The 72089-nt window shown below is 39.7% G+C and overlaps 1 protein-coding gene across 1 annotated transcript; it reads left to right on the forward strand.

Annotated features, from left to right (window-relative positions):
- The first annotated feature begins 28674 nt into the window (after nucleotides 1–28674).
- On the forward strand, nucleotides 28675–41260 carry LOC143399029 (neuromedin-U receptor 2-like). Its single transcript, XM_076855744.1, has 4 exons — nucleotides 28675–29400; nucleotides 35708–35792; nucleotides 37863–37988; nucleotides 40986–41260. The coding sequence occupies exons 1-4, from the start codon at nucleotides 28675–28677 to the stop codon at nucleotides 41258–41260; spliced, it is 1212 nt and encodes a 403-aa protein (XP_076711859.1).
- The last annotated feature ends 30829 nt before the right edge of the window (nucleotides 41261–72089 follow it).

The raw sequence follows: 72089 nt of genomic DNA on the forward strand, positions 1-72089 counted from the left end.
GATGGAGACCAGCAAGACACAGAGGCTGGATTTAAGTTTCCACAGTCTGAATTCGGAACTCAGGCTCTTCACCCTTAGGCTACCCTGTTTATTGAAAAGTGGCAATAGAGGAATAAAGAAACCATTTAAGAATAATGGAAGAAGATCTCCAATGAAGGGAGAAGATCAGTCACTACATTGGAATTTCCATTTAAAATGCAAGAGACTCAAGTTAAGTATCAAATGATCTTGAACTTCTGAACTATTCTTAGCTTCACAACAAAGTCAGGAATTTATCCACTTGGTTATGATTCTTCCCATCCTTGAACTCCTTCTCCAAGACGTCTCTTGCCTAGGAAACACCTCATATTACTCAGATGCTTATTCTTCTCCTAAGAAATCCTCTCTCTTCACCCAAGTCAGAGTTAAAGGTCCCTCAATCTATTCCCAACATACCAGTTTTAGAAATGTGGAAAGACTTGGATACTATTATTTAATATTCGTGCTCAAGTAGTGGCCATGCCTGTGAACAAGTCCCTGAGATACAGAAAGATGATCTGTATCTGCATCTAGATCACATGAAGGAGATGGACTCAGAGAAGCAAAGGCAGAGGAAAGGGGCCCAGTATTAGTTAGGACCTGGCCACAAATACAGTGAAGCTAAAATGTTGATCTTGAATACACGGGCTTTTTTTTTTTTAATCTGGCCACTTAGACCTAAAATTCTTAGAACACAGGGACTCCTTTGTCTGTTTAACCTCCACTACTACATGTGCCACCAGACACTGGTCTCAATAGTACCATCATGATGGAAAGAGATAGAGAGTATATAACAGTCACCAATATTTAGCTCCTGTTTACTGTAGGATGTGAATGGAGAAGGATGGAGCAGTTCCTTCTGCTCTAGGATATGTCCTCTCTCTACCTTGTTCAGAATTTCAGGAAGAAGACCACAAGCTCAGGTGCCAAATTTTGAGGCTTTTAATCATTTTCCTCCTAGCTAAAATAGAAATGGTAGGATGGCAAATAACGAGGAGTCAGAGAGAAGCTGAGCCCTCTCCTCCAGAGGTGAATGACTTCCCCCACCATACCCAATGGTAGTCCCACACCACTGGGACAGTCACGAGTCTTTGTACAAATGACAGGAATACATCAGGAAAGTAAACAGGAAAGAAAAGGAATGAATGAGAAGGTTATCAGGAGGTATCAGAGAATGGAGAACAGGGTTTTGAGCATGGGGGAGAACCACAGGAGCCCCCAGCCATGGGCTCTTTACAATACCGATGCTGCCAAAGCCACCTGGGGGCATTTGCTCTGCTGCTGCTAAGTGCTAATTCTGCCACTAAGGCTGTCATCAGTCACCTCACCTGACTCGATCTATCTCTGCATTACTCTATCAAAACTCTCAAGTTCAAGGCAGGAGCATTAACTAGCAAATCCAGGTCACATGCCTGTACCCAGGGCATGGTGAAAGGATCATCTGCTCTAATTAAAGAGCTTCAGAGAGAAGAGGGTCCTGATTCCCAACAATCCCCAGTGGGGACCTGCTCCATAACTGAGAAGGCAGAAATCATGAATGTCTGCTTAACTACATGGAAATTGACTTGTTGGTGTCTCTGGCCAGATTGTGAGCTCCAGAAGAACAGGAGCCAGAGCTGCCTTTGCCTCTGATGGACACCCAGTCCCATCCTCAGGTGGGCTTCCTAACTGGCTCCTAGTTGATGTGTGTTTAATGGACAGGTTCAGAAATGTCTTGGGCAAAAAGTGGCTTATCAGGATAACCAAAGGGCTGGCCTTTCACACAGAGAAATGACATAAACAGAGGCAGAAGGCAGACACCATCTGGCCTTGCATAAGGGGGAGTGAAGAAAACAGTCTGGAATAAGTTAGAAGGTCCAGTAATCAGCAAGATTCACACTAAGATGGGGCCGGATTACAGAGAGTTTTCCACGTTGAGAAGCACAGGGAAGGCAAAGGGAGATGGGTGCCACTGTATGTTCTTTATTTCTTAAGGATTGCATTGAACTGGGCAGAGTGACATATGCCTATAATCTCAGCAGCTCAGGAGATTGAGACAGGAGGATCACAAGTTCAAAGCCAGCCTCAGCAATTAGTGAGACCCTGTCTCTAAATTAAAAATAAAAAGAACCCGGAGATGTAGCTCAGTGGTTAAGTGCCCCTGGGTTCAACTACTGGTAAAAATAAATAAATAAATTTGATATGGACTCATGTATATACCTGTGAAGCCACCACTGGGCACAGTACAATTGTGCTAATGAACACATCCATTCCTCTAAAAACTTCCCCGTCTCCTGGTAAACCTCTTTCCAGCCTTTCTGGCTCCTGGGGTCAACGACCTGCTTTCTGTCACTCTAGTTTGCATTTTCTACAATTATGGATAGATGGAATCATACAAGCTTACTGTTTCTGCCTGGGTTCTCTCACTCAACGCAATTCTTTCCAGATGCACCTGTACTGGTATGTGTGTAAGTAATTAATTTCTTTTATTGCTGAGTAGTTTTTTATAGATGGGTAAGCCACAATCTGTTTATCTCTCCAGTGTTGTGGAAAGTTGGATTGTTTCCAGTTTGAGGCTGTTAGACAAGAAGACGTGAACATTTGTATATAAAGCACTATAGGGCAGCACACTGTTTCTCTTGGGTAAGTGCCTAGGATAGGAACAAGTGGGTCATGTGGAAATGGATTGTGCAGCTCTTAAAGAGAGTGACATTCTTTCTCTGAAGTAGTTCTACAATCTTGTATCCCCAACCACAGTGTGTGAGATGCCTCTTGTTCCACATCCTTACCAACACTTGCTATGGAGATAGACATTAGAAGCAGCACTCACTGTGGCTGGCTGGTTTTTCCCTAACCAATACTGGTGCTGAACATCTTTCCAGATGCTTACTTTCCATCTGTAGCATTTTCTTATTAAGCACCTCTTCTAATCTTTTTGCCCATTCTCATTTTTGCTGTTTAATTTAGATGCTTATTTATGAATTATACAAACAAGTCTTTTAATCCAGATTTTTAATGCACTCTTACTAATGATTAAGCCCTTACTTTGGGTTGATGCTAAACACCCGTTTTATACACAAGGTCCGCTACTCTCAATAGTCCTGTAAGGAAGGTCCTATCATAATCCCAATGCTATTGATGAGATGCCTGAAGATGACAGAGATTGAGTAAATTGGTAAGTATACCACAGTTAAAAAGAGGTGAGCCCAGAGTTATCACTCCAAAATCCTTGCTTTTCAATCACAAGTCCTGGGAAAATCAATGCAAGAAAAAAAAATATTTTTTACTGTCAGAAACCAAAACTCTTTTCAAAAATACATTTCCACATATAGCAACTCACCCAAGACGTCTTTGAAGAAGTTTGACCTGAGTCCCCACAACACATCTTGGAACAGAGTGTTCTGTTCCAAGCAGAATAGATGGGGAGGTAATCACAGCTTGTCTGTGCCTAGCATTCTTCCCTGGGCTAAGTGAACCTGCATGACTCAGCCTCCAATCAACTGCAGAGAGAGAGGTGGGACTTCATGGGAGAGCAAGTGCAAGAAATGAATGAGGTTACCTTAAAATGGAAACAGAATTAACACTTTAGTGCTTCCAGATAAAATCGACATTACCAAAAATGTATAAACAACCTTTTAAAAGCACTTTCACTTTTCACTCACCATGTCTCAGGAGTCTATCTATCCTACCCACCTTGTTAAACCAACTCTTTAATTGATATTTATTTTATACCATTTTCTGAGAGCACTTTATTTTTTTTAATTTTTTTGTAGTTGTAGATGGACAGCATGCCTTTATTTTATTTGTTTATTTTGATGTGGTGCTGAAGATCAAACCCAGTGCCTCACACATGCTAGGCAAGTGCTCTGCCACTGAGCTACAGCCTTCTCTGGTAGCACTTTATGAAGATGAAAAATTAATAGCAACACTTGTAAAATCTTATATTTATGGGTTTCATTAAGTATTTCATTCCTGATAAGACATGTTCATTGATCAATAAGAGCATGCACCAGCCTGTACACCTTGCTGGTATGTTCCAGAGAAATGCTATCCCTATAATATCCATCATCTTGTTATTACATTGTTTTTCAGTTTTCAAGACACCTTTATATCAAGTATCTCATTTGAATCTCATCATACTCGCATCTAGGCATGATTACTCCCACCTGACACATAAAAATGATCAGAAAGGAAATTATTTTTTCTACTGCTTTCCATAACTGGTTAATGGTAGAATGGGAACTGAAATTAGGTCTTATGACTCATGTTGTAAAAATGTTCCACTCTTGGCCACATCTCTGGCTCTAAGCAACAAATGATCCTGTTGGAATAATAGGTACACACCAATGGAACAAAAATGGCATACTTATTGGAAGAAATATATTCTAAATATGCATGTTTCAAGTTCAGAGATGGAAAGATGAGAGATAGAGAACTTAAATTGAGGTTCCAAAAATGTTGGTTCAAGAGAACTATATATTCCTGTATAAATGTATCTATGGCACCCCTCTCCAAGTCCCAGCCCTCATACTACTGCTACTCATGGTCCAAGTTTACAAAACTTTGCTCCTCAGAGAACACCCAGACTTCAGCATGGAAGTTGGTTTCCTTGGGCAGAATCTCAGCCTCTCCACAACCCACCCCAAAGATCTATTGAATCTGAATGGACACAAGATCCCAAAGGGGTTTGCATATTCATAAGGATTAAGAAGCATGGCTCTAGATCACCTATGACCCAGATAGACTTGCACCTACTATGATATGATGTCACGCCTATTATTAAACACTCCCCATCCCAGTGGTCCAATAGATGCTTTTGTGTTGTCCAGTAAGAGAACAAAAAGAGAGAAAAAAACGATTTCTTCCAATTCCATTTAGCTTCTCCATCGGTGGTGTGTCACTGTGAATCCTTGTTTCTTCTTTGGAAACTGCTCCCTTATAGTCCTCTTAAGTGAGAGCTGTTTCTTCTTCCATATCCCATGGAGCCTGGAGGTGAGGATAGGTGGCCTCCAAGCTCCTCACAATCAAATAGCTTCATCATTTCCTCCTTCTTTCCAACATCCCTACCTCGTGTGAAGCTTGTGCTGTCAGTCAGTCTCTGTCACCTACTCTCCACCTTGTGGCAGTCCTTAGCTTACCTCATGGGCTTCCTCAATCACTGAAGATGAAGTCTGGTAGTCAGTGCCTGACTCTCCAGCTCTCCTTCACTACTCACCTGTCCTCTATCACTGGTCTCCACCTCCTTTACCCTGTACTGTGTCAGCATTCTAGATGTTTCCATACCAATGACATGGTCGACATTTGATTCTCATTCTTTAACTCCCTGACCTCCAGTTGTCTCCTTCCCCTACCCCTCAGTTACCCTCCACCTTGGTCAACCACTACACACTGTTGTTGTTAATGACTCAAACCTTCTGAAACCTTTACAAAACACAGGCTCTTACTTTCCTAATTCTATCAACTTTACCATCTCCCCTACACACTCATCAAGACTTCCAACCACAGGTCCCACCACTTTGCATTGTTTGCTACCTGCCTCAGGTCCTCACTCCCTTTCTTCCTCTGAGATTCCATGCTCAATCTCCTTAGCCACTCCTTTTATAAGTTTCCAACTACCTGCTTCTTTCTCTTCCTTTAGTCTATTTGGCAAAACCCCAACTTCACCTAAATCTTCCATTCATTCTTCAGCCCCACTCAGCTGAAGAAGATGTTGGGGAAAGAAATCACTACAGGTCTAACTAGTCTCTTAAATTTTTGACTATGGAACACAAGTGGACCTTCAGTATTGTGGAGAAATTTTACCATATTTCCCTAAGCATTTCCTCTTTCATTCTGTGATGAATGTCCAAACTTTCTCTTGGGAGATCACCAATATTTTTTCTCTACTTATTCTCAGATGCTGTCTCACTTTTTATTTCATTAAGAAAATCAAACTGAAGAAAATAGAACCACTGTATCTTTCCACCACTAAATCTCTCAAGCTTTGCCAAAAGGCTCTTTTATTTCAATTCTACAAAGTCAAACCCTCTATATGCACTGGGCCAGGGCACCAACTCAAGATATTGCCCTGTGATCAACATTTCCTTATCATTATCATCAATTTCCCTCTGGATATTGGATCATTTCCAACAGCGTGCAAATATGCTATAAATCATCTATTTTTTTTAATCTGACTATTGGCTTCACATCTCTCTCTAGCTATTTCATTTGTCTACTTCCTTTTAGCAAAAAAACTCCAGGAAATATAAGCATCTTTTCCCTTCCCCATATGCTGATTACTTTTTAACCCACTTTGGGCTAGTTTTGCTCCTCATCACTGCATGGAAGCCACCATATTAAGGTTACCAACAAAGCCCACTGTGCCAGATCCAGTGTCATTCAGCATAGCAATCTGTACACTCCACTTCCTCATATCCTTTCTGGACCCTCTGCCCAGGGCATTTTTCTTACTCTTGTTCTGCCCTCACTAACAACTGATTGTCAACTAACCTGAATAAAGTATTAGTAACTACCAATTTAGTATACCCTCTATACTACAGAAATGCAAATTTCATGCAATTCTCTTATTAAAAGCAACAAAAGCAAACAATAAAAACAGTGAGACTCCAAGGAGTGGATCATGTAATAACAGTTCACCTATTATTCCAGAAAGCTTGTCATGTTTTAGCTGAAAGGGTGTCCACTGAGTCATACAATCTCTTCATCCACAAAATGAGGGGGTCACAGTTGGGAATCTGAGATCATTTACTATAGAGCCCACAAGAAACTCTAGGCTCCTAGAGAATGAAATGGATTATTAGTCAGTGGCTGAAGCCAGAAGCACAAGTGTGTAAAGATTAAATAACTAGCCACCTCACTGATATGAAAGAGGCATCATGATTCTCTGATCTGCCAACTGAGAGAGATCATAGCAGCTGCCAGTATGTCAGCATATCAGGGCACTAGACAGCATGACACTCTCCGAGAGAGTGGGTGAAATATGCCTCTTGCCTGCTTCTCAGAGCATGAAATTTATGTTAGGGGAAACATGAGCTTGCATTTAGTAGATAGACATAAAGCATATAATTCAGTAATTCTGATAAGCAGAGGGAGGGTATCCAAGACCACCAGAGAAAAAGCTAGGATGCTCAAGAGTCATCCCAGGAGAGGGGGACCCCTGGGGACGCCCGGAGTTCCTACGTCAGAATGCTGCCGCACACTCATTTTCTGAATTCTGTGATAATACTGAGAAAGCCCTAGCTACTTTTACATAATATGCTACGATCAAGAGATTTTAGACCACTTAGAAAAAACTAGGATGCCTACAGTTTATCCTCTTATAATGCCAAATATATTCTAATGTATTCATTTTAAAGAACCGAGTCCCAACGTCAACTTTTCAAATAATGACATGGAAGATTCAACATATTGAATAGAACTAATACAAACCAGAATCTCTCATTCTAGGTCAGAATTTAGATTTTGCTCAAGTTAGAGAAGAAACGCAAACAAAAAACAATGCTTATTGAATGATGACCACGGGCTAGGGAAGTGCTAAATGTTTTAAGTGATTATTTCATTTAAGTCCATTAGTAACTTGGATTTTTTTTTATTATTATAAAGCTTCTATCCTAAATAAAGGAACTCAGAATGGTCAAGTATTATCCCAGGTCACATCAGATTCAAATCCAGACTCCAGATTCCGCAGTGTCATCTTTGAACTGCATGCCCATTCACCCACTGTTCTGTCTTTGAGTACAAGGTAATGGATGAGGAGAAAGCTGTGCCTATCAAACACTGGACTCTACAAATCTGGCTGTACATGCAGACTTTTCTGCCAGGGTGGAGTTGTGTATAATCCGGGGTGAAATGAGAAATTTGCTGAAGCCGTGCTGGGAAAATCCTGGCAGACCCTACAAAAACAAGCAGATGGAGAGCCACAGAAGGATATAATTCTGTTCCCTTCTGTTTTTCATGGCTCCCAGGCCACTCTAGAAAGCACCAGGCACACAGCAAGGACACAGAATATTTGCTCAGTGGCAGGGCATTTGGAAGCTTGGCTTTTCCTCTGAGATTATATAAGTTCTGCAACATAAACTAATTCATCAGATCCCTATTTTTAGTGAATATACCCAAACATGAATCTAGATGGTCACTGCTATTTCAAAAGTAGAAGTCTTACGAGGCTGTCTATATTAATGGATAGAAGGTAAACAAACGACTCAAGTTAGGCAATATTCTATCATAAAAATAGAAGAAACAGATATTCTAGGCATCTAACTTTTCCTAGATCACACTATGAACTGCAGACATATATCTATGTCTTAATACTCAAGTCTTTTCCTTCCAATTTATTGTTCCCATCACTACAACTTTAAGTTTAGTAAGTGCTTCATGCCAGATTGGACTTTAACTCAGGCAGACAGAGGAAAATGTGAAAAAAAAAAGAGAGAGAGAGAGAGAAAGAAGAGCGCTGGGAAATGACACCCACAGAAGGATAGAATCACGTGTCCTCCTGCTTTGAGGTTCAGAGAAGGAGCAGGGTAGATAGTGTCAGAGCTTATTTTCATCTAAGATGAACTAAGACTTGAAAACAGAATAACTTCTCCATTCAGTCATTTGTTGTATTAGCAAATGTTACGTGCTTACCAGGTGCCAGTCATTGTAATTGGATGCTGGAGGGATAGTCATAAATAAAATAGATACAGCCCCTACTTTCATAAATTTCAAAAGCATAGGCAGACCAAATAAGATAAATCAACCAAATACAATAAAAGAAAACATTCATTCAAAAGTGCAAATTCAGACAGCTGTGAAAGCAAAACACCAAAGCTGGACAGATGATGCTGCAGCCCACCTGCTTTAGGGGGGTGTCAGGCAAAGTCTCTGAACAAGAGACATTTGAGCAGAGAACTGAAATAGGGAAAGTAGGCAGTTTTGAAGGGACCCAGGGAACAGAGCATCAGAGGCTGTATATTTAAAGACTCAGAGGCAGCAAAAGAAGGCAGGGTAGAGGCACTGAAGGAAGTGCTATGCTGCAGAAATGCATCCGGTGGAAGGGAGAAAGGAGGAGAATGAATAGGTGATCTGGGCCAGGGCCAAATGGTGTGGGAACTTGCAGACATGTGGAAGATATTGGAACTTATTCTACCAGCAAAAAGACACACATGAAGGATATTAAATTGGGGAATAACATGATTCTTTTTGCATCTTTTGAAGATCACTTTTCCAGGATCAGATAGGGATACATGGAAACCCAGAAAGACTAACCTCTAACATCCCAATTCTGGGCATGATGGTCCTGAACAAATCAGTTTTCTATGTTCACCTGTCATACTCCTTGGGGATGTCAAGTGAATTGGCAAATACAAAAATCCCTTTAAAGAAGCAATCAGAGCTCAATTGCACCCAAGAGTAAGGAGGAAGCACCCTATATCTTTCTTAGTTATCCCTCCCCACATAAAGTACTCAGTAAAGACTGGAAAAGGTGAAGCTCCTTACCCAGTTCTCTAGCATTATCCCATGACTTCCATTTAATAATCCTCAAAAGATGTGCAATTCCAAACTAGATGTGAATACCATAAAACAGAGACTGAGAGAGGTTAAAAGAACTTCTCTGTCAACAGGGAGTCTGTATTCTTTTTTTTGGACCAGGGATGGAACCCAGGGATGCTCAACCACTGAGCCACATCCCCAGCCCTTTTTAGAATTAATTGATCTATTTATTTATTGTTTGCTTGTTTGTTTGTTTGTTTGTTTCAGATAGGGTCTCACTAAACTCTACAGGGCCTTGCTAAATTGCTAATGCTGACTTTGAACTTGCAATCCTCTTGCCTCAGTCTCCTGAACTCCTGGGATTACACACATGTGGCACCACACCCGTCTCCATATTCATTTATGTACTCTTGGTGCACTTCAAATCTCAATTATAATTTTAATTTCTTTTCACACAAGAAGACTTTAGGATCTTCTGCTTATGACAGGGGGTAGAGAAAGTAGACAGTCTTGATATAGGGAAAGTAAGCAGTTTTGAAGGGACCCAGGGGAAAGAGTATCAGAGGCTGAAGGAGGTGTATATTCATCTCTACCAACAAAACAAATATACAGTTCTTCCCAGATTCACTGTTGCTCCATTTAATTATAACTAGTGCAATGTCACAATAACATTCTGATGTCATCGTATGGACTAGTGCAATGTCATCGTATGGATGTGAAGTCACCAAGACTCATTGTAAACAACACTTGAGCTCTAGAAGGAAAGGAGAGAAATATATTAAAGGGTGCCTTGTGCTGGTGGGTTTGGGAGACATGAAGTAGAAGGAAAGGAACAGGTCCTGCTGAGGAGCCAGCCCCCAACACTGATGCTGCCCACCTCCTGGGGGCTTCAGGTCCATCAGTAAGTAGCACCTTCCACCAGACTGAGGCTTCATTCAGAAGCTAGGGTCAGTGACTTCAAATGACTGAAACAAGTTAATGTTTTCAATGAAAGAGGTCCCCAGACTAATCTGCATTTCCATCAATTGCTTTCTTATCGAAGAAGATAAGTCTGGATCTCTGCAAGTCTTTGGTTAAAAGCAGAAGTTTGGAAGACCTTTTTAAACAAAAAGATAGAAGGAAGAACAGCTTCTCATTCCAGCTCACCTAACCTGCTTCTTGGTGAGCTCTTCCCACCTTTGGGCTTTGCTTTCTCATCTCTCAGGGAAGAAGTCAGTTTCCCCCAAGGGGTTCTTCTGCTCTAGCAGCTTGTGATTATGTATATACTCCACTTTCAGATGCCATGAGCCTTTCTAGGTGGATAAGAGGACTACAGGAAGCCATGGGTGGCCCTCTCAGTTCTGTGACGCAGGGTGCACATGTGTGATGCTCAGAGGGCAGCCTAGGAGGGCAACAGAACACAGCTAACAAGACTGTCAGCTCTTCAAGGAAGTGGGCCACGGATTGGTTAACCTGGGACCTTCATGAATATGATCACACACACACACACAAAGGCCACTTCCAATGAACTGAAATGGCCATGTGGGAACTTGCATCCATACCAGTTTCTGCTAAGGGCTCATCCCCATTAAACCCAGAACCATGTCATTGAAGAGCCTAAATATGAAGAAAATAGGGAAGGGTCCATGACTCCTGTCAATGTCTCCTTTCTGCTCCACTGCCCTGAACACAGGACAAGCTCATGCTGGTCCATCTTGAGGTCTGTATTCCAGCTTCATTGTGGCTACATGTTCCCATCAGTGAAGAATGAGATAGTGATGAAGATAGCTACTGTGTAATGAGCTGTGCTTGCCAGGTGCAAGACCGTGTGCAGCATGCTGGGAATAAGAGCCTCTGAGCAAGCAAGCTGGGAGCCCTCAGCCCCCAAGGCCCATGAGCATGAGGCACCATGTGATGTGTCTCTCTTTCCCTTCTAGAGCTCGAGTGCTATTTACAATGAGTCCCGGTGACTTCATATCCATAGAGTGAAGTCCTTGGGAGCTCCACGGGTAAAGGGAAAGAGTAAGTGCTTATACCCTGGCCTGAGCAGAAGTGTTTCCCAAGAGGAGATAAGCATATGTTTATCAACACAAGATCAACACATTAGCATATGTTCTCATGTCAAGACTTCAAGACAAATGTGAAAGATGTGCTTACTACTGACTGATGACATTCTCGTCAGGTTTGGACCCTGTGGTTTACACTTGATGGTATCTTGATCATCTGTATGCATTTGCCATCCATATTAAAATATGCCAATATTTGGATACTCGTTTGGTGGTTGTGGATCTCCAACTATGAAGCTTTATTTCTCTCTGGGGTACAAGATTATCCTTTTTCCACAAATGGAAAGGATTGAGAAAGTTGAACACACTCTGAGAATAGAGAGCTAGCAGTGGCCGGGAGACCCAGCGGTCTTACTTCATCTTCCTATTCCCAGGATGCTGCACAAGGTCTTGCACCTGGAAAGCACTGGTTAACATTCATCAAATAGACTGAAGAACAGACAGAAAGACAAACGGGCAGACATGCATATCGGTAGACAGTAACGATGAAGTTCTTCCGACTGCCACTCTTATTGTGCCTTTAAGCCCCAGTTCCAGTAAGTCCATGGTATCAGGTTACTCTGTGGCTGGCTCCTATGACTAGGTAAATTGCCTGGTGCTACAGGACCCCTGGGAGTGGGATGCAGCATGGCAGCGAGGCTCACATGATTAGAGTATTGCCAGTGCTACTCTCAGCTGATTGACTGCTTTATCGCTGCCTCTCTGTCTGAACCACAAGAACAACTGCTCCAGGATTTCCCTGGCTGGGTACAACTTGCTTCTTCCAGAACCCTAACACCACTGCTCGATGGAACCTCACCCTGCCACCACCTTCTTCCAGCAGCCTGTTCTACCTGCTGCACTTGAATTTTCCAGAGCACCTCCAGAGCCCATTTCTCTCCAGTAAGCAGAGTGCTATCCAGTCTCCTCCGAAGCTGCACACCTAAAAATGCTATTTAGGAGCTTCTGGTAGGAGCAAAGAGCTTCCATTTCCCCAGATCATCTCTATGCAGGGTATATTCTGTACAAACTGGCTTAAAAAGTTAACTGTGGAGATCCCTACCCTGAAGATTCAGGGCTGTTGGAGAGAGTTAAAAAATGACTACTTGCTAACTTAAAAAACATAAAGACTATAAGCTGAGTTTTCAAAAATTCCTAGAAAGCAGGCCTGTGTTCCTGTCCCAGTTCTGCCGGTTCTGTAGCCTCGGGTGACAAAGTCTGTGAGCATCACTTTCACTCCCTGAAAGGCAGGATGGCAGTAATGGAAGTATCTTGAAGAATTATATATAAAGCGCTTAGAAGCCAGGCATCCACACCACAAGCGGCTATCACAAAATTATATTAAAAATTATATCCAAGCCAGAACCTCCAGAATTAAACTCACAGCTCTCCCACGGGCTCGGTTACTTCTGGTATTCTTCATCTGGGTGAGGACTCACCAATATTCTTGCACCAGCCCAAACCCCGAGATCATGGCCGTCACTCTGCTTTCCCATGCTCTCTATATCTGATCCACCACTACAGTTATCTGTTATCTTTCCTTAAATATTCCCCCATCTGTCCACTGCTTTTCACCTATTCTGCTATCCTATTGCAAGGCCCCATCATTGGCTCATAGATCATAAAATTGTCTCCTAACGCCCCCCCCCCACCCGCCACTACTCCTAGCCTCTCAGATGTGTCCATATTTCATGTTTTGCTTCTGGATGTCAATCTGGCTATTTCACTCACATGCTTATAGCTGCACAATGCTCTTAGGTTAAACACCTGAATATGAAGATTGACAAGGTCCTGCATGATTGCACCCCACTCTCTAGACCCATTCATACTAAACTCCATCCACTGGGCCTTCCATTTGGTCTCTAAAATGAGTCTTGCATCTGCTAGATGTGAACCTCTTTAAACTCATTTCTTGTCCTAAAATGTTCTTCCCAGACTCTCTTCCCATAAGGAGCTCCCACATGATCACTAATATACCCCCTTCACTCCTTCCTAGGGATGTCTTCTCTGCCTGTCAGACTAGGCAATGTCTTCTTGTACAGGTTCTCTAAGACTTTCTGCATCTCTCTTCTATCACAGTTACTGCAATTGTGATCACATATCAATTTAGGACCTAAATGCGATTATACAAATGTTTCCACCATATTCTAACCTTATCAGGGAACTAATGTACTAAGTAAGCATAGTTTCTGAAAAATATCTCTAATGTTATTACAAGACTAGACAGAAGGTGATCTTCACCAACCTGTAATAGCAATATGCCAACATGCTGCAGACAAGCAAACCCAGGGAGAGGATGTAATTTGAACTTAAACCCAGACATCTTATGCAGTTGACCATGTTCCCATTTGTCTTTATCCTAATTACCCTCAGGGCTTAGTTTGACAGATAAGAGAGAAACATGGAGAGGAGGATAGCAATGTGAACTTCACGAGAAAGGCAGAGAATCTCTGCCATTTTTGCCTGTCCCGTCACTTCCTCTCTTCTACTAGTGGGGAACAGGTCCTCTTTTGCCAATCACAGAATTACACTAAGATAATATTCTTCTTTCTTTGGAGAATTGAACTGTTATGAAGAAATACAAAGGGAGAGAATACAGTCAGAATTCCATCTCAAAGATGCTGCCCTTTGGCCAGTAGAGCTCTCTGGAATCATTTCCCACCTAAAACCCGGCTCTTTCTTTATGTCATCCTTTAAATCTGAAACTCACACAGTATGCTATGACTATATAAGTGGTGTTTATTTATCTACTTGCTTCTACAGCAGTATTAGCTCTTTCCCCCATAGAAAATTAACTGATTCAATCTGGAAAATTAAATTACCTGAGGAGAGCTCAGATTTTATTTCACACAAAAATATATCACATTCCTTCCACATTTTCATACAACACTTAACAAAAAAAATGGTGGATCACGGATTAGAATAAAGGGAAATTTTCAATAACTTTAAACGGTAAGAATTAATTAACATTTTCAAATAAATAAAAATTCCTAAAATTTAATCATGCCAATAAAAAATGACAGACTTTGGCCTTTAACTAAAATGTGATTGAAGACCAAAGCCAATACTGCATGTATGCCTTCCTTGCACTTCAAAAGATTTGTTAAATGCCAACGATGTAGCACTGTACTAGCCACTGATCAAACCACTTCATTAGTAGATTGACGTCCTTGAATGGTCAGCATAGGGATATAGCACTTATTGAATGCTTACTGTATACCAAACACTGTGCTAAACTTATATTCATTTTACCAATTAATCCTCACAACAATATCAATGAGATAGGAATTGTTAATTTCATTTTATGGATAATAAAACTGATACTCAGAGTTGGTAAATGTCACAGTTTCAAGAAGAAAACTGAAACCCAGATTGGCTTGACTACATAGTCCAAGTTGTTCTCACTATACTGTTAACTAGTTTAATGTCATCTCTAAGAAGCAAAAGCTACAAAGGAAACATCAGATCAGCCCCAGAAATAGATGGTGAGAAATCTGATTATCAGGAGTAAGATTCAAATGTCACATGGGCAGCAAGCCTGTCTTTCTTCCTCCTCCTCCCCTCCTTCAGCTCCTCCTGTCCTCCTATCCTCCATGCATATATCCATCCACTCATCCAAACTTGATTGAGTCCTCTTTATGTTCTTCATGCAGTAGAACTGGGCGGCAGAGCACAGAGCACATCTGACAGGCTCTGCCTTTATAAATCTAATCCTGTCTGTCCTAGGAAGACTGATGATTTCAACAAGAGACTGCAACACCCTCCTGGGAGCCACAAGGCATTTTCCCAAACTATCAGTGGAACTCACAATAACCTCATGAATGGCAGTCTGAAGAATAATCCATCCTGGGTGGGAGTTGTAGCTCAGTGGTAGAGGACTTGCCCCACATGCATGAGGTCCTGGGTTCAATTCTCAGCACTGAAAAAAAAAGTGAATAAGAATAATCCATCCTTTTTATTCATAAGGACAAAGAAGGACACACACACATAACTTGGCCATGCACCTATCAAGCCAAACAGCCCCCTTCAATGGAGCAACTGCAATTTCTACATAGGTTGTCCAATGCTATTCCCCAATTTCTCCTCCAGCCTCCATCATGACCCTAGATTCTTTCCTGCATCCACCAATGAAAGCATCAGCTCAAGAGCCTGAAGCTAATGAGGACCACACACCACTCTGGAAATTGTATTTCTTTGACTTCCAACTCCTGTCACACTGCTCTCAGACTGCTTTGCTAAGCCTGGAAAGACTCACACTGCAGCCTCACACCTGCTCTCCCCTCCCTCTTGCTATCTCTCTGAGGACAGCCACCAGATCAATTGAAAAAGATTATTTAAACTGAGGAGCAGGGGAAGGGCATGAGTGAGAGGGAGCAGAAAACAGAAATTCTAATAGAGAATAAGCTAGAAAAAGGGAAAACATGGCTAGAGATGGAAGCATAAAAAAATTATCTATTTTTTACTTTAACCTGGGATAAGTCACTGTCCTTGGCTCTTCAATTAATTCCTACGGTATGAAATAAAAGCTGATCAACAGTTTTTATTTTATTCAGATAGTCCCTGAATTTCTTCCAGAATAGAAAGTCAACAGTTGAAGATTGACTCTGTAGGAAACAATACCAGCTTCTTTCGTATCCTTCCAGGTGCTATTGAGAACCTGATGCGGCAGTGACTAGAGTAGTTTGAATAATGATGAAAGGCTCCCCAGCTAATAGGATCTCCTGCCCCTCTTCAAATCAAGCCCCATGTCGCCTCCATCAGAGATCATGCCTAGGTCCCGGGATGACAGGAATTCAGAAAGAACTACAGAAGTCACATAATCCAGTGCTCCACACATTCATGAGCAAACGGATCTTCTGAGAGCTGTGTAGAAATACACACTATGATTCAGGAGGCTCGACTGGGCACGATATGCTTTTCGAATAGGCTCCCACATGGTACCCTGCACAGGTCTGCAGAGGACTCAGGATGGAGATGCCATCGGCCCTTACTGGAGTTGGAACCTTGTCCAGCTGCCCTGATTCTGATCAATCTCCCATCTCCCTTAAATATCTCCCTGCAAGGGAAGTCCCTGCCTCTCACAGAACAGCTTTTATTTGTATTCAGAGAACTCAGAACGTCATTAGAAACCTCTTTCTTATTTCCATTCAATATTCACCTTTTTCTCGTGTTTTTATTTGGGCCAAGAAGAGTCAGAGAAAACCTTTGATTTATCATCCAGATGATAGTCTTTTAGAAATGAGGAAACCATTCCCCAAATTACACCCTACCCAAACACTCTCTCCTCCCTGTTAAATCCCCCCAGGGTTTTTAATTCTCCCTTTTATAATTTTTTATCTCCTTATCATCTTGGTAGTCAATTCCCGGCTTGTTTCAAATTTTCAAGTACTTACTGAAAAGTTTTCTTACTGAAATTTTAATCTGTTTCTATGCTGTTTTCAAAAACCCGGTTTTCTACTTATTGTGAAAAATTACATGAAAAAAACACTTCAAAAAAAACTGGAAAATGACCATTAAATTTTAAATAAATAACAATATTATATCCCCCCCAGAGAAACATTAGAGGTACCCAATGTTAGCAATATTTCAGGGGCATGTGTGCCAGTCACTTTTGTGGAACTGAAATTTTGAACATCCTCTTATGAAGATTGATTGAACTTTTAAAACATCTAATAAAATATATTACAAAGAAATAGATTGAATTTAACTTTTTAGTGCTAACTTTCTCACCCAGGAATTTACATGAATCTAGTTATCATAAATATTTTCTTTCCAATTTTCTCTTTTAACTTGATAACACAACTATTACTATTATGATGACTTCTACTAAGACCAAGATCGTTAACACTTATTGAGCACTCTCTTTGTGGCAGGTAGTTATGTTGATTTATAATGACCTTGATGGAGAAAGTATTAATGTTACAATTTTTACAGAGGCAGAAATAGTGGCTCAGAGAGAGGTTAAGTACATTCTCAAGGTCACACAACCAGGAAGTGGGGCTTAGAGACACGAAGCAGTTCTTTAGGTGTTATTTTGTACTTCTTCTTCTAGACTGCCACCATCTACATCCTAGTGACTGTCCTCCTTCATTTTAACAAGTGGGATGACATTAAGTGCTTTTATCTGCCTAACTTTACCTATTTCCTTACTGTATCCAAAGGGATCTCTTTGAAGATCATGCTTTTCCTGGTTAAATATTGCTCATTGACTTCCGTAATAACAACCAAAGCAAAACCAAAGTCCTTGGCATGACCTATATGTTCCTGTGTGGCCTTCATCTCATAGACACCCAGGACATTTGCACATGCTCTTTACTTTGCCTGGAAGGTTATTCTTCTAACCTGCATCCCAATACTTAATACTTTTAGTTTTTGCTGAACTCGGAGATCTCAGCTTCAGAGTCTATCTTAGAGCACTATGTTATGGTCTTAATGTATTCACCAAAACCCATGCTGAGATTTAAGGCCCATTGTAGGATATTCAGAGTACAGACACTTAACTTGACTATAATATTTAGAGGTGGGACCTTTGGAATATCATTAAGGTTAACTGAGGCCATAAAGGGGTGGCACTCATCTAATGAGACTGTGACTTAATAAGGACAGGAGACCTGAGCTGGGACACTTTGTCTTACCATGTAATGTGTGACATCACTTCAGGACTCTGCAGAGTCTCCACCAGCCAGAACAACCTCACCAGATGCAGCCTCTCTATCTTAGACCTCCAGAACTGTCAGCCAAATGAACCTTTACTCTTTATAAATTATCCAGTCTATGGTATTTGATTATAGGAACAACAAATGGACTAAAAGTTCACACTATAATAAAGTACCTCTCTGTTGTGACCCTGTTATACTTTTACATTACTATGTGATTGGCTGACTACTCCATCTCTCTCACTGGGCTGCAAAATTCCTCTATTTTTATTCAAAATATCTTCCATAGTGCCAGGCATACTGAGTGCTATTTATAGGCAAAGTTAATATGTAAATAACGCTAACATAGCTAATGGCCCCTTCCTTTATACAATGACTCAATTTATAACAGAATAATCTAAGAATGCTTTCATATAAAGGTATTTTAACAAGTCCTATTAACTTGGGGACATAACATTTTACTTTTTAATTTAAATAAAGAAGTCAGCTACGGACTGGCTCAGGTGAGTGCGATATGTCTATTTAATGTAGGTATCCCTGAAATTCATGGCCCAGCCATTTATATGAAAACAAATTTCTGTTCCATGGAAACTGAGTCGTAACTGGGTGCAAAGGCCTTGCCCTCAGACATCAGAGGGGCAGGTCTTGTGCAAGTCCTGGTACTGACGACAGTTATCTATGTGAGCTCATGAAGTATTTCATCTTTCTGAAATCTTACCTTTTCTTTTCTGTAAAACAAGAGTAATGAAAAGGTTTCCACCTGAGTTTGTTTCAAGGATTTAAACAGATAATTAGCTCAGTGTCAGGCACAGGGAACATTCCCTTAGGGAAGGAGGAGCTGCTGGTGCAGATGCTGGTGATTAAGATGAAGGAGGAGGAGGGGGAGGAGGAGGAAGAGGAGGAGGAGGAAGAGGAGGAGGGGGAGGAAGAGGAGGAGGAGGAAGAGGAGGAGGAGGAAGAGGAGGAGGAGGAAGAGGAGGAGGAAGAGGGGAAAGAGAAGAAGAAGGAGAAGGAGGAGGAAGAGAAAAGGAGGAGGAGGGAAAGAATTAGAAGAATGGGAGGAGGAGGAGGAGGAGAAGGAGAAGGAAAGATAATTCCCTCAGAGAGATGAGATGCTTAAATGAATAGAAAGATTTTAAACACTACTGGGTCAGAAAATTTGGACAAGTAGGGGCTTTCATGTCCTTTGAAATCATACCCCAAACCCGGGTGAGGGCTTCACGGAGTCACATTCTGATCTGCAGGGAACACTGCGCATTGTGGATGCAGCTCAGGTATCCACTCTTATTAAGACACAATCACTAAAGTCTCCATCTGCTGGAGTTTAAACACCCTTCTTCATTCTGTTTCTAATCAATCCAAGTCATTCAGACTGGAGCTGAGATGCATCGTGATGCTTTGGATTCAAGGAGTCCCCCTAAAGCTCCTGTTCATGCGGGAATATTCAGAGGTGAAGCAATTTGATTTGAGGGCTGTGACCTAACCCTAGTCCAAATGGACTGGCTGGGTGGTAACTGTGGGCTGACGGGGCGTGGGTGAAAGAAGCGGGTCACTGGGAGCGTTCCCTGGGAAAGGTTCATGAGCCCTGCAGCCCCTTCCCCCAACACCTTTCTCTTTGGCTTCCTGGAAGCCATGAGCTGAGCAGCGCTCTTCTACCATGCCCTTCCGCCATGATGTTCTGCCTCAGCCTGGGCTCAGAGCAATGGAGTCAGTCAATCCTGGACTGAACTTCTGAAGCCATGAGTCAGAATGAACTCTTCCTCCTCTGTGTGGCCCTCTTCAGGTATTTCGGTCACAGTGTTGAAAAGCTGACCATCACACTGATGTTGTTTCCTTCAGAGAATTCATAAAGAAACCAATAGCCACCCCCAACCCCGATCCTGGGCGTGCAACATTTCTTGCCACATAAACTTTCACTGGCTTTTGTGAATCCAGAGATGTGTCTGTGAAAATGGATCTAGATCAAGGACCCTTGTCCTTTCTTTCCTGTAAACCTTCTGGAATGCGTACTCACCAGAATTCATAAACAGAGGAGGACAGGATCGGTCATCAAAGATGGAAGAATTACCATAATTAACCAAATGTCATGGACATTATGGAATATAATAAGGGAACTTAGCCATCATCAACAGTTCTCTCAATTTAATGATAAAGAAACTCATTTAACAAACTGGCCAAAATTGAACAGATTTGTTTTGTTTTGTTTCCAAAGAAGAGATCCAAATGAGCAATAGGTACATGAAAGGTGCTCAGTGTCACTATTCATCAGGGAAATGCAAATCAAAACCACAATGAGATATTACCTCACATCTGTTAGGATACTATTGTCAAAAAGGCATTAAGGGTTTTTGAAGATGTGGTTATAAGGGAAACTGTGTATAACTGTGGTGGAAAAGTAAATCATATAATTTTATGAAAAACAGCATGAAGATTCCTCAAAAAACAGAACTATGATTATGCAATTCCATTTGAATACATATCCAAAAGAATTGAAATCAGGATCTCAAAGAGTCATCTGCATTCCCATATTCATTACAGAACCATTCATCAGAGCCAAATGATAAAAATCAGCCAAATGTCTATGCACAGATGACTGAGTAACGAAATTGTGGCATATTCTTACAACAAGATATTATTCAGTCTTAAAAAATCCTGGTTTACCAAAACAAAAACAAAAACAGATGAACCTGCAAAGTATTATGCTAAGTTAAATAAGCCAGACATAGAAAGAGAGGGATAGAAAATTGTGTTTTTAAATATAGATATATTTTTGAGATATAATGTACAGATTTGAATATTGATCAATGTCAGTCCATTTGGGCTACTTTAACATTTAATATTCTGGGTTTATTATAATAGCAACAATAGTTTATTTCTCATAGATTTGGAGGCTGGGAAGACCAAGACCAAGGTGGGGCAGATCTAATGTATGGTGAGGGCTCACTTGCTGGTGCAGAGGTGGGTGACATTGTTCTGCTGTGTCACCAAGGGCAAGGGTCTGTTCCAGGCCTCTTTCATAGACACACTAATTTGATCCATGAGTGCTGCGCCCCGCCCCTGACTCAGGCAATGGCAAGGCCCTACTGAGGTGGATGGCGCAAGGCGTCCATCCTCTGGAGGAGCACAGTATGTTTCTGGGAATGGGCTGGTTTGTTTTTGTATTCCTTTAATAAGTATAGTTGCGACTTCTCATATGACAATTAAGTATGAAGGAAAAAACATGACTTTCCCAATTAATGCAACTACTACTTCTAAAGAATAAATCTGTTTGCTCTAAATGCAATGATTCAGCTGTGGAACGTAAATTGTTATTGTTTAATGAAAACCCCCCTGCAGGAAAAACAGTCAAGGAAGTTTTTGAGAAGTTAAATTAAAATCTAGAAAAGAAGAATTAATGTTAAGAAGACAGATTAGCGCTTAGTACTGGGCAACTTGGTCTTGTTCCTATGCACAATGGTTTGTGCTCTTACTCTTGTTTGATTAAAATTAGTAGCCTCTCTTTTCAAGTTAACCACTTGCCATAACCGTGGCACCAATTCTAGTCAGTAAGTCAAGAAAGAATAGTCAAGGTATAGGCCAATAGTCTGGGATATTTCTAACTATTATTAAAAGCTAACTAAGCAGAAACAGCTCAAAGCAAAACTTGAACTGAAAGTAAAAATGCTTGCTTATGCATAAGCCAGGATACATTCTTCTTATCTAATTGTAATATACGTAATATTCTGTTTCTTTGAATAATGATTCCTGTTTTGTAACCACAAAGTACTGTGAGCCTGCCAAAATGAAAAGTATACATGATTAACTTCATAAGTAAAGATTGAGATTCAACACCTTCACTTTTGTTTCTGTGTTGTTTTTCCACTCCCTTTCGCCGACTCCTCACCATGTCTCCTGAGGAGCTGGACTCCAACACATGAGGGCTTTGCTCCCATGAGCCAGTCACTTCCTGCAGCCCCTCCTCCTGATACCATATCACATTGGGGGTGAGGATTTCAACATATGAATTTTGAGAAGACAAAATATTCAGATTTATAGGATTCACTTGATGTGGGATAAAGGAGAAAGCAAAGTCATAAAAAGACACAGCTTTCTAGCTGGGACAACTAGCATACAGTAATGCTACTCACTGAACAGTGAACACAGGAGGTCAGCTGTAACAGACTCGATCTCAGACATGCTGAATTTGAGATACCTATGGAACACCAAGAGAAGACACTGAGTAGTCAGTAGGATATATGCAACAAGAATAGTATTGCCAGCAGGATCGTTAAAGGCCAGCCAACCTAAGTCACCATAACCTGATGCCACAAATAGGTGGCCACTCAGCCTTAGTTGAGTGACTCCAGCAACATGAGACCCATTTCTATTTTGCGTGCTCCAAATGCTTAGTCTTCACCCTGAGACCTGCCACCTGTTGTTCTTGGTTCTGTTCTAGGAAATTAATTAGGATAAATAAAGTTTTTTTCTTTAATTAAAAATGAATACTTCTAGTATACTTCTTACTGTAGTATATAGCAACTACCCTCCATATACCTATGGACTATTGACTGATACCCAAGAAAGTCAAAACTTCCTATAATTCAATATTCAATTCTTTACTACTTGTTCCAAGAAAAAAATAATAATAACCAGCAAATAATTTTACATGTTAAGAAAAAAATTATACTTAAAAAAATAGGATGAGATGAAATGTTCTGCTTGTTAAAATGTTTCCAGAGCTACTAAAAAAAAACAAACAAACAAAAAAACAGAGCATACTAATCGACTAATTGTCAATTTAAAGTCATTATTATATGGGATGGGGATGTGGCTCAAGTGGTAGCACGCTTGCCTGGCATGCGTGCAGCCCGGGTTCGATCCTCAGCACCACGTACAAACAAAGATGTTGTGTCCGCCGAAAACTAAAATAAATAAATAAATATTAAAATTCTCTCTCAAAAATAAATAAATAAATAAAGTCACTATTATGAACTTAGTATGACTTGAACATTTTAAATTACTTCTATTCCCATGTTGTCTTTAGAACTATTCCCTAAAAAAAAAAAAAAAAAAAAAAAAAATCCCCTGATCATTGCCCTGTCAGAACTGGGTATACTCTGTGACATCTTTGGTCGTGGTAGCATAGTTTTCTTAATGTGCTGTGAAAGATTAAAACTTTGAGTTTGTGATATATATGGCATGTAATTATGGAAAATCACTGAAATAACTGTTTTGAAAAGAATCAAAAATGGGCTGTAGAAGTGGCTCTGTTGAGTGCTTGCCTACTATGTGTGAGACCCTGGATTTGATCCCCAGTGCAAAAGAAAAAGAAAAAAAAAAAAAAAAGATTCACGGTACCTGATTTTTAAAGAGTCTTGGTATACATGTTAAGAATTATGTACAAACTGAAATGTCTCTGTACTGATCCTGAACACAACCAAAAAAAATTTCAATTATGAAAAAGAAATGTATATATTTAAACCCTTGAATCAGTGAAAAGTATCTATTTTTACCTGCTTGAAAGCAGTTAAAAATATGTCTAACCCAAGTTTTCTCTGTGTTAGGATAAATGACTCCAACTCCATCTGCCATCCCAGGAATCTTCACTGGATTATGCCACCTTTACCACATTCTTCTCTAAGTGCAGAACTCAAAAATGGAGCTACTACTCTTGGTCTGGCCTAACTTGTGCATGACAGAACTGAAGAAAGCCCTCCTTATTCTGGATACACTATTCTCATTGATGTTATCAAGGTCACCTGAGCATTTCCCACCCTCCAGAGTTGAGAACTGGGAATGCTATGCCTTTGAACTAAGGTTCTATTCCCAGAGTTCTCTGAAAAATATGCTCACAATCTATGAAATAAACACTTTCTTGTATGTGGTAATGATCTTTCTTATCATGCCTCCCACAAATGTGGTTGCTTTATAGCCAAGCTAATTGCTATTACATCTCTCTATTTATGATCCATTTATTGAGTAATTGCTCATTGAATAGAATGGTACGAGGTGCAAACAGATGGGGAGGGATTCCTCAGAAAGATGGGAGTGAGGAACCAACACTTCCACAGTCACGTCTCCCAGCAGTGTTATTACTGTTCTGCAGGTTGGTAGTTGTCTGTTACTTCAGGAAAATCTATTCCAATTTACTGAGTCAAAATGAAATGGAAATAGAGGATTGCCATAAAAAAGGTTCTAAAAATACATGGCATTAGTCTAGAGGCCAGATGTTGAGCAACCAGAGAACTGTTATTAAAGGCCGGAAGTGTCCACCTGGGAAGCTGATAACTTGTCCTTTGAATTTATAGGTCTCTGCAACATGAGGACCCACATGCGGAACTGGTGGAGAAAATGTTGCTCTCTTTTCTGTCGTAGAGAAAAGCTTGTGCCACCCAGAGATCCTGGAGTTTTAAATCACAGAAGTAACTAGGTAGAATGTTACAGTGTCTCCGGTGCATCAGGGAGAAAGTTATTTGGCCTGCAAGAAAAAATTTAAGCTAAATTTTGCTTATGAATGTTGCATCCAGAGGAGTAGAAGGTGTAATCATGAATTCCATTTAGCAAGGTGTTTTGGTTTTCTCCTGTCAAGCAGGTAACAAGATGGCTCTTCAAACAACACTGTATAGGATCAGGAATGGCTATATAAATTGATTTAGCCCATGAAATGTGAACAAAATAAAAGTAAGTCATCTCCATGCAGAAAATTTAGGAGTCACAATCCCTATGGGAATCCTGTTTTAGGATTTATGAAAATACATGTTGGCACCTACGTTCCAACCTGTGAGCAATAGAGAATAGAAGCTACCAGGCAATCCTTGTTGAACATGTAAAATGAGCAAGGAATACCACTCTGCTTATGTTAACCCACTGTAACTTGTGCTGCATTTTTTTTTGTGCAACCTAACCTGCAGAAAATAACTGACACACCACCTGAGCATCAGCAAGCCCCATAGCTTTGTGTGCATCAAACTCCTTACTTGCAAGGCAGGAATAAAAAAGAGCCTACCTCATGGGTGATACTGTAAAGATCACATGTACTAATACATATGAGAATCTTACAGTGGGACCTGAGCAAACAAGCACTCAACCACCATAACTAAAATATTCCTTTATTTGATAGATGTAGTAGATGCTACTGAAATTCTCATATCATATCCTCTCGTCCCCTATCTCAGCCATAGTTACAAAGGGCAGTCCTGTGCAAGCTCAGACTCACTAGTACTGATAAGCTTGCACATCACTTCATGCTGCATTTCTATTTTTCTACCCATAACTTTCTCTAGATGATCAAAAACAGTTCAGGTACTTAGCAGAGTTACTGCTCCCAGGAACAACCTTCCATCAACAGGGGACAGAAATCAATAGGTGCATACTCCAGCTTCGGTTCAAGATGAACAATTCCGAGAGGTTCTCTGCTATATTATCAGGAAATCCCAGTAGCACTGACTCCCTGTTGCTGCTCCCTGAGACTTGTCACACGAGTCCCCCTGCAGCCTCAGTGTTAATTCAAATCTACTGTCAAGGGTTGGAAGTGACCTCATACTCCTCTCCCCCTAAGAATTCTTCAGGGAAAACACCACCACCTGCATCCCACATTCCCTACAGAGTGTTGACCACCTTGTCCTCACCAGTTGCACATAGGGGTTGCAGGTCCAGCCTCTGGGGATCCAGGGGTGGAGGTCCACGGACTTCCTTAGCAGCTTCTCTGACTGGCATTCTTGTTCAAATGTTAATTGAAACTGGGAGGTCCTTTCATGTTAACCACTCCAAGCACACTCCCATTTTTTAAATCATGTAATAATTGTTTTTACCTCAATAAAGACATTCTCAATATTTATTTATCATCATTAATATCACGTTACTGATTTAACATAATATACCATTACACATTACTTATATTGAACGTATTACCTCTTCTAGGAAGCCTATAAAACAAAACTTTTATTTTACTCATTTAGTTGATGGAGTAACTGAGACTCGCAGATATGAAATATGATTCTTATAGTCACACAACTAGGAGGAGGCAGAGCCAGGATTCAAAGCCCAAGGCTACCCAAGAGTCCATGTCTTAGTCTCTTCCCACATCATCTCCATGCACTGAAACTGTTACTTTATCCCTTATTAAACATCCTTCTACTTATTAGCTCCTCTGTGTCATCATGTGAAGATGTCTTTCAATCTTTAATCTGTGGCTCTATGTATTATGAAGTCCCTTCCACAATCCCATGTTTGAAATCTGCTGTTATCTACCCTCATAATTATTTTTGATTTTAATTCCTTATGTCTTAATTGGAATTCTTCATCTCAGGTTTAAACTTTTTTCTGTTTCATTAGAAATATACATTCAAGGGCTGGGGTTGTGGCCCAGAGGCAGATCACTCGCCTACCATGCGTGAGGTACTGGGTTCAATCCTCAGCATCACATAAAAATAAAGATATTGTGTACACCTATAACTAAAAAATAAACATTTTTTTAAAAAAATATACATTCAAGGTTGTAAATATTAAGTCAAACGTATCATTAATATAAGGGCTCCAGTTCTGGTTCTATACTGGCTTTTCTATATCTGTGGTCACTTTGTGCTATTCAACAAATTTTCCTGTCTCTGATTTCTGTGCATGTGATAAGACGGCACCTCCTGCCCCTGTTGTGGTTTAGTCACTACATATGACCAGCCCTGGTCCATAGACTGTGAGCAAAAGCAACATATGTTTCTATCCTTTGGCCTTAGGCATCCAATTACCCAGGTAGGGCTTCTAAATCTGCCTTACCCTCTGCACAAGGACCAGCAAAATTCCAGATAGTGACCACTGCCATAGCCAGGATTCTGAGGGCATGTAACCAAGAGCTCAGGTAAATATCAAAATGTGTTCCAGCTGACACTTGATTGATTTGTAGTGTAAGTAAAAAAATAAGTCTTGTTTTAAACCACTGAGATAGGGTGATAATTTATTACAGTAAGTAAACCATCCCATCTTGACCTATTATTCTTGAACAAGTCATCTTTAAGTTTCATCATCCAATTAGCAAACAAAAGGAAAGGAGAAATAACATTTAGTGAGTATCTCCTAAGTTCAAGGGGCTTTGACATATGCAATTAAAAAAAAAAAAAAAAACAGACAATGTACTGTCCCTTGTTTTAAAAAAAAAAAACAAATAGCCTAAATCCAAAGACATCTCTCAGCCTTGCTGCTTTCCTAGTAATCTGATCCACTATCTCTCACCAGCCTCTCCTTGTTTAATTCTCCTCTTCAAACTCCTCCAAAGAATTCTCCCTGTAGCTTGATTTAGATTCAAAGAAACTTCAGTTTGAATAGATTCAAACTTTTTATGATACTCTATAAGAGTTTACACAAGCTGGTACCTGCCAGTCATGTCAATCTGATCATACTCTCCTGACCACTCCTGAAGTTCCTGAAACATGGCTTCTTTCTGCATCACGACCTTTGCACTTGCTGTTGGTTTTACTGGGAATACACTTCCTTAGCTGTTTTATGGCTGACATTATGATTCAGAGTTCAGCCCAAATGACATATCCTGAAATAAGCCTTCTTTGGCCATCCTTGAAAACTATGGATTTTTTTTTAAATCTCAAATCATATTATTAATTTATTAGTTCACTAGTATACTTTCAGAATTCCCAACTCAAAAAAAAAAAAAAAAAAAAAAGCCTCATTAAGGCAGAGACCTGCATTTCTTGTTTACTAATATTTCCCCAAAGTCTAGAACGGTGCCTGGCACAAAATGAATTCTCTGGGAATATTTGTTAAACAAAATAAAATTAATGATGCAGACAAGGAAGTGAGCACTGGGAGTGTAGATCTCCCAGCCATCCTAAATCTCAATGATTGTGTCTGATTCTGAATCCCAGTTGCTTTTTTGAGCAGGCAAAAGCGATAGAAATGTCAGGTAGCATGCAGGGCTGGAGGACGGGTCAATGTCTTTATAGGCTTGGGATTCTATGGTGCATGTAATCAAAACCAATGCCACATTGATCATGCTTTTCCCCAGAGAGCCAGGACTGTCCAATGCAACAAGGTAACTTGAGAAATCTATCGATCCCCCATTTTTGTCTTGTGGTACAAATGACAAGGATCACTGGAGATCCGTATTCTGTTCCCCGGGACTGGGGAACTTGCATTTGTATTTCCCACAGTCTGGCAACCTGCTCTGCTGGGACTGCCTGCCCACTCTTTATTCTTGTTCCAGTGTCTCAGTCTGTGCGAGCTATTTTCCCAGCTTCTTCCAATTCTCAGAAAGGTCTCCTCCTCCCCCCTGCTCCCAGCACGCGAAGCCCGCTGTCCTCTCAAGCAGTGCAGTCTGACACACGCTCATTGGCCCACAGCCTGTGGAGGGGCGGGGCTTCTGTCTCAGGGGCTCTTCAAAAAGGCTCACAGTGAGAGCAGCCCAAACTGGAGGCTGAAGCACTCACTCTCTCCCAGCCTTCTTCACGGAGCCTGTGCCTCTGAACTGCTTCCTCTTCCCTGTCTGGCTCAGCTGGGGATTGAGCCACCTACCAGGGGACTCTGGGGTCTGGGATTTAATGTCAGTGATGGAAAAACTTAAAAATGCTTCCTGGATCCACCAGCAGGAACTGGAAGATCCACTCAAGAAGTACTTGAACAGCACCGAGGACTACCTGGCCTACCTGTGCGGGCCTCCCCGCAGCCACCTCTTCCTCCCGGTGTCTGTGGTGTATGCTCTGATTTTTGTGGTGGGGGTGGTGGGCAATCTTCTGGTGTGCTTGGTGATTCTCCGGCACCAGACAATGAAGACACCCACCAATTACTACCTGTTCAGCTTGGCTGTGTCTGACCTCCTGGTCCTGCTCCTGGGAATGCCCCTGGAAGTCTACGAGATGTGGCGCAACTACCCCTTCCTATTCGGGCCTGTGGGCTGCTACTTTAAGACCGCCCTCTTTGAGACCGTGTGTTTCGCCTCCATCCTCAGCGTGACTACGGTCAGCGTGGAGCGCTATGTGGCCATCCTCCACCCCTTCCGTGCTAAGCTGGAGAGCACCCGCCGGAGGGCCCTCAGGATCCTGGGCATCGTCTGGGGCTTCTCCCTCATCTTCTCTCTGCCCAACACCAGCATCCATGGCATCAAGCTCCACTATTTCCCCAATGGGACCTCGGTTCCTGGCTCTGCCACCTGTACAGTCATCAAGCCCATGTGGATCTACAATTTCATCATCCAGGTCACCTCCTTCCTCTTCTACGTCCTCCCCATGACGCTCATCAGTGTCCTCTACTACCTGATGGGGCTCAGGGTGAGTAGCCAGGATAACTGTCAGGGCAGCTTTGTTCATTTTCACTGCCTCAAAGTTCAGAGAAAAACTTAACAATTTGAGAACATCAGAATCGGAAGGGAGCATGGAGGAAAATAGGATGAGTTCAGATGGAAAATAAAAAGTTAAAAAATATATGCCCAAAAAACACAACTACATGTCATTTCCTTTAGCTTATCTTGCATTATTCTTTCCTCTAGACTTTTTTTTTTCTCATACCTTAGTGGTTCTAAGAATCAGCTCAAAAACTTACTACGGGTCCCAATATGCACACTTTACCCATGGGAAAATCTGCTTTAGGAGGTCTGACAAGGAGCCTCACTTTAAATTAACACATTAGGTCATCTGGGCTTGGTGGACACACTTTGAAGCACCCTTCCACACTTTACTGTCTCTTTCCTGTCCCCACATCTAATGCTTATGTGGACATTTTCCTCTGTACCAACTTGATCTCAGTAAGATACAAACTATCCCTATTTTATAGTCCAAGAGAGACATACTTTTAAAAGTCAAATACTTTCTTGTGGCTTCTTTATGCTTGTAATCAAATTAAAATTATATATATGCATATAAATATACACATACATATAAATAAATATTGATTTATATATCATGAGCTGAGTGATATCAGCTTGGTCTCCCCTTGAGCAAGTGGGGATTGACAGGGAGGTCAATAGACACATGAGATAGAACAGAAGAAAGTTAAGAGATCTCTGGGATTAAGATAATGCTGCACTTGGTTTGCAACATATCTTAAAACTAGAAGTTACCTTCCTATGCTCATGTTGGTAAAGTGGTGTCCTTTTGTAAATCTTTATTTTCTCTGGCACTAAATTATCTGGGAGAAATCATATTTGACAAGGGAAGAAATGAGTCTGTAAAATTCCTAGTATATCCTGTGCCAAGTTCATAGAGGTACAAGTCTTAACTGTGACACCTCTACACTCATGTAAGAGGGTAGCTTGTGTAGCAGTTTTAAAGCCATTTAGACTCCCAGGTCTTCAGCTGACATAGAAATTGCCTTTAGGCAAGCCACATAGTTCTCCTGGAGTGACATCTCCATTCATAAAATGGAAAAGCCACATCAGATCATGTCTAAGGCTCCTTCTAGCTTTAAAGGTCTGTGATTCTTTTTAAAGAGAGAAAAATAAAACTGTGAGGGGAACAAAACGTGAATTACAAATGAAAGGAGAAATAAAAAGCATTCACTCACAAAATGTGCTTCAAGAGGGCTTTGACAGTATACATTATGTAATAATCAGGGTCCTCCCATCTCAGTCCATCTCTGAGAAAGGACACTCAAAACTGAGTGTCCCATAGGGCAACCTTTGGAGTACCTATTTTCCCTAAGATGACTATCAAGGTCTAAGGAAGAAGAACAAATTTTAAGTGTCACAGACATCTGAGCACTGGAGTATATCTAAACATGCAGAGAGCTGTGCTACTTTTCCCTTGAGTTCTGGCATTTATTCATATGTTACCCCAAAAGCAGTTCAAAGCCATGTCTGTGAATGCCTTTTGCATCAATTTTATTAGGAAGAAGAGACGACACACATTACCAAGTATCATAAGTCCCGTGAGAAATCCACACCCAAAACTAATAAATATCATCTCGCCCAACACCAAACAATCACTTATCTTGGCTCCATTTGGGGAAAATATTTAAATTCGAATAGGAAACATTGCCGGTTACATTTTTGTTTTTGTTACATTTTTGTTTCACTGTCATGAATCTACAGCTAGGTTGCATCAGGAGCTGAGTGACAGCTCAGAAAGAGGTTAGAAACCAGCTAAGTTTGCTTACTCTGAGTAATGCAACTTAATGACATCTTATTCTCAGAAAAGATGAGGCATTATCCAGGGTACTAGAGGATACCAGGAAATCTATAAAAGTCATTCCTACAGTAATTTAAACACCTGTAGACTGGAAGCTTGGAAAGTCAGCCATATTCTGTGGCAATGGTTTGAGGGATTTTATACTTTTTGCTTGAAATGTCCCTGCTGCCCACCACTACAACTCCATTGTCTTTCTTAACTCTCAGTTATCCTCTAAGTCATACTTAGTCACACTTCCTTAAAAAAGCTCTCCAGATCCCCTAGTTATATCAGGTCCCTATTGTAGTTGCTCATGGCTTTTAGTAATTTTCCTTCATTACAATTTATAATTCCATACTTGTAGAATTCCTTAATTAACTTATTTCTCCCAGGAGCTCAGTGAGTGCATGAGGACTAAATGACTTCTCTCTTACTAGACTTTTAACTTCTGTACCTTTAAAAGGAAAGACTTCTAAACATTTGTCTCAAACAGCATTTTTTTGATCTCTGAGATTTAAAGAGACCCAAGCAATCCTAAAGATAGTTAAGTTATTGACCCTCTTGGCAAGTTTAAAGGTGTAAACAACTCTGGATGCCCTAGCCTCCCAGAGGCAGCAAGCCCAAAACTGACGACATCACAGGCCCAGGGAGGAAGAGGGGAGCCTTGTGGGCTCAGATTAAGCACTCAGCAATGACCCGTCATTCCAGGGATTGATCCTCCACAGAGCTCTCTCCAGGGGCACATGTTATAGGTACAGAAGGCAGACAATGCCAAGGCAAGTCCCTTCCCACCTAGGAGAAGGTATGCTGATCTCATCCTTGTGTTTCCTACAAGCCACTTTAGTGTTAGCACTGAGAGGATGCAGGTATGGACTGCAGCAGAATCCAACCATGCCAAACAGGGTTGTGCTCATATATACACAGATGACAGATGTGCTCATACACAGACACACACTCACCAGTCAATGTTTGGTAAATAGATTTTGTTAAGATTACAGAAATATACACAAAATCTATTCTACCTTGTTATTCTGAAGCCACATCTCCAGAAAGTATACATGGGGCCATGTGTTTGAATGCTTTCAATCACTATAAACAACTAATCAGGATAAAATGCCAACCTGAAGGATAATTGAGTCCATGAACCGCCCTCCACTTGGACACTCTATAGTTGGAGGGGGTGGGGCAGGAAAGCTCTGGAACATCTTATTACAGTGACCACAACTTTTTTTATTCCTCTTTTTGCTGAGCTTTGAAATAAAACTTTGGAGTAAAGCAGAAATCGTTAATGATTATAAAGAATATCTACTTTGTTAAACTTCTACAAGGAAATGAATTATTCAATAATAAAGTAGCATTTAATATTGGTTAGACAAATTGTTTGGATTCTATTCTGTCAACCACATCAATTCTGTTGGAACGATGAACGACATGCATAAAAATTTGTTTTTTCACTTTTCCTCCAATTAGTTAGCTTTGTCATTATAGCCTAAGGAAGATGCAAAGTAAGTAGCAATTAAGCGGCACGTGATTTTTCTTTCACTGAAAACTACACTTGTATGGGAGGCCTGTTCAGGGAAAAAAAAAAAAAAAACTGTTTTGACTATTTTCTTGATGTTTGATTTAAGGAAATTATCCCTTGGGGTGAACGTATTTCCACTGAGACTTGTTAAAGCCAAGCAAGAAGTGACTAATAGATCTCAACATCCTTTCATTATTCTTAATTATGGACTGAAATTAAGTAATGAAAGAAGCATATCTCATAATAAGTAATTTTCAAGGGCAGGAAATAATTAAAACCCTTCAGTAGATTTGACTGACCATGTACTGATAAAGTGTACGGGCTGGTGTGTGGCTCCCCTTGCTCATGTTTTCCTCCTCAGTGCATCTGGCTGCTGCTTTGTATCAGGAAAGCATTATTTTTTTTTGAGCAAGTAGTAGCAAGATAGAGAGGATTTTAAGAAGGAAGTCAGTAATCCACTTCATTCTAATGTAAATAAGTAACTCCACTCAAAATAAATTCAGTTTTCATTGCATCCCATGTGTGGACTTGGAACAGCCACCTGAATCACAATAACAGCCATTAGGTGTCACTTTGCTAAGCATCACATGCCAGGCACTGAGATACACACTCTGCCAGCCTTATTTTACTACTGTATTAAAAACATCCCATCCCACCACCTTCCGTTTCCTCTTTATTCCTAAATTGCTGCACCTGCAACTCTCTTGTTTCTTTTCAAGTTCTAGGTAGACTCCAAAGGGCTCAGTCCCTTATTTTATGAAAACATAGGCACATGCATAGAGCCCCAGCAAAGTCAAAGACACATGGCCACACCTATTAGCCATATAGGCAGATGCTCAGGCCCAAGCGTCCTGAGAGCTACCCAACTTCCAGCAGCTGATACATTTGTTAGGGAGACAGACTATCGATTTGTTGAACCTTAGAGGCAATTTTTAATGATCCACTATTCCAGGTCTTATCTCATTTTAAATACTTCTTCTAAAATATTCCTTTGAAAAGCTTTCTAGCTCGGGAAGCTCATTGCTTCTTAGAGCAGTGTGTTCCTTTGTCACACATAATCACACTAACTTCTAATTTACCTTGAATTTCAATCTATCTTGTTGGAAGTCAGACTGATCCTGATATAAGAAGGGCTAAAGGGCACCCTTAGTAGAGAGAAAGGAAATAAATACTAGTATTGGACTATATAGAATAATTTGAAATTTTCTTCCTCACGATGGCCCTTATTCAACCAGCCAGGACTGCCTTATTACTGGGAGGGAACCCTCTACACAGTCCGGCAAAACACCAAGGAGCCAGAGATCTAAAAAGTCCAGATGTGGCACTGGCTCCTGGCAAAGACAAATCCAGTAAAACACACAACGTCAAAAACCTGGTTTGTTTCTCTTTCTTTTCTCTTCTTTCTATGGCATTGATTTTAATCTTAAACTCCATGTGGCGGTCCACTGGTTGCTCCAGGCTCTCTTTTCAATGTGGGAAAAAAAGGTAACTGTTATAATCCCAGACCTCACATTCAGAGACGAAGGGCTCCCTCTGGCAGTCCCCATAAAAAGAAATTGAATTCCCTTCCCCAGAAGTGCAAGCCAACATCTGAAATCTCATTGCCTCCAATTTTCAAGTCATCATGACTGTAGGATAGGAGGTCTGATTGAATAAGTAATTTTAGGACAATACCAGGGTCATTCCCAGCCAAACTAATGACTAGGCATAGGCAAGGAGTAAATTGCCTAGGAGAAAGCTAGGGTATTATTAGTAAGAGAAAAAGGAAATAAATGCCAACCAACAGGCAGATGTATACTGTACTAACCTCCAGATATCTGATGGTCATTTATCATGGATCCTTAAAATTTCATTTGTCCGATTGGACATCCCAACAAACCAAGGTAGATATAAATTAGAAAGAAAAATATTTAACAACTAGATAAATTATAAAGACATTCAATGCCAGGGGAATTTAGAGGAAGAAGAGGACAATGGACTAAGGTTACCAGGAATAGACGGGATTTGAACTAATCCAGCAAGTATGCGTGCACAGGCAGTGTTGAAAATTTCAGAGGTTTCAGAGTCTAAATAGATGAGTATATTTTAACATCAATTCAGGAAGGCATGCATTTTTATCAGTAATGTCAGTAAAATAGCATTTTCCAAATTGTGCATGTGAAGATGGAACAAGGGACTTCACTAAAGAGAGTTTGGGGAAGGTGTTTAGTCAAAGAAATATTATTTCCCTTTGGCTGGGACCTGGGACGGGATAGGAGATGTGGATATGGAAAGTGGGGAGGGATGGTACCCCATCTCCCTTGAGAACCCTAATGCCTGTTAGCATATCAAGGACTCTGAGAAGACCCACAATGGAACCTATAACCTTCATAAAGCAGGAAGAGTGCTTGCGCTTGTTTTCTACTGCCTGGCTGCCACCTGCAGAGGAACTTCACTCTAATAGATATCTAACAATTGTTGAATGAATAAATGGCTGAATGAATGAGTGAATGAAAGAGCCTAGATTATATATTTTTTTTAACTTCAGAATCTAACACTTTCCACAAAACACCTATAAACGTACTACATATCTAGGATTCTTGCATATCAAAAATGCTTGTAGGGGAAATTTGTCCTTAACCATCTATCCAGTTGAGTGAGGAGACTTGGATTCAATTCCTGTTATATTATTTAGAGAAAAATCTCAAACTTACTGTTAAATATTTAGCATATTCTTATATTTTTCTAAGTCCTGGGAGTATATATAATGTTTTATAATCCATTTCATTTTTGTCTTTTGGGCTGCGCTTTTTGTTTGTTTATTTGTTTATTTATTTTGGGTGGTGGTGGGGTTTTTTGTTTGTTTGTTTGTTTGTCTTCAAAATGAGTATTCGAGTTATACATCTCAGCTCTTCAAAGGAGGAAAATAAAAATGCTTCCCTTTCTTAACATCTCTTTCCATCTCTCCTTCAGCTGAAGAAAGATGAATCCCTTGAGGCGGATGAAGTGACTGCTAATATCCACAGACCTTCCAGAAAATCAGTGACCAAGATGCTGTGTAAGTCCCACTTTGTTTTTGTGCTTTGTTTTCTTTTGTTTGCAAAAGCAAAGGATTTGCATTTGGTTCTTAGGAAGCACTGCTGGCTTCAGGCTCAAAACTGCCCTGAACTATAACAGCAGGTCAAACTTTCTTGGATCACTCAAGCTTCTGGGACACATCTGGATGTTTTCCTTTTGGTTCTGAACCTTCAGAAGGACATGCTAAATCACCTTGATGGCAACACACTCCACGTGATCCGTGGTAAATTGCATCCTCTCTTGAGCCTTTGAGCATCATTTCCCGCCTCTGCAAAATTGGTTGGTGTTTCTACTGTTTGTGTTAATGAGTTTCACTATACACATGATAAAAGCTCTAGACTCTACTTCAAAAAGTGTACTAATGAGCATACACACAAAATGTTTTATAATCTATTTCAAGGTATGATGAACCCCCTGATGCCCATGCATGAACTCCTTAGGATCTTTTAATTCCAAATTAAGAACATTGGGCCAGGAGCACCTCCAAGTAGTCATCCCACCTATGATATTCTATAACTTTGTGTCTGACCATGTACTCTTTTGTGTAGCTAAAAATTTTAAAAATCATACTCTTAAAAGAATGTTATAAAAATATATAATTCATTACTAGTCTACAAGAATTACTGAAAAGGGAGAGATTTATCATATACTTTCCGAATCAAAACTCAAGATTAGAAAGAAGTAATTCCTCAGGGCCAATACCCATATAAGGCACTCAAGGTAACTGGCATTCAAATAACTGAAAAGTCACTGATATTGACCTTTTGATTCTGATAATCCTGTCCTGGGGAATCTTTTTGCTCCTAATATAAGCTCTTGATTTTTTTTTTCTTTTTTGCTGTTAAGAGTCCTATAGTCTTCATTATCTCTTTGATCATAATCTATTCACTCACTAATGTGTAAAGTTCACTCACATTAAAGTCACAGTGAGGTATTTACCTTGGGAGAGGGTTCATTTTATCAAGTAATAAATTTGTATCTAGTGGGGAGACAGAAACAAGTAGATTGAGGACTTTTACTTGGGGGATAAGGCTCAGGAGCTTCCATATCCCTGAAACCACAGCAAGGCAGATGACTTACTCTGAATGGGTTTTTTGACAGCAAGAAATACCTAGACTATTTACTATGACAACTTTAAAAGTGCTCACAAGTACAGAGCACTGTAAAATGAATGCCATGAGCCACCACTCAGCTCTAGAAATTACCAACTCCTAGCTAACGTGGTCTCATCTATACTCTGATCTCTCCCCCAGTCCCTGTTAGATTACTTAGAGACAAATCCCAAGCAGCATGTCTCAGCAAAGAAAATATATTCCCTAACTTCATAAGAGAAAAAAATATGCATATTCATCTTTGTGAAGTTAAAACACCCCAAAGAGAAACTATAGTTGTGCCAATCTCTGTCTGGAGGGTTGAAAATAAGAAATTGGGAGGATTCTGTGCTCTAGCAATTTATAATACGGATTCATATCCTTCATATCAAAAGATGCTTGTAAAGTGATATTACACTTGGGATTGTTCAATCTTCCTCCCTCTCCTCCCTGAACACATCACTGGATTTTTAATGATCAAATTCAGAGAACCTTCTAATTATTTCTAGAGTAACAAGATGAATCCATATATACTTTTAAGTTTGTTATTACTCCATGGATTTAAAAGAACACCAACTGCTTAGGCACAATAATTTATTTATGTAACACATTTATATGACTACAATCGTCTACCTACAGCATACTTTATATTTCACAATAAAATGCTTTTGAAACTTTGAAATAAATTCAGAACTATTTTAAATATTCTAAAGGGAAACTCACATTATATAAGAAATCTTCTCTGGGTGTTTAGAAAGCAGATCCTAGATTCGATACAATTCATTCTTACGTTTGAACATTCTGCGTTGGGGATCCTTGGGATCTAGATTGCCTGTAACCATGATAGCTTAGCCAGGGTGGAAGGAAAGACTGCCAGAGGAATGGATGACTTGGTGAGCAACCTGCACCTATCCTTGCCTACACTGCCGTTTGCTCTCCCATTCATCATCTTTTTCCAGTTGTTTTGGTCTTAGTATTTGCCATCTGCTGGACCCCGTTCCACATTGATCGCCTCTTCTTCAGCTTCGTGGAGGAGTGGACTGAGTCCTTGGCTGCAGTGTTCAACCTCATCCATGTGGTGTCAGGTAAAGGCTTAGCTGGTCTACAGGCAGTCTTGCTTAGCTGCGGAAACAGAACAAAATATCATGGGGTTGTGCCCTCCTAGAGTGAAGACGCTTGCTTTCAATGTTATGCGAAGATCAATTAGACTTACTGCTGGTCCAAAAGAAACAGCATTCTGTTGTCAGGGCTGCCTTGTGGAGTAGCTGGACTCTAAGTGTGAGGATTGCAGCAGGAAAATAGGGGTGCTTTCTTTTGTTTCCCCTCCAGGGGCCATGGGATTGATTTTGGTCTTATTTAGTAGATGCTTTGACCCTATCATCTCCTATGGCCTCATGAAAACCGCCAAAGGATATTCCTGGGCATCAAGATCTGATTTTAGGCTACTGTAACTCTCCTTGTCAAGGATACCTCAGAATATGAGAGAAATCATGGTGGAAAGTCACTAAGAGCACCTGGCTTGTCACCCCAATTCCACATTTAATAAATGCTAAAGAGGGCTGGAGTCACAAGCTGCCTTCATGCCAAAGTATCTTGCCTGTCAAATGGCAACAGCATCTGCTCTCGACACCAGGGGCAGCAAATCAGTGAGTATTACAGAGCTTTTAAGCTGTCAATGCGACCTTTCTGAAATCATCACAGATTGTTAAGTGAATATTATCATAAACCATTTTCTTGTCAAAGAAACACTCTCACAGGAAGAAGTACCTCGTCCAAAGGCATTAGCTGGCCGATTGTGCACATAGGGCTAAGCCCCAGTTGTTGAATTTCAAACTCAGGTTCTTCCCACTAAAACATAGTGCAGAATTGCCACCAAGGACCTTCCTGCTCAGGCAGTGCAGCTGATGGCCTTAGGCTCTCCCCACTTCTGCCCCCTCCCCTCTGCGAGTCACTGGCTGATTCCATGGGGTCTTCTGATTATCTAACACGTAGCAGCATAGATACATGAGATGAGCTCCAGATGTGCACAGAACTAAAACAGTAGCATAACATGTACCCTGAGGAACGTTTGCATTATTTCCTTTGTCGCCCCTGTTTTGTATTCAGCAGGCTGCGAACAGCTTATACCTGGGCATTAGTAGCTTCATGTTTTCCCATTTACAAATTAGCCAGGGCAAAACTGCAAAAAATATTTACAGCTCTTTGCCTATCCTTGTGGTAAATATGAGGAGAATGGGAGTGTCTAAGTAAACTGGAAAACATGGCAAGTCAACGTGAGACTTCACCAGTTGACTAGTCACCATTTAAAATTTCTAAACTGTGGCTTCCCTGATTACATTATCCTGTCAAGGTACCATCTCCTCCTCTGCCACAAAGCAAACATGATGAAGTCTAAACTGCTTAATGGTACAGAAAAAAAAAAAACTGACTAGTATTTTCATCCTAAATATATATCATTTCCATTAGTAGACTATACTCTGATCAAATTAGTTAGTAGAGAGTATTAACCAAGATTCCTGCACAATATAACCATTCCCAACTCTTTACATTTTGTCTGTCAAGCCTTCTTCCCTCAGAACCCACACAACCCATCTTCAGTTATCTCCCAGTCATTTTAAGGTCTGGCTACCAGTTAATCAGGTCCCACCTATATGTTCATGAGCACCACAGTCCTTGGGTTTATGCCATTATATGAATTTCCATAGTTTGACAGTATCTCGTATCTTGCTCTTAGCAGATATTGTATGGAATTGCTGTATTGTTAATTATTGAGTTTAGCGCAGATCTTGCCACTACAATGCTATCCTAAGTCTCAGAAACACTTTTTTTTTTTTTAAAGAGAGACAGAAAGAGAGAAGAGAGAGAGAGAATTTTTTAATATTTATTTTTCAGTTTTCGGTGGACACAACATCTTTATTTTATTTTTATGTGGTGCTGAGGATCGAACCCAGCACCCCGCGGATGCCAGGCGAGCTCGCTACCGCTTGAGCCACATCCCCAGCTCTCTCAGAAACTCTTAATTCATTACTTTAGAATGTACCTTGAAGTTCCTAGAATGCAGTAAGGGTTCAATCACTTTTTCTTTCTTGAATGAACAAATAGCAAACAGCAATGGTCTCTGTCATAATTCTCCCTGCACATCCCGTGCACATGATACATGGTACTCTCACTGCCTAAATTATGTTAATGAAGATAAGCAGGAACATGTTGCCCATGGTAGCTATGGGTGGTTGTGTAGTCTCAGCCCTTCTGTGGATGGAATCTCAACTAGAGTCTCACAATAATGTAAGGAAATGGATTAGGCTAGAATTTTTATTTCCCATTTTACAAAAGTAGGGGGAAATTGACGTATCAGTGTTTGTCTAAATTTATGGATCAAGACAAGGCCAGAATAGGAAATTAGTTCCTCTCATTTCCAGCCTTAGACCCATTTTGGCCTTGGAGAAATAAAAGGGAGCATGGTAACAAGGAAGAGAGTATAAACAAAAAAATGCCAATGTACAAGGCATCTCATGGAGAAAAAAGTGACAAAACACAATTATTCAATAATGCGGAAGAGCCATCAAGGGAAAAGGAAAGGTAGAGAAGAGATGTGGGAGAATATTTCTTCCAAAAGCTTTTTAGCATGATGAGGAATCTCAGCAGGGACTATGCCTTGACTGATTTTTTTTCTATTCCTCCATCACTTATGGTTTCGAATTATAGATTTAAGCAAAGTTCCAGTGAGGAAAAAGAAATCTCCTTCCTCTGATACCTAAACATTTTTCATTAATGCTATGGGAACATTTTTTCTTTAATTAAACAAGTAGGGATCAAAGGAAGTTTCCAGATTGATCAGAGATCCTGTACCAGCCTACGTGTTTCCAAGACTCTTTAATCTTTCTGTGTTTGATTCCTAAGTCACAAATGATAGATCTGTTCAGAGCATTTTGTATTCTCAATTAAAGCCTTGCATTTGTCATTGCTTCCAAAAGAGGCCACACCAGGGATTCCAGGCTTCTGTTAAATATTTATGCTTCACCCTTTCGTGTCTCCTGTTCAGTTTCTCCTTGACACGTTTATTTTAATCCCCCGTAATCCAGGGGTCTTCTTCTATCTGAGCTCAGCAGTCAACCCAATTATCTACAACCTACTGTCTCGCCGCTTCCGGGCAGCATTTCGGAACGTCATCTCTCCTTCCTGCAAAAGGTGGCCCTCCCAGGATCACTCACAGGGACCACCTGCCCAGAGGAACATCTTCCTGACAGAATGCCACCTTGTGGAGCTGACAGAAGACACAGGTCCCCAGCCTCCCTGTCAGTCACCCATCTGCAACTCTCAGGTCTCCACAGCCTTCTGCCCTCAACGGCCACCATGAAGAGAACTCTCAGAGGAGCCATCTTTGATTTTTTTGAGTTGGATTTCTTCATGCCTCAGCACTGCAGGGAGGGACATTCTGAAATCTATACCTTCTTATGTGACATTAGGGAGATAAAATGGCTCTTAAAACTCATGTATCTATTTCCAGTTATTTTTTTTAACAAATGTGAAAACACAGATATAAGTCTAAAATAAAACAGATGCCAAAATTCCTGATTTTTAGTTATCTTTATAGTACCCCAAGTGGCTCATGCCCCTTCTCTAATTCATGAAGACAACATACATGGCAAAGCATGACTATACTTGTAACCAATGGCAACTGGAAGCCCCAGATGGAAGACATATCATTTCATAATCTTTGAGTTGAGAAGCCCATAACAGTGTCCCTTCACGGTGATCTATTTATCCCCCTGCCCCATGCGGGGCGATTATAACATGATTCCATAGAGTGCTGAAACCTTTCCATTTAAGAGTTCCCGGATGACATGGGAATGTCCTTAGAGCTACTAGTTGTGGCACCCCAGTCTCCAAGTCATTATCCTTCCACTCCTAATTGAGAATAGGATCAGATAGAAGTTCAACTTTGAGAAGAACAGAATGGGAGGAGGGAGAAAGCTGTATGGCAGGTGGAAAAAGACTGAAATTACACTAAACCAAATCCTGGTCATTTTCAAAATTTGATCCAAGTTTGTATTTCTAATGTCTTATTTCACGTATAGTCAGAGGTAGGATATATTATCTTGGAACAAAAACAAGTTAAATGGCAAATACTGGTCTCCAATTCACGAGTCTTACCTACTCAATCCTTTATCATCCACATAATGCTCTGCACATATAATATGGGCAAAATGTGCTTCCCAAACTCACCTTCCGCTATACCACCATGAGTACTCCATTTAAACTGGATCATTTGCTCTTCTTATGCAACTATAGTAGTTTTCCCTACCTGAACATCTTTGCATGTAGAATGACTTCTTTGTCTACTGCCTATTCTTCAGTGTTCATCTCAATATGGTACCTCCTCCACAAGACTGTGTTTAATTTACTCAAATAGATGTGGCATCTGAAGGTGATTTTTGGTTTTTATTTATTTATTTATTTATTTATTTGGTCAATTTATCTCTCTTAAGCTTTTTCTACACTTCTGCTTTGTATTACAATGATTTATTGCTTTGCCAGAGTATAAATTTGTCAAAGGCATGAAGTATCTTGTGTTCATTTTTTTCTGTAACTAGAACCCTGGAAATGTCTCTGTTGCAACGGTAGATGTTCAATAAATATGTGGTAAAGTGAATTGGCTTCACATTCCAGTCATTTAGTCTCTGAATTTTCTACAAATTGGATGAATAATCTCATTGATAAATGGGAGTAGTGGTGTCTGACTTCATCATTTACTAACTTAATAGTGATAGTCAAAGTGATTCAGCATTAAAAATTTCTTTTTGCTAATTAGAACCCAGCCTTAATAAATTAGAATTCCCCAGTGATGGTTTACATTGGTGAACATAATTATCTGGTCATTTGATGATTAAGATGAAAACCAAATTTCAGAAATGGGAGGACAAGTGAGTTTCCTTCCTCCCTTTTACAGTGGAAACATTCTGAAAGAACCTAGTAGGGTCATTATCCTTAACATCAATGACCAAGACTAAAAGGACTTTGCCATCAGTGCATGGATAGAAAAATAAATAACACTCAAGCTGAAGCTAGTAATTTGGTTTCTGGACCAAAATTTGGGGAGTTATTAGTTTGTTTTCTCCTCACCTTTTCCTCTTAAACATTTACATTGGGAAATTGTCATTTGCTCATTAACTCTTTCATTCAACAGTCTTCACTTAGTGACCACCAGGTGACATGCAAAATTGATGGATTCTGAATCTTCTGGCCTTGGAAGTTTACATCGAGTAGACAAGATCATCACTTTGGAAAACCTTACTCAGTTTTTTAAGTCTAGTTGTGAAGTGTGCTAGGAGGCAAATACTGTACTTGGGACTGCATTTAAAAGGGGTCTGACCTAGACAGGGTATTGTAAAGTTTAATCAAGCCTAGTTTGACCTATTCAAGAGGAACTCAGTTTCAAAAGGAAAAAAAGTTATCCACATACATACATACACATGTGTACATGTAGCTATATAAGAAGCATATATTTCAAAATGAAAATTGACAGGTCATAATCCTAGAGTTATACAACATTTTACACAAAATTAGAAGAAAGTAAAAAACATGTTTTTAAAAAAATTGTTTAATGTTATTTTTATATTGGTTTTATTTTTAAAATATATGACAGCAGAATGCATCACAATTATTATTACACATATAGAACAATTTTTCATCCCTCTATTTGCATATAAGGTATGTTGACCCCAATTCATGTCTTAATACATGTACTTTGGATAATGATGTCTATCACATTCAACCATCCTTGCTAATCCCCTGCCACCTCCCTTTCCCTCCCACCCCTCTTCCCTACCTAGAATTCATCTGTTCCTCCCATGTTCCCCCTCCCTATTCCACTATGAATCAGCCTCCTTATTTCAGAGAAAACATTCAGCATTTGTTTTGGGGGGGATTGGCTAACTTCATGTAGCATTATCTTCTCCAACACCATCCATTTACTTGCAAATGCCATGATTTTATTCTCTTTTATTGCTGAGTAAAATTCCATTGTGTATATATGCCATATTTTTTTATCCATTCATCCACTGAAGGGCATCTAGGTTTGTTCCACAATTTAGCTATTGTGAATTGTGCTGCTATAAACATTGATGTGGCTGTGTCCCTATAATATGCTGTTTTTAAGTCCTTTGGGAATAGTCCAAGGAGAGGAATAGATGGGTCAAATGGTGGTTCCATTCCCATATTTCCAAGGAATCTTTCCATATTGCCTGCACCAATTTGCAGTCCCACCAGCAATATAAGAGTGTACCTTTTCCCCCACATCCTCACCAACACTTATTGTTATTTGTCTTCATAATAGCTGCCATTCTGACTGGAGTGAGATGGTATCTTAGAGCAGTTTTGATTTGCATTTCTCTGATTGCTAGAGATGATGAACATTTTTTCATATATTTATTGATTGGTTGAATATCCTCTTCTGAGAAGCATCTGCTCATGTCCTAGGCCCATTTATTGATTGGGTTATTTGTTTAATGTTATTAATGATTGACCTCATGATCTTTTCATGAACTCCTTCTGATCTCTGAATTTTAGACTAGTGACAGAAGAAACAAGATAGTGAACATGATTAATAAAACACTGGTAATCCAACTCTTCTGCAATGAGATGCTGATTTTCGAGCTCTTCAGTTATCTACAAACTTAGTCAACTGAAGCAATGACATTCACAATGTTGCTTGCCAAATTAATCATTCCTACTTGCAGAAATAGCACAGACTTTAACCCAGGACCCACCCATGAAAAAATGACAGGAAGCCAAAGAATACATTGATATTTTATTCAAAATTCTTAATGTGTGCTTTTCTCCCCTTGAAGAGAAGGTCTACACCTTTGATGAGATCTTCAAAGTTGCCTGTGACTCAAATTATTCTAACCACTATTGGAAAGTGGCTTGAAATCTTACGTAATCTTTTGACAGATGAGTTTTAATGGAATGACGGCATTGTAGGATAATTAACAAGTACCATGATTCCAACACAAAAATCCAGCATGTTTAAGTATCAACTGTTCAGTGGAATACTGGTGACTGGCCTGAATTGACTTGAAAAAAACACTTACTATTAAAATATTTAGGAATTTTTTCAAGTCTGTCAAATGAGTGATAGGTTGAAATCAGTCACAGAGGAAATATTTATACCACAGAAATGAGCAAGCACTCTTAGGGCTTTTCTTCCCTCAGAGTTGGCTTATCAGCACCCCGCTAGCTATTAATAAGCTGGCTTGCTGCCAACCTGCTGTTATATGTGTGGTTTGTTTTTAGAATAAATGCTCAGTAACTATTATAATTGTGGAACACTTTAGGTTATGGTTTACCTATCAGAAAAAAAAAGTCAATGGACCAGATTTTTGACCTAGAGTTACCAGATAAAGTAGGTTAAAGCAGACTAATGATGTCATGAAAGGCTTATCAGCATTTTATAAAGAACTTAGAGTGAAAGTATTACTTTTAGATTCTAATATTAATAATTAGCTCAGAAAATAGCAATAGATCTACTTGCTATCATCCCTATAGATCTGTTTTTAAATCACAAGATTCATCATAGAAGATGTACATTTTCCACATTCTTCTCTCATTGGCTGTTGACTTATTTTAATAAATCCAATGTACCGTAAGAACATTAAAGGGAGGTTAAGATTACCCTGGCTTATGGAAAACAAGGCAGGCAAACATGGAGTGCCTATTCATGCAATCTATCCCCTTTATCTTCCCCACCCACTTTAGATTATTAAATGACATCCAGACTCAAATCTAGAAACACATATATGTCATACTTTAGAACTTGCTTATTGGAATATTTTCCCAACAGAAGGGATATCATCATAATTTCATTATTTTCTTTGAAACTATTAAAATTTTAATGTAGATTCTGACACTATTATCAATTCCTTAATAATGGAACTGGATAAAGGTTTACTTCGTGATGTTACGGCTGAGTCCTCACAGCTTCACCAGTAAACAAGGGCTATCATTCTTCTCCTCTTACACATAAGAGAATGTGGCTTGTCCTTGCTTTAATTTTGGAAATTAGACGGAACTTCAAAGACACAACAGAAAGTGCTGATATCTCACTGAGATATCTGTAAGTCAGTAGGGGTAGTTTCTGTTTTCTCACAGGAGACTCGGTGGCTGCCTGGGGCATAGCTTCTCAGGCTGAGCACATCACATGGCCAATCCCACAGGTAAGGGTCTAGAAAAGTACAGTGCAGTCACCATGATGCTAGAGCACACAAAAGCTGGAATGTATATTACTAGAAGTGGGTGAAGAATCAGGACTAAAGACCACCTAGTAAGTGGCAGAGTTAGAAATCCAGAGCTGTCTGACCCCAAGTTTAGGCTCTGCATTACTCTACACAGACTCTACAAGTCTGTTTCATTGACATCACTGGCACAGACTCACAATTTAATGTCATCCCTAAATATTGTCATTTCCCTACCAAATCATTAATACAGAACAGACAGCAATCAGAACAGGTAAGAATACAGACACAGAGCCAGAAGCCTAGGTTCAATACTGGCTGGGACAATAATTAACTCTGTGTGATTTCGTACAAATCACCTAACCTTTCTGTAGCCCCATTTCCACACCTACAAAATTGAGAAGATGACAATACCCACAATGGTGTTTCTGTGAATTTTAAATTAGTTAATACACTATTTGCAATACTCTTAGGGACAGTGGCTGACACTTAGGAAATACTAAGATAAATGTTTGCAAAAAATGACAAACAGGAATGACTATTGTTTCATGAAGATACATTTTTATGCCACAATTCACTTTTAGACAATGTTACTCTCTGGGACAGCCTTCAAATGCAAAATTTAAGTGTGCTCAATGCTAGGAAATCTGTCAGGCATTTTTTGCATTCGTTTCTAACAAATAAACAAGCTGCCTAAGATTCCATCACCAAGAGCTAGGACTTCATTAGTAACGAAGGCACGAATGTATATTAAAGAGTGCTTCTCTGTTACATGAAAGATTAATCAATATTATGGTAGAGTCACCAACAAAACGACAAGCTCAGGCTGCTATGAACAGCTAAGCACATTAATTGTTTTTTAAGACCTTCAGCCTACTGTCATCTGGAAAATATGTGCCTGAAATTTGGCTCTCATTATTAGAAGACAGAGGGTTAAGGACTCAGCTCACATGATTGTTCTTGCACAGATACCAAATTCAGAAATGAAAACACAGACAAGCCCCAAGGCAGTTCACTGGCACACTACTTTCAATAGATGGAGAAATGGAGATTTCGGTATACCGTGTCTTTGAACTTCAATGTCAAATCTATGTGGCATATCTCTATTCATGGAGCAATTACTCTGAGGTAGATTTGGGGCCATGCATTCTACATTTTTTATCAAGTCAGCTTTGTAATCATTCCCACTTTACAGGTGAGAGAACGGAGGTTTGAAGTGACTTGAGTTACCACCTGCATAAGTCAGTAAGTGCAGGGGCCAGGACTGAGAGGCAACAAGCCCGACATGGAACCTGCTTATAACTGGTATGCAGACCATTTTCCCTCCACCCCATCTCACCCCAGCAAATACCAGAGACATGCCAAGTGGGAGTCACTGAGCTTGATATTAAACCACAGAGAAGAATAAATCAGTCCTTGTTCTTGGTCTACTTCATCTACTGATTCTATCACTATTAAGCTTCACTGACCAAAAGGGAATTGACCCCCATCCTTCCATCATCTGTCCTTACTCTGGCCCTGATTCATTACGGCCTACGGCTTCTTCGGAACTCCTGTCTAACTTAGGAAATGTACAGAAGTTTAGAAAGTAAAGAAGCCTTCAAAATTATCTAGCCTAATAGTCCTTTCGCATATCAGCAATAGTTATTTAGATTTCCAAATTACTGTACTAGAAGCTTTTATTCAGCACCTATTTAACCTTCCTAATTATCCTAAGAGATGGGCACCTTTGTGACCTCTGCAACATTGGAGAAACTACACTGAAACAGAAAAGTTAAGAGATTTTCCTAAGGTCACACAGCTAATATACACTGAAGTTAATATGTACTGAAGGTGGGATTTAAGTCAGTTGATTCTGAGACTATGACTCCAGATTTTTACTACAAATCAACACCTCCTGCCTAATGCAAGGAAAGGAAAGGTGGCTGATCCATCATAAGACAGTGAGTGGCAGGTTGATATCAGGACTGACTTCTCAGGCCTCAAGATCATGGCTCCTTCCACGCCTGGCTCCTTTGAGCAAATAAAGAGCACCTATACCCTGTATAATTAGCATAATGAACAGCATAATCCTCCAATGCATAACAGCCATCTTTGAATCCCATCAAAGAAAAGTTTATTAACAGGTTTTCTTTCTAATTTGATTGCCTTTAAAATTTGTTTGTAGCCTCAACATAGATATCAATTCTGTACAGCAGAAATGTGTAGCTTTAAAAGATGCCTAGGCTGGGCGTGGTGGACCAAGCCTGTAATCCCAGTGGCTCAGGGGGCTGAGGCAGGAGGATCATGAGTTCAATGCCAACCTCAGCAAATTAGCAAGGCCCTAAGCCCAACTCAGCAAGACCCTGTCTCTAAATATAAAAAGGGATGAGGATGTGGCCCAGTGGTTAAGTACCCCTGGGTTCCATCCCTGGTACCAAAAACAAAACAAAACAAAAAAACCCAAAAACATGCCTAGGTAATGAGGCATGAAACAGAAGCAGAGGAAGACTCAGTCTGAGATTTTTTTAAAAAATCTAAAAATCATACTTTGCCTCAAATTGAAAATTTAAGAATTCAGTCTTAACCTGTTCCCTACAGTTTTCACTCCCCAGAGCTGTCATCTCATAATGGTGTAAAAGAACAAAATTACACTGGACTCTTCAAAATGCCAAGGAAGATGTATTCAACGTGATTGTAATAAGGGAGAAAGACTAAACTCAACTCTGAAAGTGATCTAGACAGGTGACGATGTTCCCCAAAGCTGGCCCTTGTCTCCATGCCAATCCAATAATGAGGTCACAGTTCTGAGTAGGAGGAAAAGGAAGTTTTAGTGCTTTGCTAGCACAGGAGAAGCACCGGGGACTCCTGTCCCAGAAGCTGTGATTCTCCACATCAAGAGAAGCAAGAGAGCTTTTAAAGAAGCTTAAAGAGGTGTTTCAAAGGCAACATCCCATGTGTTCTCTGTCTGGGGTTGTAATTCACCTGGTAAATGGGGAGAAAGTCATTTCTGAGAACTTTTGGTGCCATTCCCAAATCTAAATTATTTTATTCCCATGGTAGGTGTGTGCTCAAGGACAGATAAGGATGAGGAAGAAAAGCAATCCTGTTTCCCCTGAGATTAGGGTTATTAGGAAAGGAGAGATTAGGAAGGGAAGGGGGAGAGGAAGAGAAAGAAATGTGTCCTTTAAAAAAAAATAAGTTGCAGTGGCAAAGCAGCAAGGGCTATATTCAAAGAATAAAGTGAACCATTGCTACAAGGATTTATAGCCAACAGGCTGAGGGAGAGGCTGGAACTTGGTTAGATATATGAGGAGAGGAACTTGATTAGATAAAGGATGGAGGGAAAGATATTTGGGTATCAATCACTTTATGCTTTGAATATAGCCCTTGCTTCTCTGCCACTGCATCTTATTTTTTAAATGGACATGTTTCTTTCTTTTCCTCTCTCCCTGCTCCTAATCTCAGGGGAAATAGGATTACCTTTCTTCCCAAAATTAGGCTGTTATCTGTCCCTGAGTACACACCCACCATAGGAACAAACTCATCCAGACTTTTGGGGATGGCACCAGAAGACCTCTGGAAATGACTATCTTCCAAACTAACAAATGAATTACAACTCCAGCAGAGAACACATGGAACGTCGCCTCTGAATCCCTCTTTAAAAGGTCCCTGTTTCTGCTGACGGGCCGAATCACAGCCTCTGGGACAGGAGTCCCCAGTGTTTCTCCTTTGCTAGCAAAATAATAAACCTTCTTTTTCCTTTTTCTCAAAACCGTGTCCTCATCATTGGATTGGCATTGGGGACAAGGACCGAGCTTTCAGCAACACTATCTTAGGTTTCTCTACTAAAACTGGATGCATCCAGCCAAAGATCCAAAGAGAGACTTAAATGAAATGAGGGCTCCAAGGAGCCTGACTCAACTTTGGTGAAGGGGCCCCTCATCTTTGGTGTCTGAAGGAGTTGAGGATGGCTACAGGGGGACCCCCCGGCAGGCACGGAAACTTCCCAAGTCTAACGAAGTGCCCGTCCCTGTTTTTAAGTCCTTTGTGTATAGACCGAGGAGTGGGATAGCTGGGTCAAATGGTGGTTCCATTCCCAATTTTCCAAGAAATCTCCGTACTGCTTTCCATATTGACTGCACCAATTATCAGTCCCTCCAGCAGTTTATAGGGTAACTTCTCCCCACATCCTCACCAACACTTATTGTTGTTTGTCTTAATAATAGCTGCCATTCTGACTGGAGTGAGATAAAACATTAGTTTTGTTTTGCGTTTCTCTAATTGCTAGCGATGATGAACATTTTTTCATATTTTGTTGATTGATTATATATCATCTTCTGAGAAGTGTCTGTTCAGGTCCTTGGCCCATTTATTGATTGGGTTATTTGTTTTTCTGCTGCTTAGCTTTTTGAGTTCTTTACATACCCTAGAGATTAGTGCTCTATCTGATGTGTGAGGGATAAAGATTTGCTACCAAGATGTAGGCTCTCTATTCACCTCACAGAATGCTTCTTTTGCTGACAAGAAACATTTTAATTTGAATCCATCACATTTATTGATTCTTGATTTTAATCCTTACATCAAAGAAGACTTATTAAGGAATTGGGGCCTAATTCCACATGATGGAGATTAGGGCCTACATTTTCTTCTATTAGACACAGTGTCTCAAGTTTTATTCCTAAGTCCTTGATCCATTTTGAGTTGAGTTTTGTGCATGGTGAGAGATAGGGGTTTAATTTCATTTGTTGCATATGGATTTCCAGTTTTCCCAGCACCATTTGTGGAAAAGGTTATCTTTTTTCCAATGCATGTTTTTGGTATCTTTGTGTAATATAATTGTAATTTTGTAGGTTAGTCTCTGTGTCCTCTATTCTGTATCATTGGTCTAACAGTCTGTTTTGCTGCCAATACCATGCTGTTTTTGTTACTATTTCTCTGTAGTATAGTTTAAGTTCTGGTATAGTGATGCACAGGTGGTGATTCACAGGTATAGCCACCTGCTTTATTCTTCCTGCTAAGGATTGCTTTAGCTATTCGGAGTCTCTTATTTTTTCCAATAAATTTCATGATTGCTTTTTCTATTTCTATGAGGAATGTCATTGGGATTTTGATTGGAATTGCATTAAATCTGTATAGTGCTTTTGGTAGTATGGTCATTTTTATAATATTAATTCTGCCTATCCAAGAGCAAGGTAGATCTTTCCATCTTCTAAGGTCATCTTTGATTTCTTTCTTTAGGGTTCTGTAATTTTCATTATATAGATCTTTTGCCTCTTTCATTAAGTTGATTCCCAAGTATTTTAATTTTTTGAGGCTATTGTAAATGGGGTAGTTTTCCTCATCTCCCTTTCTGAGGATTTGTCACTGATACATAGAAATGCATTTGATTTATTGGGGTTTATTTTATATCCTGATACATTGCTAAATTCATTTACTAGTTCTAGACATTTTCGGGTGGAAATTTTTGGGTCTTCTAGTTATAGAATCATATTATCAGCAAATAGTGACAATTTGAGTTCTTTTTTTCCTATGTGTATCCCTTTAATTTCTTTCATCTGTCTAATTGCTCTGGCCAGTTTTTCAAGAACTATGTTAAATAGAAGTGGTGAAAGAGGGCATCCCTGTCTTGTTCCAGTTTCTAGAGGGAATGCCTTCAACTTTTCTCCATTTAGAATGACGTTGGTTGGGGCTTAGCATAGATAGCCTTTATGATGTGAGATATGTTCCTGTTATTCCTAATTTTTCTAGTGTTTTGAACATGAAGAGGTGCTGTATTTTGTCAAATGCTTTTTCTGTGTCTATTGAGATGATCATATGATTCTTATCTTTAAGTTTATTGATGTGATGAATTACATTTATTTATTTCTGTATGTTGAACCAAACTTGCATCCCTGGTATGAATCTCACTTGATCATGGTGCACAATCTTTTTGTATTTGATTTGCCAGAACTTATTGAGAATTTTTCATCTATATCCATTAGAGATATTGGTCTGAAGTTTTCCTTTTTTGATGTGTCTTTGCCTGGTTTTGGAATCAGGGTGATACTGGCCTCATAGAATGAGCTTGGAAGTGCTGCCTCTTTTTCTATTTCCTGAAATAAATTGAAGAGTGCTGGTATTAGTTCTTCTTTAAATGTCTTATAGAACTTGGCTGTGTATCCATCCTGTCTTGGGTTTTTCTTGGTTAGTAAACTTCTAATAACATCTTCTATTTTGTCACTTGAAATTGATCTGTTTAAATTGTGTATAGCATCCTGATTCAATTTGGGCAAATTATATGACTCTAGAAATTTGTCGATGCCTTTAATATTTTCTATCTTATTGGAGTACAAGTTTTTAAAATAATTTCTAATTATCTTCTGTATTTCTCTATTGTCTGTTGTGATGTTTCCTTTTTCATCACATATGTTAGCAATTTGAGTTTTCTGTCTCCTTGTCTTCGTTAGCATGGCTAAGGGTCTGTCAGTTTATTGATTTATTCAAAGAACCAACTTTTTGTCCTGTCAGTTTTTTCAATTGTTTGTTTTGTTTCTATTTCATTGATTTCAGCTCTGATTTTAATTATTTCCTATTTTCTACTGCTTTTGGTGTAGACTTGTTCTTTTTTTCCTAGGGCTTTGAGATGTAATTTTAGGTTATTTATTTGTTGACTTTTCCTTCTATTAAGGAATGAACTCCATGCAATGAACTTTCCTCTTAGAACTGCTTTCATAGTGTCCCAGATGTTTTTATATGTTCTATATGTGTTCTTATTTACCTCTAAATTTTTTTTAATCTCCTCCTTGGTGACTTCTGCAACACATTGTTCATTCAGTAACTTATTATTTCATCTCTGGGTGTTGGAGTAGCTTTTATTTCTTATTTTATAATTGATTTCTAATTTCATTGCATTATGATGTGATAGAATGCAGGGTAGTATCTCTACTTTTTTATATTTGCTAAGAGTTGCTTTGTGGCATAACATAGGGTCAGTTTTAGAGAGGAATCCATGTGCTGCTGAAAAGAAAGTATATTCTCTCATTGAAGGATGGAATACTCTATATATGTCAGTTAAGTCTAAGTTATTGATTGTATTATTGAGTTCTATAGTTTCTTTTTTCAGCTTTTGTTTGGAAGATCTATCTAGTGATAAAAGAGGTGTGTTAAAGTCATCCAAAATTATTGTGTTGTGGTCTATTTGACTCTTAAACTTGAGAAGAGTTTGTTTGATGAATGTGGACACTCCATTGTTTGGGCATATTTATTTATAATTTTTACGTCTTGTTGGTATTTTGTTCCCTTGAACAGTATGTAGTGTCTTTCTTTATCCCTTTCAATTGACTTTAGCTTGAAATCTACTTTATTTGATATGAGGATGGAAACCCCTGCTTGCTTCCCACAGTCCATGTGAGTGGTATGATTTTTTCCAACCTTTCTCCTTTAGTCTATGATGTCTTTTCCTATGAGATGAATCTCTTGAAGGTAGCATATTGTTGGGTCTTTTTTTTAATACAATAAGCTAATCTATGTCTTTTCATTGGAGAGTTTAGGCCACTAACATTCAGGGTTATTATTGAGACATTATTTATATTCCCAGTCATTTTTGTTTATTTTTGGTATTTAATGTGACCTGGTTTCTTCTCCAATTAGATTTTCCTTTAGTGTAATCCCTCCCTCTGCTGATTTTCATCATTGTTTTTCATTTCCTCTTCTTGGAATATTTTGCTGAGGATGTTCTGTAGTGCAGGCTTTCTAGTTGTAAATTCTTTTAACTTGTTTATCGTGGAAGGTCTTTATTTCATCATCAAATCTAAACCTTAGTTTTGCTGGATATAAGATTCTTGGTTGGCATCTATTTTATTTCAGAGCTTGGTATATGTTGTTCCATGATCTCCTGTTGAGATACAAATTGGTGTCCCCCTATATGTGATCTGATTCCTCTCTCTTGTGGCTTTAAGAGTCTATCCTTATTCTGTATGCTAGGCATTTTCATTATAATGTGCCTTGGTGTAGATCTGTTGTAATTTTGTACATTTGGTGTCCTGTACACCTCTTGTATTTGGCTTTCCAATTCATTCTTCATGCTTGGGAAATTTTCTGATATTGTCTCATTGAAGAGTTTGTGTATTTTTTGGGTTTGAAACTCTGTGCCTTGCTCTATCCCAATAACTCTTAGACTTGGTCTTTTGATGTTGTCCCATAATTCTGGGATGTTCTGTTCATGGTTTCTTACTATCTTCACTGTGTGATCAACTTTATTTTCCAGATTGTATACTTTGACTTCAGTATTGGACATTTTTTCTTCCAAGTGATCTAGTCTGTTGGTTATGCTTTCTATTGAGTTTTTTTATTTGTCTACTGTATCCTTCATTTCAACAATTTCTGACTGGTTTTTTTTTTTTTCCAGAGTCTCTCTTTCTTGAAGTAATCTCTTGCTACCTGAATTTGCTCTCTTGTCTCTTTGTTGGAGTGATCAATTTTTACCTGTATTTGCTCATTTAGGTCATTCTTTAATTCACAGATCATTTTAATTATGAACATTCTGAACTCCTTCTCTGACATTTCAATAACTTCACTGTCCATGGGTTCTGTTATTATAGTATCTTGGTTTGTTTGGGTCACTTTCTTCCCTTGTCTATGTGTCTTCTTTTCTTGTAGTGTGGATCTGGGATATTACACTTTCTACCCTATATTCTTCTAGTATCCATGCAGATTGACTATACCTCACCTTGATGTTGGGCTTCTAGACCCTGCTGGTGTCCCTCAATGTATGCTACTGCAACTAAAGGTGGTGGCAGCAATAGCCGAAGTAATTCAAGATAATCGTGGAGGTGCCCCAAGTTGGATGCAATGTCTTACAGAGATGGGGCTGAAAGGGTGGGCCTCACACTCTCTTTGGGATGCCTGCTCTGAGATACAGCTGCTTCTAGGCCCTCTCTGTTATGAAAAAGGGAGGGACCACTGCATGGGAGGGCTATGGTGATGACTGCAGTGTTTCAAGATGGAAGTGGGTTAGGCTTGGACTCCCAGGTGGAGTGTGGGGGGGTCAAACTCAGACCCACCCTGGACCTGGGTCCCATGCAAGTCAGTGTGGGTGGTTCTGGGCTAGGCGTGACCTCCTGCAGTAGTCTGCTGGTGGGAAGGGGCAGTCCTGTGCTGCAGGCCGGGCCCCGGCGGGTGCCTGTGGAGGGATGGATCCAGGCCTACTGTCTACAAGTGCTCTTAAAGACAACAACCTAACTATCTCTTTGTGGAAACAGGAATCAAGATTCAGGACTTACACAGTGATCCTGAGGTCACTGGACAATCCAGAGGAAGATCTGGGATCCAAATCTACTGCTGTTGTGGTTTGGAATTGGAGGAGTTCCCAAAGGCTTGTGATCCTCAGTGCAAAAAAGCTCTTCAAAGGTAGAGCTTTGAGGAAAAGATTGGATTATTAGGACTCTGGTCTCCTCCATGGATTAATCTACCAAGGTTCACAACTAAATGAATTATTGGGAGGTGATGGAAACTTTAAAGAAGTAGGGCCTACAAGGAGAAACTGGGTCACTGGGAGAGGGCCTGGGAAGGCTTTATGGTGTCCCTGGCCCTGTTTATCTTTCTCTGTCTCTATCAACCTATCTCCCTCTCTCCTCTTTTCTTTTTTTCTTTCTCTCTCTCCTTCCTGGCCACTATAAGGTGAGCAGCTTGCTCCACCACCATGTCGTGCCCCACTATAGGCCCATGGCAACTGGACCAAGTGACATGGGCTGAACCCTCTCTGACCATGAGCCAAAATAAACTTTCCTCCTTCAAGTTCATTTTTATCAGATATTATATCAGCACTGAAAAGCAAACTAACACAACTGACTACCAGTGCAACACACATTCTAGATACTTGGCCCATAACATAGAAATATGATAAGCTGAATGTTGAAATATGAATATGAAATATGGAATATGAACGTTGCCTTAGTCATTTCTCAAATGAGGACTTATTTTAAATCATATAGCTGTAAAATCTATACCAGTGTTAAGTAGCCCGTAACATGGTCCTCTGCAATGACCCCTACCTCTTGGTATCCATGTCCTCATGTAATCTCTTCTCCTAGAATGTGAGCTGGACTTACTAACTTGCTTCTAACATATAGAATATAGCAGAAATGATGGGAAATTGCTTGCAAGATTTCCTTATAGAATGACTGGCTTCTTTCATGAGAATTTTTTCCCCTCTTTCTCTTCTGCTCCCAGAGGAAGAAATTTCTCTTTCTGGAGAAATCAGCCACCAGAGAGCTTGGCAGCAGAACCTTCCCTGTCATGCCCCAGGTGACAGCAACACCTGTGAAGACCTTACAGAACCTCACAAGAGACCCTGAACCAGCATGCTCTACAAAGCCATGTTTGCTTCTTGATCCAGAGAGACTATAATATAATGTAGATGTGCAGTTTTAAGCCACTAAGTACTGGCATAATTTGTAAAATTACTGCTATTATGGGGAAAATGTAACAATCTTTAAATAGTTTAAGGGAAGTAAAATAATTCAAGTATTAGCATAGCTTTATAACCTAGAAACTTTCAAACCATCTAGAGACCATCTTATTGAATTGAATTTAATTGAATATAATTGGGCCATCATTACAGAATTAACTCAAATGTCATTCAGACTCGACCTACTCTGAGCATATTTACTGCTGATAAAATCATTTTAATTTATATGTTTTAAACTCCCCAGGCATTACAGAAAAAAAATAAAAAGGAAGTAGCACATGGTTGTTCATAATTGCTATTGCATTTATTTATGCACTAGAAGAAACTGTCATTTTCAAAGAAAAAGAAATTGCAAAACATCTGGTTGCTACAGTTTTTATTCCTATCTAATATACTTGCAGAGAAAAATACTGAAGACTCCCTAGAGATACTGAAAAAAATACTTTACCACCCCCAAGTGGACACACAGATTATTTTTACAAAAATAAAATTTTAAGTTTGCATTGTCATAAAAAAAAATAGTAATAATAACCCATCAGATTCAGAATCTCAAAGGGGCGAGGACTTGAATCTGTAGAACCCTAGAACTAGTGACATAATTAAGTTCTCTCTACCATTTAGCTTGTGCTTATTTTTTAGTTATGTTAGTTAACTGCTTACCAAGGCACCTCATTCTCTTCTGACAACTCCACTTGATTTGTTCTAGAAAGTCTTGTGAAACAGCAAACTATACAAGAGCTCTAATGTCATCTGCACCATTTTTAAAAATATTTTTTAGTTGTAGATGGACACAGTACCTTTATTTTATTGATTTATTTTTTTATGTGGTACTGAGGATCCAACCCAGTGCCCCATATGTGCTAGGTAAGCGCTCCACCACTGAGCCCCAGCCCCAGCCCAGCCTCATCTATACCACTCTTAATGTCAGTGATTTTCAAAACCAGAGAAACTGCCACTTTCTAGAGAGCATATTTGAATAACCCAGAAAGCTAGGTCTGATCCCCAAATTCCTCCAATTGTCATTTCCCTTGTGGATTCTGATATACAAAGGGCCCCTGTCAGCCTTAAGACTCACGAGTTTCCTAGGTCTGATTTGTGAGTCATGTCCCTGAGAATTCAGTGTTAAAATTTCAAAGTAAAAGTCTAAATCAACTCCTTTTTTAAAAAATTATTATTAAATATTTATTATTTAAGTCTTCACACCTAAGAAAATGAATGAAGCACAAAACAATATAATGAATATTCAAGATCTCACCAACCAACCTATGAAATGTTACAGATAGAGTTGAAGCTCCCATGACAACTCCTTATCTGCATCAGTTTTACAAAGAAGTCTTGTAACATGATTTCAGAACAAGATTCGAGCTTATATCCCAGCCTAGAGTTTTACCCCTGCCTCTCTGTTGCGTGGGGCAGAACTATGTATGCATCTGCTTTAGGATTCTTTTTGCTTCTCCAACTAATGTCAAGACCCTTGTTTCTCAAAGTATGACCAGTGGGCTGCCTGCTTTGGGACCACTTGGGAGTTCAGTAGAACAACACACCTGAATTTACTGAAATGGAACCTCTCTGGTGGTATGAACTAGGATTAAGAATTACCATGCAATTCTTAATGCCCACTAAAGATTGAGGACTACTGGTTTCGGCCAATATATCCCAGGAGGTTTTCTGCTCGTGAGTTCTATGAAAAATCATCAGATGTTTAAATTAGAACAGCTAAGGAGAAGTTCAGAATTCTAGGGAAAGAGCCTACTATAGCATCCTGTTACTATGCCAGGGCACTTTTGCTTCTGCCTTTAATTATCCTCATCACCAGCAAAGGAGGAGGAGTTGTACATCAGATTGGCCAGAACACTGGAATATTGACTGGGCTATTTTAATTGGATTCTATCACTGCACTTTAAAAGCATAGATATGGATTAGAGTACCACCCCCACATGCTTTCATTTCGAGACTGCTGCTTTTCTAAGTGTGCAAATATGGCTGGATTATTCTCTCTTCTTCCCATTCTCTCCAAACACAAAGAGATGATGGTCTGCTCTACAGGTCTGAAATTGCTCTCCAACCGTCACCTCCAATTCCCTTTATCCACAACCCTTGCATAAGATGGTAGTGTTCAAGACTTACATAAGGCCAGGAGAGAAGGAAGCCCCTTCTATGTTTAAGATGGTAATGTTTCAAGACTTACGTAATGGGGGGGGGGTTGAGAAGGAAGCCCCTTCTATGTTTTAAGTTGTACATTGTATTTCAACATGGTCATTTTCAGAGAGCCCTACATTGGGGTACTGACACTCGAGCAGCTCTTAATAAAGTGACAACTATTCAACACCATCATTTTAGAAGGAAAACAGGCATCAAAATAAATGAGCCTGGCTGCATTCCAATAAAACTTCCTCTACAAGAACAGGTGGCAGGTTGCTCAACCCTGGTGGAGACTAAAAGTAGACAAATGATTTGTTGTTATGGTAGCAGTTTTTCTTCTAAGGTCACAACCCGATCTTATATCTTTCATAAGAAAAAATATTAGAGGAAAATAACAGAAATTATTGATTCATTTTTCTTTATATATATATAAAGCAATTAGAGTTAAATTAGAGTTTTTGCTTTGCTTTTTACTATTTTGATACCTCTCTTACTCTCCACTCTATCTACATGCAACGAAGCATTCTAACTCAGATTACTGGTTTTCTGAAGAGTGAAATTCAAATGCACAGAGCAGAAATGTAGGATGGGAGGGAAAAAAAGTGTCATGGCCAAGAAAGCTCAGGACAGAGACATAGAGGACCCTAAAGGGACAAGGGAGCCTTTGCCGCAGTGCGTTTCTGCTACTTCTTGCTTTACACCTTCCTCGGAAACCTTTGCCAAGGTGGCCTGACTAGTCCTTGGAGTTTATTTTGTCCCTCATCCACAGGGAAGTTCTTCTCCTCTCTGGGATGGAGAGAAGTTCAGGGAGCACACAGAGAAGCCACTCACGTTTCCATTCATAGTGAGAGTGAATGGCCAGAAATTCTGTATTACTCTACTATTTTCTACCTATGCTTCTGTGTCTTGTTCTTGAAAATAAAAAATGTCATCCATTAGATCAGAATTTGTTCACAAACCGCAACTCTCTCATCCATTTATGTGTTTCCTTTTTAGAGAAAAATTCCATCCAGGTCTGAATTCTCTGCCTCTGTTTCCACTTTTTCTTGGAATCATTCCCTTTTCTTTCCACTACTGCAGGGAAAACACAACATACCAAGCTCACCAGTGACATCCAGGTGTCAGCTATAAATCCTCTTTTTGCTAAGCCTCTTTGTTAGGGTCTGTAAACAAGTCAGGATGGCACCTGGCATTTTGCAGAGGGAATGGTTTGTGAAGTAACGCCAGCAAGCCGTTAAGTGTGGAGATTCCTTATTGGTTGACTGCTGTATCTAGTTTATGTTAATTAAGATAAGCTGTGTGGAATGTATAAATACCCCTCCTGTCCTACAATAAACGGCTCCCACTCCTGCTGTATCAATCTACACAAGTTGCTCGTCACCCACCCCCCCACCCCGGTTATTTTGCTGCAGCCAGACTGCGGCACCTCTTAGCAGCATTAATTTATTTGATCCTCTTCCCTTTTGAAACACTTTCTTTCTTGGATCCCTGGACACCATACTCACCTTCCGGACATTTCTCAAACATTTCTTCACTGCTGCTTTAAAACAAGCTCCCTGTTTTCTTCACAGCACTTTGACTCCCAAACCAAACCATTCTCCAAACAGGAGAGACAGAGGATGGTTGATTTGATGCTTCATACTTAGAATGAAACCAGATCCCACTCCACTGAGGCTTTCTCACCTACACCCCATCTCCCTCCAACCCATCTCACCTCTATTCCATCTCCTTTCCCCCCATTCCCCCTCCACCCCATCTCCCTCCATGTTGAATTGCAACATCTTCTTCTAGCTCATTCCCATCTCAGCCTCTATACCTACGGTACAGTCTACCAGTAACTCACTTCTCCCAGATGTTGGATGGCTTGCATCTTTTTGTTCTTTTTGTACTTTGTTCAAATCTCTACTCAAACATTACATCCCAGATAAGACTTTTTCTGACCACATTTTTCAGTTAACTTCTCCCTCTTCACTACCTATCCCCATTACACTGCTTTAATTTTCTACAAGGCACTAATCACATTTTAATTAATATATATTGATATAATACTTTGTCATACTTATTTGCTTATTTTTTTGTCTTCCCCAATAGAAAATAAAGGCCATGGGGAATGTTAACTACAAAATATTGTAAATATTCAGTAGATATTGGTTGAGTTGGCTGGTAACGAGGTATAAAACAATTATAGGGCATAATACTTGGTATTAAGGCACATAAACCTAATTTTGAGTATGGAGTAAGAAACAATAGAAAGGCCAGCATGTGACTACAAAGACATAAGGCAGTCTCTGGTATAAAGAATGGGGGGAAAAAAGAACGAACTAAGCAAAATTTTACGAGAGCCTGGTTGAGTTAGAAATTACCTTCAGTAGGAGAAGAATTTATAGAGCAGATGACCTTAGAAAATGCACAGTATTTTGATTAAAAGAAAGAACAGTTTGAAAAAAATGCTAAAGAGGTAAGAAAGCATGATCATTCATTCATTTAATGAATATTTATTGATTTTACTATTATGAGCCTGCTAGGCATTGCTCTAAATGCTGGGGATGCAAGAGTGAATAAGACAGAGGAGAATACAAATTACAGCCTCAAAAAGTTTATCTTCTTAGTGGGAAGAGTTTGACAGTAAGAAAACAAGCAAAAAGACATCTCAACTTCAGATAATGAAATCAGCAGGGTTAGAACAACACTCTGGTGGACGGGTGTTATGGTTTAGGTATGAGGTACCCCCCTAAAGCTCACATGTAAGAAAATGCAAGAAAGTTTAGAGGTGAAATGATTGTCATATGAGAATTTTAACCTAATCAGTATATTAATACCCAGATAGGGATTAACTGGATGGTAATTGTAGGCTGGTAGGGTGTGTTTAGATGAGATGGGTCATTGGTGACCTGACTTTGGGGTATATATTTTGTCCCTTGTCTGCTCCCGCCCACCACTTCCTAGTGCCACGTTCACAACTGCTTCCCTCTGCCACACTTCTGCCATGACGTTCTGCCTCCCCTCTGGCCCAAAGCAATGGCATTGGCCACCTATGGATTGAGATCTCTGAAACCATGAGCCTCAAAATAAATTTTTCCTCTTAAAATTGTCCTTTTTCAGGTCTTTGATCATGGCAATGAAAAAAAAATTGACTAAAAAAAAAAAAAAACAGATAAAGAGCCCCAAAGCACTGGAGAAAAAATGGAGGCACTTCCTGGGACGGACTTGATAGAGATGCTCTCTTGGGGAACTCCTGGAATGTGAAGAAACCAGCTCTGCAGAGAGATGAAGGTAATCCTAGCAAGCCAAGGGGACTTCGGGGGTACCCACCCTAAGCTGGGGCGGCGAGTTGTCATTATTGCTGATGGCTGTGGTCTCTGCTGTTCACCTCCAAGGCAGCTGCAGGACTGCTCTTCATTGCTCTTGTATTAGAGAGGGCCTTGTGATTAATTCTGGCCTCCACATTGTAGAAGAATAATGTGTTATCACTTAATTGTTGATATATGATCTGCCTGTTACACTTTCCCTCTGGAATAACAGCTAACATTTGATAGTACGAATGGAGAATGCTTCACTACCCTAGGTTCTGAAATAAGCAGAGCTCTGTGTGATCCACAGTGGAACAATAATAACACCTGGGTATATTTTTTGGGGGGAGAGGGGATATGCTTTTCTTTGTATGGGTAGATATCTAGAAATGGGATTGCTGGGTCATGTTGTAACTTTATACTTAACATTAAAAAAAACAAAACAAAACTTTGAAGCTATTTTCCAAAGGCAATTTAGTCATTTGAAATTCTACCAGCATGTATGAAGGTTTCAATTTCTCCACATCCTCACCAACACTTGTTATTGTTTGTGTGGGTATGGTTTGTTGTTTTTTGTTGTTGTTGCTGTTGTTGTTTGGTGCTATGGTCGAACCCAGGGCCTTATGCATGCAAGGCAATCACTCTACCAACTGAGCTATATCCCCAGCCCCTTTGTGTTTTTGATCATTGACATTCCAACAAGTCTGAAAGGATATGCCACTGCGGTTTTGATTAAGGAGCACCATGATTTTACGTAACTGCATAAGCATAGTTGCAAGAAGCACACTAAAGAGGGGCTTTCAGGGACTGGGGCTGTGGCTCAGTGGTAGAGCACCTGCTTAGCACATGTGAGGCACTGGGTTTGATCCTCAGCACCACATAAAATAAATAAAATAAAGGTTAAAAAATGGTGCTTTCCAAAGTTCAGATGATTGATAAATGATAGACAAGGAAGTCAGGGTAGAAAGGGTGTGGACTACAAATTCCCACATAATATGAAGAACTTGCCAAACCAAAAGACCTGACCAAATTTTACTCTGGCCACCACCTGCAGTAGACCATGTCCCTCCCTCAAGGTGACATGCCGTGCTGCCAAATCAAGCATTGTACGCTGTTCTAGCCCATATTACCAAACCGCTTTTAGTATTTCTCCACTTGCCGCCTTTTGCAATCTTCCATTTCTTCATAGCCCCCAATCCTGTTTGGTTCCCCCTTTTCACTTTCTCACAGCCCCATTATTTGCTGTCTGTTTTCTCTTTAAAAATCTCAGTTACTTTCTTCTTAGTTGCAGTGGTCACAGTAAACAATGGAGTCTCTCTCCTCTGCTGGAGTAATCGGAATAAAATCTCACAAATACCTGATGCTTTTCCTCTTTAACAAGGAAAAGAAGACATATTCCAGAAAGAGATTGAAATATCTTGTGGAATAATTATATGTCGGTAATAAAAGTGTTCTTGGTTTTAGTAGCTGGGTGGGTAAGGGTGCCATTTATTGAGGTGAAAAAAATCTTGAGGATAAATATGAAAGAAAAATAAGGAGAAATTTTAAAACTGTCTTGAAAGTTCAAATTTTGGTCCAGTGATACACACCAGTAACCCTAGTGACTCAGAGGTTGAGGCAGGAAGATTCCAAGTTCAAGTCCAGCCTGGGCAACTTTGGAAGACCCTGTCTCAAAATTTAAAAAAAAAAAAAATTAATAGGGCTGGGGATGCGGCTCAGTGGTAGAAGATCCTGGTGTTCGGGTCCCAATATTGAAAAGAAAGAGAAGGAAGGGAAGAGAATAGAAGAGAGAAATAAATTATGACAATGCAGATTTGATAGGCTTATAACTTATCCAATTAGAAATAGTAAGAGGTAGTGGAATGCATAAATATGGGATACAGGAAATAATGCAGTATGTGGTTATAAATTTGGGAGCCTCTTTATCCACATGGTATTTAAAGCCATGGGGTGGATGAGATCAGTGCATGAAAATGTGTAGACAAAGGAAATGGTCCAGGACCAACAGGTAGGGAAGTCTAACAATTAAAGGTAAGACTGAGAAGGAAGAATCCACAAACAAAAAGAGAAGGAGGATATAAAGAGGCAAGAGGAAGATTGGAAAGGGTGATAGTCTAGACACCAGGAGAATAGTTTCATGCAGAGGGAGGCCAATGACACATGGTTAGTGAGGGAGTTCAAAGAAGTATCCATCAGTTTTAGCAGCATGATGACCATCCACAAGAATGGTTTAGAGAAGTCGTGATGGTAGAAGGAAGATCAGAGATTAAATGGATCAAATAAAGTAGAAGACAAGGAACTTGGTGCAGGTCCTCTAGACTAGCCCTTCGAGACTGATTGGAAGGAAAAGAGAAATGTGATAAAGAAGTAGAATTTGGATCATGGAAGGGAAATGTAAAATGTGCAAAACTGTAGTATATTTACATGCGATTGGGGATGATTTGTTTGAATGAAAGAAACTGTGATGCAGGAGATGGGGGGAAACTACAGAAGTGGCATCCTTGAGAAAGTCACAGACACTAGCATAAAGGACACCAGAGGATACCGGCTCTTGATAAAAGCCATGAGAAGATGGAGAACGTAGATACGTAGATACGGGCCTAGATTAAAACACACTATGGATTTGGTAATGTGTGTCTGAGTGAGACCCTCTGCTTCTATTTTTTCAGGCAAGGCTATCAGATAAGAGTGAGGGGAGTGGGGTGGGGCGTTAAGGTATCTGAGAGGTAGACAAGAATTACCTCCAAGAGGAGAACACAGATTTACCAGGATGAGAATTCTAGGCTACGTGAGTGCCCACCCATATGGAGTCTGTGCTCTTGAAATTAAACTGCAATGGATTAGTCACCATATTGCTATGTGTGTGTTTCATTTAGGGGCAGATGTTCATCTGTTTAGGTTTCGAAGGTAAGGTAAATAATTAATTCAGTCTGCTCTGGGTTGAGCCAGACAATCACAGGGCTGGAACAGCAGGGTTGATGAGGGGGTTTACATGGGCAGAGTGACCATCAGGGACCAGAGAGTTCCAATTGGGTAAGTGTGAGAAAAGTGCTCACACCTGTCCAAACCCAAAGAATGGACTGACTGACACAATGTTCAGAGAGTGAGGCTTTTAAGACAGTATTGCAAGATCAGGTATCTGGGTGAGCAGGTGCACCCAGGGCAGGTACATCGGCACTTGACTCCCTACTGCTCAAGGTCCCTCCCCGAGTTGCTTGTTGGCTAAGCCCTGTGGAGTGTACAGTCTTCCAATGTCACCCGGGTTTTATTGTCTCTTATTATTTAAAGAATCGTACCTTTAATTATCTTCATGTCATTTTGCTCTCTTGTGGCAGGGGGGCCTTCTTGAGCTGAGCTGATTCATGCATTTATCTCTGTTGGTCAGGCCAGCCCCTTCCCCTTCTCCCGTACCTCCTGTTTGTCAAGGGGCTGTGAATCTGTCACACTCTGGTGTTAACTGCTTTTAACTTTCCAATTTGTTCTCCCTTCCAGCTGCTTTTTTTTTTTTAAAGACCCCAAGTCATTTTATCTTTAAGGATAAATACTAAATTCTAAAAGAGACCAAGGGACTTTCCCTCTCTCACAGTAAACAGGCAAATATGGGCAAGAGCAGCCAGGGTGCAAACTGGTGAGGCGGATGCTGTGGAGAGTCAGCTGGGGTGAAGACATGGTTGTAGAAGGAAGGCTAGATTAATCAAGTTAGAAGCAAAGGGGTTGGTGATCAGAGAGCAAAGATGACTGAGAATAAGGGAGTAGCAGAATAAGATGACTGAAATGAAGATTTCAGGAGTGATACAGCTACTGGAGATGATCAGGTCTAGGGTGAGAGGAGCTGAACATTGGAAGATGGAGGCGATCCCAGTGGAAGATCTTCCTGATATTTGAAATTACCAGATATTCTGGTAGCTTCTGCAAAGTCTTTACATCATATTTAAATGGAGAGGGAGACATTCTTAGTCTGCAAATTTTCAGTATCAAAGGCCAAAGTCTTGGATTGCAGACTTTACCAATATCTGCAATAAATTGCCACGGATATTTTTTAAGTCTCTGAGAAGGACCATCTATGGAATTGTCAGTTCAAAACTTGCTTCACCACATAGTGTAGCACCATTGTTCATGCTTAACCTGACCAAGAGTCTAATCCAGTAGTTCTCAACTAGAGATGATTTTTCTCCCACAGGGGCACATTTGGCAATATCCAGAGACATTTTTTGATTGCTCTAACTTGTGAGGAGGAGAAACAGTGCTGCTGACATTTAGTTCAGAGTGTCCAGGGATGAGGCTAAGCATCCTGCAATACCTATGACAGCCCCTGCAATAAAGAATGATCTGGACTAAAATGTCAGTAGTGCTTAAATTAAGAAATTCTGGTCATGTTCTAGAAGCTGTTTGGGGAACTATCTTTCTTTTTTACCAGGTAGATGTACTTCTGAGACATAAAAGGCTACAGTGAGTTTTGTGTGACAATATGGCATGTGTAGACTCCTATCAGAATCTATTTCCTAATCTCTCCTCCTCCACACACCTATGTTTCTGATGCAACTTGTTTTCATTTCCAGTTGGAACTACAGAAAGCATCTGTAATCACTAAGTCATTTAATTAATTACCCGATGCATAAAATTAAGGTAATTAAAGAGGAAGAATTAGGTCAATCCTTCCCAATTGGCCACACTCTAGTTACCTGGTAAGTAAGCTGTTAATCTAATTGTGGAGCCTCCCTGGGCTCAGAGAAATGCCCCAAGGTATTTCCTGTCTTTTCTAAGACATTTGCAATTTGCCAAAGGGCTCACATTGGGAATTCTATGTTGAGTATCCAATACCTGGGAGCCTAATTCTGAATAATGTGATGCTTGTCCTAGGCCTTTCCTTAAAGTTTAGTGTCATGGTAGGTATTTATTTCAAATACTCATTCCTAGTGTCAGCTGTGTCACTAATTTATGGTGTCACTCTAGTGAGGATGCTATCTCTATAGATTCAATTCACTGCCTATAGCATGAGAGAAATAGGTGAACAGTTCATTTTGAAAGCCAAAATATTAATAATACAAGAATCATTTTGACAGGTGCCAGGTGACTCAACAAAAAAAGAGATCTGATATCAACCTTTAGGATTTGCTCTACAATAGGGGAAAGACAGATACCAAATACATATGTGACACAAAGGCATAATATTGTCAAGGCCTTGCTACTTAAAATATGGTTCTTGACTAGTTTTGTCAGCTTCACTGAGAACTTATAAAATCAGGAGTCTGGGTTCCCACTTTAGGCTTAATCAGCATCTGCATTTAGCAAAATTCTACAGGTGTCTAGTAGGTGCATTACATTGGAGAAGCACTGGTCTAGGAGCTAAGAGGGCTTTTATGGACTTTTTTTTTTTTATTGTACTAGGGATTGAACCCAGAGGTGCTTTACCATTGTGCTCCATCCCCAGTCATTTTTATGTTTTATTTTGAGACAGAGTCTCACTAAATTGCTGAGGCTGGACTCAAACTTTCGATCCTCCTACCTCCGCCTCCCAAGTCATTGGGATTACAGAAGTGTGCCACCTTGCCCAACTCTATGAACTTTTAACAAGGTTGGGGTGAGAATAAAAGGGGAAAAGATTGAATAAAACAAGGGCAACAATTTAGGTCCCTTTGGCAGACATTTGAAGATGAGAGTGTAAAGCATTTAAGTAGAAGAACATAATCTAAAAGCTATGAAGATTCAATTGTCCATGTGTGAACAGATTGTAGAAAGTAAACTAGAAAAGGTAAGACAGTTACTAGGCTGTTGCAAAACTGCAGGATAATGGCATTATGAAAATAGATATAATAATAATTAAGACTTAATGCTTTTTTTGTATTTCAACAGCACGCTTGCAAAAATTCAACATCTTGTGATTTCAAAATCCTCTTTATACCTTTGAGAAATTTAAGATCAGCAAAGAGATCTTAAATCTCATTCTAAAGTGCTAGGTATAAAATTTTAAGTAATGATCATATGTAAAATAACATATATATTTTTGTATACAAATAAGACTTGTTATCAGCCTTCTATAAAAAATTTTTTATGATCAATTATTGCCCTCCACTAACAAAATGAACAAGTAAAAACAGTCCCTACTCCCCCTTGTGTCACTTTTTCTTCTCATTAGCCAATTGTGATATTTAAATTAATTTCTTAAGGGCCCTTAATCTCTGGTATCTTGTTTTGTTTTGTTTTGTTTTTTGAGATGGAACCCAGGGGTGCTTAACCACTAAGCTACATTCCCAGCCCATTTTATTTTTTTATTCTGAGGTAGGGTCTTGCTAAGTTGCTCAGGGCCTCCCTAAGTTGCTGAGGCTGGTTTGGAACTTGTAATCCTCCTGACTCAGCCTCCTGAGCTGCTGGGATTACAGGCATGCACCATTGTGCCTGGCCTGGTATCTACTTCTGGGTAACAAATTGTAGTACATTTCATGTAATGGGACATTATCTATAATGAAAGCAAAGAAACAAATATTATATGTAATTATATGTTGTAATGATATTACTAAGAAACAAAGAGTACAAATTCATTTATATAGAGTTAACTTGCATTGTTTAGGGACGCAGCACATGTAGCAATAGTATAAGGAACAGCGAGGAAGGGTGTGGGGTGTAGCTCAGTGGTAGAGCACTTGTCTCACATGCACAAGGCCCTGGGTTCCAGCCTACAACATTTTTTTTTAAATCATGGAAATAATTACATAAAAATCAGAATAGTGGTTACCTCCAGGGTGGAGAGGAGAAGGACATTTCTGAAACGTGCAGCAGAACTTAGGGGTGCCAGTGGTTGGCACAACCTAGGGAGTGGTTGCTACACTAGTGTTCATTTTATATAATTAGCCATATTCTAAGCATGGATGTTGTATGTTCATTTGTGCGTTATGTTTCTTGGTAGATAGATTTTTTTAAATCTAGCTTTCTCCTTTGAATCTTGGGAAGGCATGATTCCCCCTTGACTTGGTAGGAATTATTTGTATATGGTTTCAGTTTATGTTGGGAGAATCTTGAGTTTACAAAACATGTCTTCAGTGAGTGTGGAAGTTTCCAAAGAAAGGCCAGTGTTGTGGTCGCCAGGTGAAAATACCATCCTCTTAGTATTTTAGAAATGGTGTCTAGCATGGGAATTCACCACCATTTAACTATTATAAATCTAGCTTTAGCTTCATTATAAATTTAGCTTTAAATCTATCTTGAACTATTCCATGATATAATTCATCCAACAAATACTTACAGAGCAGCTATAATTACATCAAGGGCCACCAAGGCATGGGGACATGTCGGTGAATTAAAGCAGACCTGGTTATTTCCCTTAAAGTGCTCGTAGTGTCTCCTTATGATCCCTCTGGGTAGACAAACCTAAAATTGAAGAAAGATGCTCTGAATTTGTTAAAACTTAAGTAGGAAAACATGGGAGGAAAGATATATTAGTTCCCTGTGACTGCCTTACTTAAACAAATTTCTCCTCTCAGAGATGAAGAGGCCAGAAGTTCAAAATCAAGGTATTGCACAACTATGACCCTTCCAAAGACTTTAAGGGAGAATTCTCTCTTACCTTTTCCAGGATCTGTTTATTCCACTTATTCTTTAGCTTGTGGCTTATAACTACTTTCTGCCTGGATCTCCACAGTCTTCTCCTCTCCTCCTCCTCCTCCTCCTCCTCCTCTCCTCCCTGTATCTTCTCATTCCCACTTATAAGGATTTAGAAGCTACCCTGCTAATACAGTAGGATCTCATGTTAAAATCCTTAACTTGACAGATGTGGTGGCACACACCTATAATTCCAGCCAAGTTCAAAGCCAGCCTCAGTCACTTAACAAGGCCCTAAGCACTTTAGTGAGAGCCTGTCTCAAAATAAAAAATAAAAAGGGCTGGTATGGTGATGTGGCTTAGTGGGTAAGAGCCCATGAGATCCCGAGTATCCCACCCCCAATAAAAAGATCCTTAATTGCAAAGATCTTTTTCCCAATGAAGGTTGCATTCAAAGTAACAGAATGTTAAACTTGGATGTATCTTTTTGGTAACCATTATTCAACTCCTACAGAAGACAGCCTTCTGATAATCCTGCACTGTTAATCTGGGTATACAAATGAACCTACAAACCCATCAACAAAAGCAACTGTAGTGTCCCTGTTTTAACAAAAAGACATAAACTGAGCAGATGGCCAAGGTGTTTGGAGTCACACACCTATCCTCTGTATGAGCTACTTAGCCCGGGGACCTCAAGGGTGACTTCAATGACCTTACACAAGTTCAGAAGAATTGAGGAGCCGATTGCATGAACACATCTAGAGAAAGTATTTCACAACCACTCATCAGCCAAGCTCTGTTTAAGTGAAATTATACAACAAAACAGAGTCCCATGGCCCTTAGGAGAGTGAAGAGTCAGGAAAATGAATTTCAAAGGAAATAAAAGCTCAGAGAGGTCTATGGGCTTCAATTTTCAATTCACTGCAATTTAGAATTCTCAACAAGCAGACCTCACTTCATTATGTGTATTGGGTAAATGCTGATGGGCATTGAAGGTATGGGATAAGAAGAATTATGTTATTATTATCCTTGGTATTAAATTATATATTGTTGCATCATTGGAATATGAAGAAAATTGTTTCATATATACACATTGAATTACCATTAAACACTGACAATTATGTAAAAGATTAAGTTAAATGAAAAACCATTCATCCACCATGAATACTAAAATCTTTTAATCCAGATATATATCTGCATTGTGCTTTTATGAGCTTTTATACCAATTGTAAGATTATCTGAGATACATGTGGAGATATATGTCAGTTACAGATGTGACCAAAATGTAATCTGAATTTGTCACAAAATTCTAAAATCTTTTAGTCCAGGCTTGGATCCTAATCAAACTATTAATACAGCCAAATACCTTTTCCTCTGTAGGGTTCATTGCTTTATTTTTTCAAATGAAGGGTATCATCTCTAGGATCATAAAATTTAGGCTCAGGGAAAAAATAAGATATTAAAGGCAAAAAGTTTAGATCCCAGCTACTCAGGAAGTGAAGGCAGGAGGATCACAAATTCAAGGCCAGCCTGGGCAACTTAGTGAGAACTTGTCTCAAAACAAAACATAAAAAGTGGCTGGGAATGGATCTCAATGGTAAAGCACCCTGAGGTCCAATCCATAATACTGAAAGAAAACAAAAAGGTTTGGGAAAACACCATAAAATGTATACCCTTCTTAGATATTCACAATTTACATTTGTATACTAATAGTTTTAAGAAACACAGATCAATGTAACATAATTGAAAGCACAGAAACAGACCCACACAAATGTTGTCAACTGAAGTCAACTCAATGGAAAAAGAATAGTCTTTTCAACCGATGGGGCTAGCACAATTGGACATCCATATGCCCAAAAGTCACCTATGCAGAGGCCATTCATCTTATATGTATTAACTCAAATTTAATTGTATGCACATAAAAACAAAATTGGAAAACCTCCTGAAAGAAAAAGAGGAATAAATATAGGAGACTACAAGATTGGTAATGAATTGCAGATACAATACCATGAGCACATTTTATGAAATAAAACAGTTCGCAAGGTGGATTTTATTAAAATTTAAAATTTTTCCATCAGATACACCATTAAGATAATAAAAAGGCAAGCCACACACTAGGAAATATATTTGCAAATTATACATGTGATAATGAATCTGTAGCCAAAATACACAAAGAACTTCTAAAGCTCAACAATTAAAAAAATGGACTAATTTTAAAAATGAACTAACTAGGTGAATAGATATCCTGCCAAGCAAGAAAAGATGTTCAAAATATTTGTTATTAAGGAAATGAAATTAACCACCAAGTAACTATTAGGATGGTTAAATTCAAGAAAGGAAAACTGGCAATACTAATTGCTGGCAAGAGGGCTGGGCTATAGCTCAGTTGGTAGAGTGTTTGCCTCAAATGCACAGGGCACTGGGTTCAATCCCCAGCACCACCAAAAAAAAAAAAAAAGCCAATTACTGACAAGAATGAGGAGAAACAGGAACTTATACCCATTGCGGTCAGGGATGCGAAATAGCATGCTCAGTTTCTTACAAAGATAACTATAC

Source organism: Callospermophilus lateralis, chromosome 5 (genome assembly GCF_048772815.1).
Source record: "Callospermophilus lateralis isolate mCalLat2 chromosome 5, mCalLat2.hap1, whole genome shotgun sequence".
Taxonomy (NCBI): domain Eukaryota; kingdom Metazoa; phylum Chordata; class Mammalia; order Rodentia; family Sciuridae; genus Callospermophilus; species Callospermophilus lateralis.

Excerpts from the sequence above, each read along its gene's own strand:
- LOC143399029 (XM_076855744.1), top strand. The coding sequence starts at position 28,675 with ATGTCAGTGATGGAAAAACTTAAAAATGCTTCCTGGATCCACCAGCAG. Across the intron at positions 29,401-35,707 it reads ACTACCTGATGGGGCTCAGG|CTGAAGAAAGATGAATCCCT; the intron begins GTGAGTAGCCAG and ends TCTCTCCTTCAG. Across the intron at positions 37,989-40,985 it reads CCTCATCCATGTGGTGTCAG|GGGTCTTCTTCTATCTGAGC; the intron begins GTAAAGGCTTAG and ends CCCGTAATCCAG.